Source organism: Triticum dicoccoides, chromosome 2B (genome assembly GCF_002162155.2).
Source record: "Triticum dicoccoides isolate Atlit2015 ecotype Zavitan chromosome 2B, WEW_v2.0, whole genome shotgun sequence".
Classification (NCBI taxonomy): domain Eukaryota; kingdom Viridiplantae; phylum Streptophyta; class Magnoliopsida; order Poales; family Poaceae; genus Triticum; species Triticum dicoccoides.
The window spans coordinates 780,969,673-781,027,557 of NC_041383.1; the positions used below are offsets into that span (position 1 = coordinate 780,969,673).

Below are 57,885 nucleotides of genomic sequence, written 5' to 3' on the forward strand. Positions count from 1 at the left end.
ATAACTTATGGACCCCAGTCCTGATAACTTTGGTACGGGGGTGGGGGTGGGGGGGGGAGTTGACGAAACATCCCTTCGGTAACTTTTTGCGTGAATAGTATAGTAACTCACACATCGCACACCTGATGACTTATGTACCCCAGTCCTGATAGCTTTGGCATGAGGAGGGTGGGGGGGCGGTAACATTTGTGTGAATAGCATGGTAACCCACACGTTTGCAGACATGATAAGTTATTTACCCCGGTCCCGGTAACTTTGGCGAGGGGGTTGATTAAATATACCCACGGTAACTTTCATGTTAATAACACGGTAACTCACGCCTCGCAGACCTGATAACTTGTATACCCTGGTCCTGATAACTTTGGGGACCTAGGTGGGGGAGGGAGGGACATCATGAAATATACCCCCGGTAACTTTTATTGATGAAGTGATTTTTTTTCCAGAAAAATAGCTTTCTTTTTTCTTACGACAGTAGTAAGAAAGAGTTTAAAACAATTTCGTTGTTGAACTAATGAACAACAAACTAGGTTGGCGTGATGGTTGTTGGGCTTTGTACTTGGGCCTATCCTTTCCACCCCGACGCAGGTTCGAATCCTGTGTAGGTAATTTTTTTTCGCATTTTTAATTATGGTGCAATAAATCGATCGCGAGGAGCACGGGAATAGCGGGTGGAGCGTTGTTTCCCCTGTCGAGGGGATCGTGCGGATCTGTCGCTAACGACCAGTCGACTGGTCGTTAGCAGGGGCGAATCTAGCTAGTAGCCTGTGGGGGCGAATGCCCCCACTCGTTTTCTCAGCCCACTTATACTTGGGTCATAATACCAAGCGTTGCCCCCGCTCAGGCTAATAGATTTGCCCCCACTCAATTATTTTTTCTGTTAAAATTCAAAGCCCATGTATGAGAAATGAATGGCTTACAAAACCAGCCCATTAGATACAACCCAATACGAGGAGGCTGCCTACTCGAATCAATGGAAGCACATCCTATATACTTAAGAAGTTCACCCCCACTACTTGATTTATCTCAACATGCAACATAGACACATCAGCACCCAATCACAGGCATCCACGTCACACTTAAGCAGTCCCACGCAGCCCACCTTCTCAGACCATTTTCCTGTAAAGAAAAACACTTAAGCAGTCCCACGCAGCCCACCTCCTGAGGTCATTTTCCTGTAAAGAAAAAACGAAATCTCCCCAGCGGCCACGCCTCATGCCTTGCCCCCTCGCGATTTCCTACCGCCGCCAGCCTCTCATGCCTCTGGTCCGCTCCGGATCCTCCTCACGGCGGCGGCGGAGCTCCGGATGCGGCCCGGCCATCACGGGGCGGCGCTCCGGCGCGGCCCGACCATCCCATCGCCCGCCCAAGTTCCTCGGAGCCACCTCCTCATCCCCTCCCCCCACTCCGGATCCTCCTCACGACGGCGTCTCTCCGGACGCGGACGCGGCCATCCCATCGCCCGCCCCAGTTGATGCGACCATCGCCGCCGCCACCTCCTCCCCCGCCTCCTCGCCACTGTCGCCATGGCCATGGCCTGACGGGAGCATCCCCGAGCAGCACCTCCTTCCCCGCCTCCACGCCACCGTCGCCCTGGCCATGGGGAGTTCCTCGCCCGTTTAGCACTGGTCCCTCCCCCCGCCTCCTGCCGACGCCATGGCCATGGCCTGACGGGAGCTCGCCTTCCCCGCCATGGCCAACCTCCGGTAAAGAAGCTCGACGTGCCTATCAATGGCCCAGTTCCGGTGAGCATGTCTTCCTGTAAAATTGGGATTGTGATTGTTTGTTGTTCATCTGATGCCTATGATTTTTAGTGCTTCCATTCACTTCCCAGGTGGGTTGCTCCGAGTTGCTTAGTAGCTTACCTTCAATCGTTGGGTCAACGCATCTGCAGATGAAGGTACCATCCTACTGTGTTTTTTTTCGTTTGCTGACTCGAACCTACATATCCCACTGCTTCAAACTATTTGCAGCCCAATGCTCCAAATGGCCCACACTAAAAATAAGAAAAAAAAACTCCTTATGTAATTGATGGTTGACGCTCCATTTCCTCTCTCCACCAAGAAACTGAAGAAATTAATGATTGATGCTCCACTTACTCTGCCCACGGTCTGCAGAAGAAACTGAAGAAATCCCCTATAAAGTCTGTCCCACCTCAGCTCATCCTTTTCACATCATCTTCCAGCATGGGTGGACGTCTACCATAAGGTGTTCATAGTGCTTCCGCCGGTGAGCAACTCTCTCCTCTCTCCATGCCATTCCCTCTTTGACATATTGCTGATTGAGTCAAAAATTTGGACTTTTCAGGTGCTGCTCACTTCAATCATCTTGGTTATTCTTCCCTTGCTGATGCCCACGTGCCTCATGTTCACCCAGTGCTACTCCTAAAATTTGGTATCTTTCCCTATTCTGGATTTTCATTAATATGCAATTTTTTAAACTTGATTCAATGCATAGCCTTGCATTTTAATTCCTTGCCTATTATGGATTTTAGTTTGCCTCATCCAAGTAGTTTGCTTGATTCAATATGTGCCCTTACATTTCAATTCTATGTGGAACAAATAAACAAAAGTGTCTTCCGTTTTGCCCTGCATTCAACTATTCCCACTCCCATGGGTTTCTTAGGGTTGTCGAGAACCGTCGCAGGCGTTTGGATGTAATCACTAGAAACAGGAGCCGAGGAAATGAAGCATCAACCACATCGATGTCACATACACATAATCAGATATTTGCCCATAAACGTAAGCTTTTGCCTAAATTAATCCATGTTCATGTGTCCAAGTTCAGTGATCATTTGCGTTTACAAAAAAACCTCTTTTTGTGCCTCATCTTTCAGGAACTATATTTGAACCCTTAACTCTTGGAGGCCCCCAGTGTTCTTCCCAACATTGTGGTGCTCTCTTTTGGTATGACGAGCGTGTACGCAGAGAAAGGCATACTCAAAATCCAACATATAATTTGTGCTGCAAAGGAGGAAAAGTTTCCCTCCAGCCATATCATCCTCCTCCTCAACCTCTATTGGATTTACTTCACAGAATAGTTCACTCTCAAGCCACTTCTTTTATCATATTCGTCAGTACAATACCATGTTTGCCATGACTTCAATGGGAGCTAAAATTGATGAGTCCATAAATGACGGCCGAGGCCCATACGTTTTCAAGATCAGTGGCCAAGTCTGCCACCGTGTTGGTTCATTGAGACCATCTACAGGGCAGAGACCAGAATATGCACAATTATACATATTTGATACAGAGTGTGAGGTTTCAAACAGAATAAATGTTGCCTCATCTTCGCGCACCGCTTCATCTTCGCGCATTGCTTCATCTACACGCACTTCATTCCAAGCTAATGAAGGCATTGTTCAATCCCTCATAACAATGTTGAACACACATAATCCCATTGTGAAACTATTTAGAACAGCAAGTCAAAGATTACATGGCAATGATTCTGACCATTTATACATCAGAATATATGGCAAACCTGATGCCCATGGAGATATCTATAGTGCTCCAGTTGCATCCGAAGTTGTTGGATTAGTTGTTGGAGATTTAGGGTCTTCTGATGTTGGACGAGACATTATAATAGAAGATCATTCATCACCGTTACAACAGATCAATGAAAAACACTGCAAGTTTATGTCCATGCAATATCCTCTTTTATTTCCATATGGAGAGGATGGTTATCACGATGAGCTTATGTGCCTTCCAGTGTCAAATGCATCAAATCAACGCCAAAAAGTCAAAATGCTAGAATATTATGCATATAGGTTACATGATAGGCCAAATGACTTCAACACTCCATTACGATGCAAAAGGTTAACACAAGCTTACTTTGTGGATGGCTATTGTTCTGTTGAAACCTTTCGTATTGCATTCTACCGCAAGCCTAGCTTTCAACGGAAATACAGATCATCATCATTTAGTTGTTTAGCAGATTCTGTGTCAAAGGGTATTACATCAGGTTCTTCTGTTGGCCAAAGGATTATATTACCTTCCTCATTTACTGGAGGCCCTCACTACTTATACCAAAATTACCAAGACTCATCGCTATTTGTAGAAAATATGGTTTCCCAGATCTGTTTGTCACGTTCACATCAAATGCTACTTGGCCTGAAATTAGAGAGGCTCTATCATCCATTCCTGGTCAAGAACCATCTGACCGTCCAGATATTGTCAACCGGGTATTCAAAATGAAGCTTAATATTCTAATGGATGATATTAAAAAGAAACAATTCTTTGGACCCATAAACGCAGGTAATAAGCGTTCTCTTAAACTTATATTCCCTTCTCTCAACATAGTTTGCTGCCGGTTATTAAACATGTTTTACATTCCTGTAGTTATCTACACAGTTGAATTCCAGAAACGTGGACTCCCACATGTTCATATAATTATATGGTTAGCCAAAGAAGCACCTTTAGATGCACAGAAGATAGATTCCTATATTTCTGCTCAGTTACCAGATCCTGTAAAAGATCCAATAGGATATGAGGCTGTTTCTTCTTTTATGGTGCATGGCCCTTGCGGCCCTCTCGGCCAGTCGTCACCATGTATGTCAGAAGGAAAATGCACAAAATTTTACCCAAAGGAGTTCTGTGAGCAAACAACTATATGGGAGAATGGTTTCACAGAATATGCTCGACCAAACAATGGAATAACAGCTACAAAAAATAATGTTGACATTGACAATAGATTCATAGTTCCTCACAATTGGACCTGGTGGTTAAGTACCAAGCTCACATAAATGTAGAGAAGGTTAACCATGATGGTATGCACAAATATCTTTTCAAGTATGTCACAAAGGGATTTGATTGTGCTAGAATTGGCCTCCACGGCAAGTCTTCAACATCAGCCTCATCAACTGAAACTGTTAATGAAATTGATAATTATTTAGAGTGTCGTTGTGTGACACCAAATGATGCTGCTTGGCGGTTGCAGCAATATGATATTCACCATACAGACCCTTCCGTAGAAAGGCTCCCTGTTCATCTTCCTCTTGGGAACAATGTAATTTATTCGGAAGATGATAATCTGGAACAGGTTATTGAAGACCCCAAAAATGTGACCACTAAACTCACTGCATGGTTAGATGCTAACATGCAACACCCTGAAGCTCGACAATACACGTACATAGAATTTCCAGAATATTGGACATGGCACTAGCAAGGGAAATATTGGGATCATCGTCGAGGTCCTCAAAAAAAATTGGCCGAGTGGCACATGTCAACCCTTCACAAGGAGAGCCTTTCTATTTGCGAATGTTGCTGAACATTCGTAGAGGTCCAACCTCCTTCGCTGATATCAAGACTATATCAGGACAAGAATACCCTACATTTCGTTCAGCATGTGAAGCTTTAGGCCTCCTAGGTGATGACCAAGAGTGGTCCAAGCATTAAAAGATGCGGCTCAGTGGGCATTACCATTCCAATTACGTCAGCTTTTTGTTACCCTTTTGCTTTTTTGCAATGTAACAAATCCTATCAAGCTTTTTGAGGAGCATGCATCAATGATGTCTGAAGATATAGCACATCGGTTGAATCTTCATCCTTCTCAGTTGAGCAGTTCGTCACTAGATTCGTACGTGACATCCTGTCTTCTCATTGAGCTGGATAAATTGCTGAAGGATTCTGGGTATTGCTTATCACATTTTAGTTTGCCACTGCCAGATGATATAGGAAATGCTTCTGCACAAAATAGGCTTTTGCTGGATGAGCTTACCTATGACATTCCAAACATGACATCCACTTTGAATGATAATATTCCAAAGCTAAACAACAACCAGAAGGATGTATTTCATGCTATCTATAATTCTGCCATAAATAATGAAGGTAGAACATTCTTTGTTTATGGATATGGAGGGACTGGTAAAACTTTCTTATGGACTACCCTACTTTATTCTTTACGAAGTCAAGGGAAAATTGCATTGGTAGTAGCATCCTCAGGAATTGCTTCTCTATTGCTCCCGGGAGGTCGAACACCACACTCCCGTTTTAAAATTCCTTTGGAAATTTCAGAGAATTCAATGTGTACCATAAAGAAAAATACACACCTGGCAGAACTTATTCAAAATACATCTCTTATAGTTTGGGATGAAGCACCAATGAATCATAGATATTGTTTTGAAGCACTAGACCGCACTCTCAGAGATATAATGTTAGATAGTAGACCTAATGCCGAAGACATGCAGTTTGGAGGTATCACTGTAGTTCTTGGTGGGGATTTTCGGCAAACACTACTAGTGATAAAAAATGCAACCAAGCAACAGATTTTGAAATCTTCCATTGTTAACTCTTATTTGTGGAACAAATGCACACTTCTACAGTTGAATGAAAATATGAGGCTCACCTCAGGGTGTCTCTCCATCTCCAGGAGAGAAAAACTACAGAATTTTGCTGACTGGCTCTTACGAATTGGAAATGGCATTGAGCCTTTTGTTCCTGTTCCAAATGAACCCAATAGCATATTTATACAGATCCCACAATATCTCCTTTTGTCCCCAGATTCTAGAAATATAGATGGATTGATATCATTTGTCTACAACTTAGGCTGTGAGTCAACTAACAATACATCATATTTGTGTGATCGTGCAATTCTTGCACCTGCGAATGATGTCGTTTCTAAAATAAATACAAGAATGATTTCTCGGCTAGCAACAAGTGAAATGTCATATTATAGTTCAGATTCAATTGATGATAGTTGTCCTAATCATTCTACTCTAGAAGCATTATATCCAGCAGAGTTGCTAAACACCATTGACATACCTGGACTTCCGGACCATATACTGCATTTGAAAATTGGTGTTCCTATAATGCTACTGCGTAATCTTGATCCATCAAGGGGACTTTGTAATGGCACTAGACTCATTGTTACACAACTGACTGGACGTGTCATTGAAGGAGAAATCATAACAAGGAAGGCTATAGGTTCAAGAGTGTATATTCCTCGAATTGTCACTACGTCATCTCAGTCTAAGTGGCCTTTCAAATTGAGGCGTCGCCAGTTTCCTATTCGCCTTTCATATGCTATGACAATAAACAAAAGTCAGGGGCAAACACTAAACTGAGTTGGTCTCTACTTGCCATCTAATGTCTTCTCACACGGTCAATTATATGTGGCATTTTCAAGAGTTACATCACCAGACGGCTTGCGAGTTTTGATTGAAAATAGCCCAGTTTCTTATGAGCATTGCACACATAATGTAGTATATGCCGAGGTATTCAGTCAAATTAATACACATAGAAGCTAAAACAGCTAGGTATTTATCCACTCAAATTTATGTTAACAAGTATGTAATACAATTTTTCTGCATGCCATCATTTTTCTCCTAACATTCTTATTCATTCAGATCCATCTCCCCTATGGAGTCAACTACGAAACTTAAAGATATTACAGTGGGACAGCAAAACTGTAAGGTCTTTGCATGGGTAATAAGACTTTGGGATGCTATAAATACGAATCCAAGATATGGAAATGCTTTGATCAGCATTGATGGCATTCTCTTGGATGAAGATGTGCGTCCATTTTTATAGTTACCTATTTAACTTTACACAATAGCATTGTTATTACAAATCATTTGATTGCTTGAAATTTTGCAGGGATCCATGGCACAAATCAGTGTGCCTAAAAAATTAGAAAAACAATTTCGTGGGTTGCTATCTCAAGGATCTGTCTATATTATTTCAAATGTTGCAGTTATCGATATCAGAAGCAAATCATATGTCTATCGCCATCAGAATTATATGCTGCAATTCAAACAAGACACAAAGGTCCATCCGCTACATTCAAGAGGTGCAGATATACCTACACTTTCGTTCGACTTTTGCCCATTTGATCAGCTGCCACAAAAAGCAATTGATTCCAAGCCACTCCTAGGTAACATATATAATGTGCTTGACTTATCTATCTCTTAACCACTATACTTCAATGTATAGCGACTTGCATACTTGAACCTTTTAGATGTGATAGGAGTAATATGTGATGTTGGTCCATATGACTATGCTAGCCAAACATCTCAGCACAAACTTCGGAAGATCAAAATTCGCAACCTAGAGTATGTCTTCATTGCTGCTCCTGTCATTCGACTTTTTTATCTTAATAACCTGTTCCCCTCAGAATGTCTATACCTTAATTTTCCAGAGAACAAACACAAGAATTAGTTCTATGGGGCCAACATGGAGAATCATTTGATGAAGAAACAGTACTTCAAAAATCTCAAGAAGGAATTGTAATAGGCATTTTTGCTGGTGTAACTGCAACTCTGCAAAGGTTTACAGGTAACTTATAAAAAAACCTTGCTCAAAAAAATAATAAACATATTTATTTAAACATCCTATTAACAACATAAGTTTATAGGTATGATACAAGGATCCTCAAGTTCTGCGACACAAATATATCTTGATCTTGATATACCTGAAGTTCAAAAGTACCGCACCAGGTTCTCTCTTTCTCACTCTTGCGCATACAGAATTTATGTTTAACACTACAACAAACTAATATTTTATATGAAAAACATTTGAAGCTATCAATGGAAATGCCCAACTCTACAAAAGCATCTCCCTCAGGTCAAACAAGTCTCTCCACTTGAAGCAGCAGGCAAACTATACACCATTGAAGAAATATCTAATCTTCCAGCGTCATCTTTTCAGGTGAACACTTTCTCACGCAGTTCACTTTTTTCTGCCTCGCCATTTAAAATAAAATAGATTATTGATACTTTATCTTTTTTTGTGTCATAAGGGAGGAGCAACCTTCAGCACTATCACAAAAGTAGCATCCATTATACCGTCAGTCAAATGGTACTACAAAGCATGCAAGCGTTATGGAAAAGGATATAACAACATGACAGATACCCCAACATGTGGCTGCCAATTTCCAGTTCCATGCCCAATGTATTATATATCTTCCTAAAATCTAATACTTAAATAATTAAATTTTTTTATCGTGTCACTAACAACTATACCATGCTTCAGGTACAAACTTCCCCTTACACTAATAGATAACTCGGGGAGTTTGGATGCAATTGCTTTCGCTAGAGTAGCCGAAGACTTAGTTGAGCGTCATGCTGATCATGTTTCAATGAGTATGAAGATAGAAGCTACAGATCATGTGCTTACCCTGGATAAGGCCATTGGTAAAGAAAAGTTATTCTACATAGGAATGAACACTGATTCGTCTGCCAAGTACCCTATAAATTATGTCCTGAAAAAAAGTTTCTCTGTCAACAATACTGAATCAACACATGTTCCACATGCTCCGAAGGTAATCAACTTCTTACATATTCATTACCTTCATATATCATGATTATTAACATAACGTCTAAAGCTTTTTCAGTCAGGCGAGGGTACAACCACCAATGATAATACTCTTGCAACTCATAAGCCAATGTCTATCAGCATAAAAGAAAGCGAAAATAGGTAATGCTTCATAAACTTTCATAGTTATTAAACTCCTATCTCTAATTATAATGTACTGCCAACTTGGAGTTTAAACATCTCTCTTATTGCTTCTCCATTATATGACTGCCACAATGATGCTTTTATGTGAAATTCCAAATGGAATTGAATGTTAGTCTTTTTCCCTTCTGCATTAGGTTTAGTAAATCAAATGCTTTCTCTTTTATATATGTTGCTACATGTAATCTTTCATAAACCTACATCTTATTGTATTCCTTTGATCAAGACTACTTTACATCTATGATGTACATTACAATCAGGATCAACACAAAAAGAAGAATTGATTTTACTGAGGGTGATACCGACAAATCTAACAGGTATGCAAACACTCACAAAAACTTAGAGCACCATGGTTCTCCAATAACTACATAAGGCACATACAAACTTCCTGGTAGCATTTAGAAGTAACCATTAACAATAATTAAAGTACACAGTAATACAAATCACATAAATCGATATAAAAAATGGAACAAATTTTCTAAATGCAGCTCAAAGGATATTCTCTTGCCCAGTTCATTTTCTATTTTGATTCATGCTTTATTACTTTCAATATCTGATATAACAAATTTTCTAAATGCAGCTCAAAGGATATTCTCTTGCCCAGTTTATTTTCTATTTTGATTCATGCTTTATTACTTTCAATCTGATATAATAAATGGAACCAATTTTCTAAATGCAGCTCAAAGGAACCGGAAGAAAGTATTGCGAAAAAGAACAAGCATGAGTATGTACTGTTTCTCACACCCTTTATACAAATTTAGCCAACAATACGAGTTTCTTCCTACATATATTTACAGTTGCAAAAAATCTCCATCAACAGGAATGTAGACACACTTCCAGACAAACTGCATCAACAGGAACAGCCAGAGTAAAGGAACCTTTGGACGATTTAAGTACTTTACATTGACTATATAATTTTTCATTTTTTGATTTAAAAAACCACTAATATATTCTGTTATTTCCTTTTATGACAACGCTTCATTTTCCAATACAGGCAGGACAACTTGCACTCTGCACAGATGAGAAATGACGAATAACGTACATCGCCTACAACCACAAATAACATAGTCCTTATGTTCATACCGCTTTGCTCAGCTTCTATTGTAACCAATGAACATTACAAATTTTGTTCAACTACCAATTTATCAGTGGTTCCAGTTTATGTTCTTTGTTGGACTTATGATCTCAATACAAACCTACAGTGTGTGTTCAAATATATTCATCAATGGATCCAATTTATGTTCTTTGGTGCACTTATTATCTCGATAGAAACCTACAGTGTGTATTAAAGTAAATTCATGAGTGGACCAGTTTATGTTCTTTCTTGCAGTTACGATCTCAGTACAAACCTACACTCTGCATTAAAATACATGAATGCTAACTTGATTTTTGCATTAACCATTACTTAAACATCTTTCGGTTAGACATTCTTTCCCATTTGAGACACCTATATAAGACCAGCCGTAATATATTGTACTCGCCACAACTTCATCTTTCAAATCAGAAATTTTTGACTACCGGCACAAAAATGGACATCCAACACGAAGGCAACAGGTACGGCTACTGAATACAAAGTTGTTTTATACATCCTATGCTTGCTGCAAATAACATTAAACACATGAAACTTTCTCCAGGATACAATATGATGGACCAAGTAATGTTCTGCCCCGCTCAACAACTAATTCATCAACGGAGGCTCAGAAGTACATGGAGGAAATAGAAAAGAAAAAGACCACTCCAAAACCACCAGTGTGTGTTGCTTTCAGAGAAACCGTTGCACGTGAAGACAACACCACCAAATACATCTTCAAGTACATTACGAAAGGAACCCACATGAACAAATAGTTCTCAACGAAGAAGACCCCAACTACAAATAAATTAAACCACATATTATGTTCTTTTTATGAATAACTATCAACGGCGAACGCATAACTATGACTATACATATGTATTTTCTAATTTTTAATAACTATTTATGATGATACATATGTGTTTTCCAATTTTGAATTATTATATTGTCCATCCAAACATTCATCTTCTATGGAAAGAAATATCATCCAAATGTATTGCATCCAATTCCCGCCGCAACGCGCGGGGTATTATCTAGTTAACACAGCACGCACGTCACGCACGGGAGTTGCTGAGTTGGAGTTGCTCAGATGCGTTCGCCGCCTGGCTCCCTGACTGTTCTGCTGTCCGCGTGATGTGCCGAGCCGTCGAAGCCTGCTGCCCTGCGCTGCACTTACATGGCGTGCCTCCGGCGATCTCCTTGATACGAGCAAAACATGATCATACCTTAATACTCTTTGGGTGTTAATCACATAGCGATGTGAACTAGATTATTGACTCTAGTAAACCCTTTGGGTGTTGGTCACATGACGATGTGAACTATGGGTGTTAATCATATACAGATATGAAAATTGGTGTTAAATCACATGATGATGTGAACTAGATTGTTGACTCTAGTGCAAGTGGGAGATTGAAGGAAATATGACCTAGAGGCAATAATAAAGTTATTATTTATTTCCTTATATCATGATAAATGTTTATTATTCATACTAGAATTGTATTAACCGGAAACATAATACATGTGTGAATACATAGACAAACATAGTGTCACTAGTATGCCTCTACTTGACTAGCTCATTGATCAAAGATGGTTGTGTTTCCTAACCATAGACATGAGTTGTCATTTGATTAACGAGATCACATCATTTGGAGAATGATGTGGTTGACTTGACACATTCCGTTAGCTTAGCACTTGATCGTTTAGTATGTTGTTATTGCTTTCTTCATGACTTATACATGTTCCTATGACTATGAGATTATGCAACTCCTGTTTACCAGAGGAACACTTTGTGTGCTACCAAATGTCACAACGTAACTGGGTGATTATAAAGGAGCTCTACAGGTGTCTCCGAAGGTACATGTTGAGTTGGCGTATTTCGAGATTAGGATTTGTCACTCCGATTGTCGAAGAGGTATCTCTCGGCCCTCTCGGTAATGCACGTCACTATAAGCCTTGCAAGCAATGTAGCTAATGAGTTAGTTGCGGGATGATGCATTACATAATGAGTAAGACACTTGCTGGTAACGAGATTGAACTAGGTATTGAGATACCGACGATCGAATCTCAGGCAAGTAACATACCAATGACAAAGGGAACAACATATGTTGTTATGCGGTTTGACTGATAAAGATCTTTGTCGGTGTCAAAACCGGCGGATCTCGGGTAGGGGGTCCCGAACTGTGCGTCTAGGCGGATGGTAACAGGAGAAAAGGGACATGATGTTTTTACCCAGGTTCAGGCCCTCTCGATGGAGGTAAAACCCTACTCCTGCTTGATTAATATTGATGATATGGGTAGTACAAGAGTAGATCTACCACGAGATCAGAGAGGCTAAACCCTAGAAGCTAGCCTATGGTATGATTGTTGTTCGTCCTACGGACTAAAACCCTCCGGTTTATATAGGCACCGAAGAGGGTTAGGGTTACACAGAGTCGGTTACAATGGTAGGAGATCTACATATCCGTATCGCCAAGCTTGCCTTCCACGCCAAGGAAAGTCCCATCCGGACATGGGACGATGTCTTCAATCTTGTATCTTCATAGTCCAAGAGTCCGGCCAAAGGTGATAGTTCGGCTATCCGGACACCCCCTAATCCAGGACTCCCTCAGTAGCCCCTGAACCAGGCTTCAATGACGACGAGTCCGGCGCTCATATTGTCTTCGGCATTGCAAGGCAGGTTCCTCCTCCCAATACTTCATAGAAGATTTTGAACACAAGGATAGTGTCCGGCTCTGCAAAATAAGTTCCACATACCACCGTAGAGAGAATAATATTTACACAAATTCAATTTGCTGACGTATTCCGCGGTGTGACATCACACCACAGCTAAGCCTTTATTCGAATCGTTTTACTGTCCCACCTCAGCACGTTTAGCGAGGCAGTTTCCTTGGCACGTCTTGTCAAAGCAGAGATTGTGTCCCCTTATTTCGGGATTCTCATTAATACGGGCGCGGGTAACCCAGTCGTGCCCATTGGCACGTCTCCTCTATCGAAGGCGAGTCCCGAACGGTCACGGGGAAGGCTCTAGGTATTCAACCTCTTTATAAAGAGACCAAGGCTCCACTCCTTTCTTTCAATCTCAATCGAATCCGCCCCTCTCCTCGAGTTCCAACACCCAAAGCTCCAGATTCAGGCGCTTCGAACCTTCGATGATGTCCGGCTCCGACCTGCAAGGCCGGTGGATGCCTTCCTCCGTTACGGAAGAAGACGTGCTAAAGCTAAGAGATGCCAGGTATCTAACCAGCGAAATTTCGCATAGGCTGCCTGCCCAAGGGCAGGTTATTCCCACTCCCAAGCATGGTGAAAGCGTGGTGTTCACGTCTCACTTTCTTCGGGGGCTAGGCTTCCCGACGCACCCCTTCGTGAGGGGGCTCATGTTTTACTATGGGTTGGAATTTCATGACTTGGATCTGGAGTCCATCCTCCACATCTCATCGTCCATTGTTGTATGTGAAGCCTTCCTCCGCATTACCCCTCACTTCGGGTTGTGGCTCAAGACCTTCAAAGTGGAGCCGAAGATGATCAAGGGGCAGCAGGCAGAGTGCGGAGGGGCTGTTATAAGCAAGAATGCTGATGCTCCATGGCCCGAGGGCTCTTTTCAAGAGGAGCTCAGCCTATGGCAACAAGAGTGGTTTTATATCACAGCTCCCAAGGGCACCAAATGGGTGGCGCCACCTGCCTTTCGCTCGGGTCCACCGTGGCTGGCATCATGGGTCAATAAAGGACTTGACTGGGGGCCGTCCAAGGACGTGCCCTTGTTGCTGGGCCGCATTCAAGACCTCCTAGAGAGAGAGATCACTCTGGTCGTAGTAGCGCAGGTCATGCTGATTCGTCGCACCCTGCCCTGCAAACGTCGCCCCCTCCGCCTGTGGGAATTTAACCCAGAGGGACCACGAGTTCTCCAACATTTTATGGGCGCGACGCCCGTGGAGATGTACAAGCTTTTCTTCGGATCACAAGCGATGTGTCCGGACTTGACTGAGGACGCAGGTCTGAGCTGCAATCGCCTGGATACTCAAGTAAGTAGCCCTGTACCCGGACACGCTATCCCATATTTATCACGAACTTTCCCTTTAAAAGAGTTGTTCCTTGAACAGAAGTGGAGAGCGAAAGCAAAGTTAACCAGGTGTCCGGCCCCCCTCCCTGAGACCACACCGGATCCCGTGTTAACCAGGATGCTAGAGGTTGCGCCTTCGGAAGAAGGTGAAAGGGGGAACAAGGAAGCTACCGCCTCTGCGAAGGAGGTTGTCAGGAAAGGAGGGATCGAGAATCCCTCCATCCAAGGGAAGAAGAGGACAGCCTCTGAAGACCCGGAGACCATGGTCTCAAAACGGGGGAAGAAATATTCGTTAGAGGGTCCTGCGCCGAGAGATGCCTCGGCCGCATTGTGCCCCAAGGGGATCAGCCCTCCACCGAGCCGTAAGTAAAAAGGGGAGTTTTTTAAAAAATAAAGGATATCCCTGCCCTATTTCTGATGAAGATAACCGAAATTTTACCTTGTAGTTCGGATCTCAGCCCTTCTCAGCAGAGCTCATCTTCGGGGGATCTTCGTCCGGAGATGATGGAGAGCAAAATGCCTCCCCCTGCCGTACCGTCTTGCGAGGCGGGCGACCCTGAGGTGTCGTCATGGAGGGTTTCTCCGAGTCCGGCGGGCCATAAGGCAGTCGTATGCCCCCTCAAAGACCTCCGCGTCCGGCCTTCGAAAAAGGCCATCGGACGAGTCCGGCACCACCTGGTGTACGGTCGGAGGAGCTGAAGGATCTGCTCGGGCGAGCGTCTATCTCAGAAGATCACCGCGCGTTAATGGGTACGGTGATTGAAAGTATTTCATCCGCTGAGAGCGGATTGCACGAAGCCGTCAGAAGTTTACTGACAGGTTTTGAGATACGCAAAATGATGTACCTTCTAACAGTTCCACATATAAAATGCGCCCTGTGTAGCTAGTAGCCCCTGAGGCTCGGTGTGTTGTCAAAAATGACAGCGCGCCGAGGATCATAATCCCAGGTATAATGTGTCTCCCTTCCTATGTAAGTGGCAAAGGGTCTGGTGGCTAGCCAGACTGATGAATTTGCCGAACTAAAGCGGCAACTTGACGTGGCGGATGCTGACATATCGCTTGTCGATAAGCGACTTGACGAGTCACAAGGTATGCAATTTCTCCACGGACACCTGGTAAGGGAGCTTGATGCCCATGCCTTACAACATGTATGCTTGATGCAGATGGTGCCGCTGCCATGGAGAACCTTCGGGCGGAGCTTGCCCGAGCCAAGGAGCAGGCCAAAAAGAGTGATGCGGCTGCCTTAAAGGCGGCCGAAGAGCTAAAAGCCGAACAGGCTGCTCATTGCCGAAGCAAGAAGGAAATGGCCGAGATGGCCGTGAAGTTGAAGAATGCTGCCGACCGCCGCAAGCTTCTTGAAAAAGAAGATCGAGCGGTGCAAGAGGACCTGAAGAAGGCCACTACCGAGGCCAAGGATGCTCGCTCTGCGATGAGAGCTATGAAGGAGGAGTTGCGTCAGGCCGGAGATATCGCGGCTGGAAAGTCCTTTCTGTTGGAAATATGCCCTAGAGGCAATAATAAATTGATTATTATTATATTTCCTTGTTCATGATAATCGTTTATTATCCATGCTAGAATTGTATTGATAGGAAACTCAGATACATGTGTGGATACATAGACAACACCATGTCCCTAGTAAGCCTCTAGTTTACTAGCTCGTTAATCAATAGATGGTTACGGTTTCCTGACCATGGACATTGGATGTCGTTGATAACGGGATCACATCATTAGGAGAATGATGTGATGGACAAGACCCAATCCTAAGCCTAGCACAAGATCATGTAGTTCGTATGCTAAAGCTTTTCTAATGTCAAGTATCATTTCCTTAGACCATGAGATTGTGCAACTCCCGGATACCGTAGGAGTGCTTTGGGTGTGCCAAACGTCACAACGTAACTGGGTGGCTATAAAGGTACACTACGGGTATCTCTGAAAGTGTCTGTTGGGTTGGCACGAATCGAGATTGGGATTTTGTCACTCCGTGTAAACGGAGAGGTATCTCTGGGCCCACTCGGTAGGACATCATCATAATGTGCACAATGTGACCAAGGGGTTGATCACGGGATGATGTGTTACGGAACGAGTAAAGAGACTTGCCGGTAACGAGATTGAACAAGGTATCGGTATACCGACGATCGAATCTCGGGCAAGTACCATACCGCTAGACAAAGGGAATTGTATACGGGATTAATTGAGTCCTTGACATCGTGGTTCATCCGATGAGATCATCGTGGAACATGTGGGAGCCAACATGGGTATCCAGATCCCGCTGTTGGTTATTGACCGGAGAACATCTCGGTCATGTCTGCATGTCTCCCGAACCCGTAGGGTCTACACACTTAAGGTTCGATGACGCTAGGGTTATAAAGGAAGTTTGTATGTGGTTACCGAATGTTGTTCGGAATCCCGGATGAGATCCCGGACGTCACGAGGAGTTCCGGAATGGTCCGGAGGTAAAGATTTATATATAGGAAGTCCTGTTTCGGCCATCGGGACAAGTTTCGGGGTCATCGGTATTGTACCGGGACCACCGGAAGGGTCCCGGGGGCCCATCGGGTGGGGCCACCTGCCCCGGGGGGCCACATGGGCTGTAGGGGGTGCGCCTTGGCCTACATGGGCCAAGGGCACCAGCCCCAAGAGGCCCATGCGCCTAGGGAACCCTAGAGGGAAGAGTCCTCAAGGGGGAAGGCACCTCCGAGGTGCCTTGGGGAGGATGGACTCCTCCCCCCCTCCTTAGCCGCACCCCTTTCTTGGAGTAGGGGGCAAGGCTGCGCCTCTCCCCTCTCCCGTGCCCCTATATATAGTGGAGGGGAGGGAGGGCATCCATACCTGAGCCCTTGGCGCCTCCCTCCCTCCCGTGACACCTCCTCCTCTCCCGTAGGTGCTTGGCGAAGCCCTGCAGGATTGCCACGCTCCTCCATCACCACCACGCCGTTGTGCTGCTGCTGGATGGAGTCTTCCTCAACCTCTCCCTCTCTCCTTGCTGGATTAAGGCGTGGGAGACATCATCGAGCTGTACGTGTATTGAACGCGGAGGTGCCGTCCGTTCAGCACTAGGATCATCGGTGATCTGAATCACGACGAGTACGACTCCATCAACCCCGTTCACTTGAACGCTTCCGCTTAGCGATCTACAAGGGTATGTAGATGCACTCTCCTTTCTACTCGTTGCTGGTTTCTCCATAGATAGATCTTGGTGATACGTAGGAAAATTTTGAATTTCTGCTACATTCCCCAACACTTTCTGCTGCGGAGGAAATTCGTGGATCCTAAATATGCTCAGTTGGACCGGCTGTGGAGTGCGGAGGATGCTTATCTGGACTTGGCGGCAAGTGCCGCGGACGCGGCCAAACACTTCCGAGATCAAAAGGATCACAAAATGGAAAAGGTTTTTTGGTCACAGTTCCATAATCCAGAGCGCCCACTTGCCATGAAGGACGTTGTGAGTCTTTTGTGGCCGAAAAGGCCCGAGCCGAAGAGTTATTTTGGCTTGGTGCAACAGTTCCTTGGTGCGGTGCCACATATCAATGCAATGAGGAGGTCGGCATGCATAGAGGGTGCGCGGATGGCTCTTGCACGTGTCAAGACATACTGGGCGGAGATGAAGGCCACCGATGTTGCATCCCAAGATTCGGACGGAAGCCGAGTACATGTCGAGCACTATTTTCAGGAAGTTCTGCAGGGCGCTCGTTTAATAGAGACGCAGTGCTCGAAGGATATTATGTTCGAATAAAATGTATTATTGTGAAACAATGTATCGATGGAATATAAAAGCTTTTTATACTTGTGCCTCTCAAGAATTAAAATACCTCTTGTGCGGCCGCTAATGTATATGTATATATAACCTGAAGATGGCAGTCTTCGGCTTCAGCCCCCACGCATATAATGCAGGGGTGTTTGCAAAAGGCGCATTTTCACACTTGATCCAACGTCTTGGTCCTATAAAGGAGGTGGTAGCGCAGCAAACTAGGCAATCGGACTATAATGCTTTATCACTTTCACTTAGCCATAGGAGTTTGACAGTGGGGCTACTATATAGCCCCTAGGGGCACCGCGCTCACCCGAATTCGGGGCGCGTATGTGACTGACCGGGAAACGGCCCTTCATCAATGTGGAGGAATCCTATAGATTCCGGCGGGTCATCGAGTGGTTGACCAGTCTCACGCTATATCATGACAGTCAGTTTTCAGCTTTCTCTACTGAGGTGCTCACCTGGCCGAACCAGGGCACAATCGCAGTAGTTCTCCTGGTGCCGCCTTAGCCGATAGAGCGGAACGTAAGGCAGCAAAACACATGAGCCGAGCAAACCCAACATTTGACCAAAGACATGATTCGGAGCTGATGCATATAAGGGCTACCTCGAGACGCCAAACACTCCCTAAGGTATTCGGTCTTTATGAAAACAGGTCGAACAACGCCCTTGGTAATAAGCCCCTGGTGTCCAGGTACGCGCAAAATTCTGACGTGGCCCATGCCAAAACGCCAGCCTCCTCCTCGGTTATGGCAAGAAACCAGGGGATGTGTATCAACAAGAGATAGTAAAAAAGGTTTACGCAGGGTCTTAATCTGAAAAGAATCCTTGTCACGGGTCCCTACTGCACGTCTGCGCCTGTGTCTCCGTTGTGCCGTATCCTGGACGGGTGTAGCATGGTGTTCATCTGTAAAAGAGGGTAACTTAGTTGAAAAAGATCGTGCGAAAATGTACGTTATACTAAATAAACAAAGTACAATTCAAAAAATGAATAAAATTGAGCTTTATTGTCTCCTGTTGTACATGCGCGGAGCCCCTTGTACAAGGGGTATGCGGCTAGTAAGCCCTTGTATGTTTACGCCGGACTCGTCTAGCCGTGTCCGGGGTCTGAACGACCTGTTTAGGTGCTTTGATTGGTGAAGCCGGCTTAGTGTGTGGCTGTCAAGACAGTCACGCCATCTTCCACGCTCGAGGAACACTCGGTATGTCCCTCTAAGGAGATGATGCCTCGCGGACCGGGCATTTTAAGTGTAAGGGATGCATAATGCGGTATTGCGTTAAAGCGGGCGAAGGCTTCGTGTCCCAGTAGTGCTTGGTAGCTACTTGTGAACGGGGTGAGGTGGAAGGTTAACTTTTCGCGGTGGAAGTTGTCGGGTGAGCCGAACACAACTTCTAGCAGTAGAGAGCCCGTACAATGGGCATATGGGCCTGGCATTACCCCTTGAAAGGAAGTGTTGCTATGGCAAATTTTGGTTGGGTCTATCCCCATTTTGCGGATTGTGTCCTGATATAGCGGGTTTAGATCACTGCCGCCGTCCATTAGGACTTGTGTAAATTGGAGTCTGTCAATTATCGGATCTAATATCAAGGCAGTCCATCCTGCATTCCGGATACTTCTAGAGTAATCCTGATGGTCGAAGGTGATTGGTTTTAACAACCAGTGGCGGGACTCCTCTGGGATAGGCCGTATGGCGCGTACCTCTATGGGCGCTGCTCTATTTTTCCCTTTTGTCACGTGAAGTGAGTTTACTGTTTTGACTTCTTGTGGGAAATTCTTTTTGTTTTTCGGTGCTCTGCTTGTGGGGTTCGTCATCGTCCTCGCTTGGTGTGTCGAGCCCCTTGTGTTCGGCGTTGAGTTTGCCGGACTGCTTGAAGACCCAACAATCTCTGTGGGTATGGTTTGCAGGCTTCCCGGGAGTACTGTGGATTTGGCATATCTTGTCCAAGATTTTGTTTAAGTTAGATATCTCGTCCCTGTTATCCTTAAGGGGCAGTTTTTTATGACTCTGCCGAGAGCTTTTGAATCCGGCGTTGACTGACGTGCTCTTCGGGCTGTTTCCCTTGGTCTGGCGCTGGTCCTTGCTGCGTTGCGGTTTCCTGTTTCCATCCCTGACTTCGGATGTATTTGGGTCACTGGTACTGCATCTTGCCAGCAAGCTATCCTCCCCCGCGCAAAAGCGGGTCATGAGGCTTGTTAATGCGGCCATTGTTCTTGGCTTTTCTTGGCCGAGGTGTCTGGCGAGCCATTCGTCTCGGACGTTGTGTTTGAAAGCTGCTAAGGCTTTGGCGTTCGGACAATCGACTATTTGGTTCTTTTTAGTAAGGAATCTGTTCCAGAATTTTCGGGCTGACTCTCCGGGTTGTTGAGTTATGTGACTTAAATCGTCTGCATCCGGAGGTCGGACATAGGTCCCTTGAAAATTTGCCCGAAAAGCATCCTCGAGCTCTTCCCAACTTCCAATGGTGTTTTCGGGGAGGCTTTTGAGCCAATGTCGGGCTTACCCTTTGAGCTTGAGGGGTAAGTATTTTATGGCGTGGAGGTCATCTCCTCTAGCCATGTGTATGTGGAGGATGTAATCCTCAATCTAGACTCCAGGGTTTGTTGTTCCGTCGTATGCCTCTATGTTTACGGGCTTGAATCCCGCTGGAAATTCATAATCCAAAACCTCATCGGTGAAACATAGGGGGTGTGCGGCACCCCTATATTTAGGTGTACCATAATATTCAGACACTTGATGTGTTGCATTGCTTACTAGAGCTTGCTTTCTTGGCCCGTAGATAGATCTAACTGGGCCATCTTTTTGATGCGAATCCGTGTGTGGGTCGCGTGCCGGCTTGTGTGTGGCGCCGTTTGCCTCTCTATGTTTGCCATGGGGTCGTCTATCCGACCGGGTGGTCTCCTTGTTCTTTGATTGTGGGGGCTCTACAACCTCCTCATCAAATTCGGGCAGTAGTTTTCGCTTCGGGTAGCTCGTTGTTCGGCGACTATCACCGTACTTGTCTGCGGTGTTGAGTACTTTGCTCCATCTGATTCTGAGCGCATCTTCCGTTGTTTGGAGCTTCCGCTTCTGCTTTTTCAGGCTACGCGCAGTGGCGACGAGCCTTTTGTGGAGGTTCTTCTGCTCCAGCAACTTGTCCGGCGTGAGATCGTCCAGACTGTTATGTTCGCCGGGGACGGATTGTTTATCCAGGTTGTCCTGTTCGGATGATTGCTCGATGGCATGTTCGTCGTCCACCGGTTCGCCCTGCTCTATGGCTGGGTCTGTATGGCTGTTGTCTTTGTCGAGGCGGGATTTTGAGCGGCGCTTACGTTGCCGTTTTGACTGCTTTTCGAGGGAATGATCCCTCGTGGTGTCCCGTTGTTCCTCGTCGTCGCTTCCTTTAGGTGTGTCCACCATGTATACATCATGAGATGAGGTGGCTGTCCAGTGCCTTATAGGTGCTGGTTCATGCTTATCTCCTACATCATCGTCCATACCGTCGATGTCTTCGGAGTCGAAATCGAGCACGTGGTTTAAACTTTCGACAGTGGCTACGAAGTGGGTGGTGGGTGGGCTGTGAATTTCTTCGTCGTCCGCATCCCAACCTTGCTGACCATAATACGGCCAGGGCTCTCCTGATAAAGAGAGAGACTTTAGTGAATTCAGGATGTCACCAAAGGGCGAGTGCTGAAAGATGTCCGTGGTGGTGAACTCCATGATCAGCGCCCAATCGGATTCGATTGGCAGGGGCGCGGAAGGTTCGGAGTCCGGAGAGGAGTCCGGCACCTTGGAGTCACGAGCTTCGCAAAGGACAGGGTTGGTGTTCGGCTCAATCGCCGTTGAGATAGCAGCCCACGAGGCGGTGTCCAGCCACCCGTCCTCGATCGGCGCAGTCGGCTCCAAGCTAAGGGTCGGAGCGGACACTTGTGCGGCCTCCAGGGCACTGTCCGGCGGCAGAGCTAGATCATGCCCATCGTGATAGTGCGGCGCGCTTGGCTGTGGCTCAAACCCGTCGAAGATCAAGCCTCCGCGGACGTCAGCCATATAGTTCAAACTTCCAAATCTGACCTGATGGCCAGGGGTGTAGCTTTCAATCTGCTCCAGATGGCCAAGCGAATTGGCCCGCAGTGCAAAGCCGCCGAATACGAAGATCTGTTCGGGGAGAAAAGTCTCACCCTGGACCGCATCATTGTTGATGATCGGATGAGCCATCGGGCCTAAAGATGATGACACACAGGAACTCTCAATGAAAGCACCAATGTCGGTGTCAAAACCGGCGGATCTCGGGTAGGGGGTCCCGAACTGTGCGTCTAGGCGGATGGTAACAGGAGACAAGGGACACGATGTCTTTACCCAGGTTCGGGCCCTCTCGATGGAGGTAAAACCCTACTCCTGCTTGATTAATATTGATGATATGGGTAGTACAAGAGTAGATCTACCACGAGATCAGAGAGGCTAAACCCTAGAAGCTAGCCTATGGTATGATTGTTGTTCGTCCTACGGACTAAAACCCTCCGGTTTATATAGCCACCGAAGAGGGTTAGGGTTACACAGAGTCGGTTACAATGGTAGGAGATCTACATATCCGTATCGCCAAGCTTGCCTTCCATGCCAAGGAAAGTCCCATCCGGACACGGGACGAAGTCTTCAATCTTGTATCTTCATAGTCCAGGAGTCCGGCCAAAGGTGATAGTTCGGCTATCCGGACACCCCCTAATCCAGGACTCCCTCAATCTTCGTATAATATGTAGGAGCCAATATGAGCATCTAGGTTCCGCTATTGGTTATTGACCGGAAACGTGTCTCGGTCATGTCTACATAGTTCTCGAACCCGTTGGGTCCGCATGCTTAAGGTTTCGATGACAGTAATATTATGAGTTTATGAGTTTTGATGTACCAAAGGTTGTTCGGAGTCCCGGATTTGATTACGGACATGATGAGGAGTCTCGAAATGGTCGAGACATGAAGATTGATATATTCAAATCTTATATTTGGATATCGGAAGTGTTCCGGGTGAAATCGGGATTTTACCCGAGTACCGGGAGGTTACCGGAACCCCCCGGGGGCTTAATGGGCCATAGTGGGCCTTAGTGGAGAAGAGGAGAGGAGGCTAGGGCAGGGTCGCGCGCCCCTCCCCCCTAGTCCGAATAGGACAAGGAGAGAGGGGCGGCGCCCCCCTTTCCTTCCTCTCTCTCCCTCCTCTTTCCCCCTTCTCCAAGTCCAACAAGGAAGGAGGGAGTCCTACTCCCGGTGGGAGTAGGACTCCCCTTGGCGCGCCTCCTCCCCGGCCGGCCGCCCCCTACCCCATTGCTCCTTTATATACGGGGGCAGGGGGCACCTCTAGACACAACAATTGATCTCTTGATCTCTTAGCCGTGTTCGGTTCCCCCTCCACCATAGTCCTCCTCGATAATATTGTAGCGGTGCATAGGAGAAGCCCTGCAACAGTAGAACATCAAGATCGTCACCACACCGTTGTGCTGACGGAACTCTCCCTTGACACTTGGCTGGATCAGAGTTCGAGGGATTATCGAGCTGAACGTGTGCTAGAACTCGGAGGTGCCGTAGTTTCGGTGCTTGATCGGTCGGGCCGTGAAGACGTACGACTACATCAACCGCGTTGTTCTAACGCTTCCGCTTTCGGTCTAGGAGGGTACGTGGACGACACTCTCCCCTCTCGTTGCTATGCATCACCATGATCTTGTGTGTGCGTAGAATTTTTTTGAAATTACTACGTTCCCCAACAAACTCCGCCGGTGCATCCAAACCCCGTGATACGATACGCTCTATCACACATAAACCTCCTTATATCTTCCTCAAAACAGCCACCATACCTACCTATTATGGCATTTCCATAGCCATTCCGAGATATATTGCCATGCAACTTTCCACCGTTCCGTTCATCATCATCATGACATACTTTACTTTTGTCATATTGCCATTGCATGATCATGTAGTTGACATCGTATTTGTGGCAAAGCCACCATGCATTATTTTTTATACATGTCACTCTTGATTCATTGCACCATCCCGGTACACCGCCGGAGGCATTCATATAGAGTCATATCTTGTTCTAGTTTCGAGTTGTAATTCATATGTTGTAATCAATGAAAGTGTGATGATCATCATTATTAGAGCATTGCCCAAAAAGAAAAAAAAGAAAAAAAAAAGAAGAAAGGCCAAAAAAAGGCCCCAAAAAAAGTAAAGAAAAAGAAAAAGAAAAGAAAAAAAGAAAATAAATAAGAAGGGCAATGTTACTATCTCTTTTTCCACACTTGTGCTTCAAAGTAGCACCATGTTTTTCATATAGTGAGTCTCATAGGTTGTCTTTTTCATACTAGTGGGAATTTTTCATTATAGAACTTGGCTTGTACATTCCTACGATGGGCTTCCTCAAATGCCCTAGGTCTTCGTGAGCAAGCAAGTTGGATGCACACCCACTAGTTTTCTTTTGTTGAGCATTCATTTATAGCTCTAGTGCATCCATTGCATGGCAATCCCTACTCCTCATGTTGACATCAATTGATGGGCATCTCCATAGCCCGTTGCTTATCCTCATCAATGTGAGACTTTCTCCTTTTTTGTCTTCTCCACACAATCCCCATCATCATATTCTATTCCACCCATAGTGCTATATCCATGGCTTATGCTCATGTATTGCGTGAAGGTTGAAAAAGTTTGAGATTATTTAAGCATGAAACAATTGCTTGGCTTGTCATCGGGGGTATAGAAGTTGGGAACATCATTGTGTGACAAAAATGAAGCATAGCCTAACTCTATGATTTTGTAGGGATGAACTTTCTTTTGCCATGTTATTTTGAGAAGACATGATTGCTTTGATTAGTATGCTTGAAGTATTACTATTTCTTTTATCAATATGAACTTTTATTTCGAATCATTTGGATCTGAACATTAATGCCACAATAAAGAAAATTATATTGAGAATTATGCTAGGTAGCATTCCACATCAAAAAATCTGTTTTTATCATTTACCTACTCGAGGACGAGCAGGAATTAAGCTTGGGGATGCTTGATACGTCTCCAACGCATCTATAATTTTTGATTGTTCCATGCTATTATATTACCCCTTTTGGATGTTTATGGGCTTAATTTTACACATTTATATAATTTTTGGGACTAAACTACTAACCGGAAGCCCAGCCCGTATTGTTGTTTTTTTTTGCCTATTTCAGTATTTCGAAGAAAAGGAATATCAAACGAAGTCCAAACAGAATGAAACCTTCGGGAGCGTGATTTTTGGAACGAACGTGATCCAGAGGACTTGGAGTTCAAGTCAAGAAGCAGCCGAGGTGGCCACGAGAGGGGAGGGCACGCCCCCCTGTCTTGTGGGCCCCTCGGGTGGCCACCGACGTACTTCTTCCTCCTATATAAGCCTACGTACCCCAAAAATATCCAGGGAGCCACCGGAACACAATTTCCACCGCTGTAACCTTCTGTATTCGCGAGATCCCATCTTGGAGCCTTCGTCGGCGCTCTGCCGGAGGGGGAATCGACTACGGAGGGCTTCTACATCAACACCATAGCCCCTCCGATGAGTTGTGAGTAGTTTACCACAGACCTTCAAGTCCATAGTTATTAGCTAGATGGCTTCTTCTCTCTTTTTGGATCTCAATACAATGTTCTCCCCCTCTCTTGTGGAGATCTATTCGATGTAAACTCTTTTTGCGGTGTGTTTGTCGAGATCCGATGAATTGTGGGTTTATGATCAAGTTTATCTATGAGAAATATTTGAATCTCCTCTGAATTCTTTTATGTATGATTGAGTTATCTTTGCAAGTCTCTTCGAATTATCAGTTTGGTTTGGCCTACTAGATTGATCTCTCTTGCCATGGGAGAAGTGCTTAGCTTTGGGTTCAATCTTGCGGTGTCCTTACCCAGTGACAGAAAGGGTTGCAAGGCACGTATTGTATTATTACCATCGAGGATAAAAAGATGGGGTTTATATCATATTGCATGAGTTTATCCCTCTACATCATGTCATCTTGCTTAATGCATTACTCTGCTCTTTATGAACTTAATACTGTAGATGCAGGCAGGAGTCGGTCAATGTGTGGAGTAATAGTAGTAGATGCAGGCAGGAGTCGGTCTACTTGTTGCGGATGTGATGCCTATATACATGATCATGCCTAGATAATCTCATAATTATTCGCTTTTCTATCAATTGTTCGACAGTAATTTGTTCACCCACCGTAATACTTATGCTATCTTGAGAGAAGCCTCTAGTGAAACCTATGGCCCCCGGGTCTACCTTTTATCTTATTTGCTTTCAATCTACTTTTATTTGCATCTTTACTTTTTGCATCTATATTATAAAATACCAAAAATATATTTATATTATCATACTATCTCTATCAGATCTCACTTTCGCAAGTGGCCGTGAAGGGATTGACAACCCCTTTATTGCGTTGGTTGCGAGTTCTTTGTTTGTTTGTGTAGGTGCGTGGGACTTTTGAGGAGCCTCCTACTGGATTGATGCCTTGGTTCTCAAAAACTGAGGGAAATACTTACGCTACTATTGCTGCACCACCCTTTCCTCTTCAAGGAAAACCAACGCAAGCTCAAGACGTAGCAGTCATACTCATCGTTTAAGCACAAGTGGGGTTACCACTTTTACATAAAGCATTGTTGTGTTCACACCATTTGAGTTGCTTTCGCTCAATTCTTAGAGCAAAGCTCCCCCTAGATGTGATATGCCCTTTTATAGGGATGAACTAACCTTGGGTTTTGTCGATGATGACTTCATGTAGATGTTGAAGATGTGGACGCTCAATGTTGATGTAGATCATTTGGAGCAATCCATTGGAGTGAGTTGCACTTTCAATACCTACATGGCTTAGTCTCACAAGGAACAAACAAGGATATCCATACACGTAGAGTGAAGTACACACAAGATGATGTCCATGAAAGCATTACCTTGTCCCTAGACTTACTAACAAGAGGGTTTGTGACTCCTTGAACTAGTGCAAGATGTGGAAGTTGATTGCACTTGTCCTTGCCAATATGAATATGAGTGAAGTATGTTGCAGAGTCACCCTCAAGAACTCTCTACTTCTTCTTCTTCGGGATCCACATCATCTTGATGGGAATCCTTGGGGTTGTAGATGTACTTGATGAAGTAGAACTTGAGGTAGACTTGGGAACCCACTTGACCAAGGCCTTTGGAGCTTCTTCAAATGCATCAATCTCTTCTTGAAGCTTGTCCTTGCCTTTTAGCTTATGGTCTTGTGGTGGAAGATCATCTTGAGCTTGTGTCCCCTTGAAGGAAGTAGGATCATACTTCTCTTGTTGAGGAACAAACTTCGTCTTGGGGTATTGATCTTCTTCCCACTCAACTGCATTGGCATTCAACTTTCGTTCAAAACCAACACCTTGATTCTTCTGGTGCCTTCCTTGCTTGCGCACAACTTCCTCAAATTGCTTACTTTCGGCAAGGCTCTTGTAAACACCTTTCTCTATAATTCCCTTAAATAAGCTATTTTCTTGCTCAAGTGTAACTTGGCTAAGAGAATCATTAGTGGAATCAAGACAACTACTAGAAGCAATAATATTGGATTTAGCATGATTATTGTTACTACTAGAAGAAGAATATTTCTTACTCTTGTTGCTAGATTTTACTTGTGGCATGTAAGTAGACAAGAGTAAACGTTTGGCAATGTAAGAAGAACTTTCCTTTCGAAGATCATCATTGATAGCTTTTAAGAACCCATGCTCTTGCTCTAGGTTGAGCTTCTCGAAGCGTAGCTTCTCATGAGTTTTTAAAAGTTCTTGATGATCTTCTAAAGTAGTTTCATGAGCTAACTTAATAGTGTTTAGTTCTTTAGTTAGATGCTCGCTCTTCTTCTTGTCATTGTCATTCGTTTCATCTTGATTAGCATGATTAATAGCAATTTCATCATAGTTTTCATCACTAGCATTGTCAACAAGTAACTCATCATCACCTAGCAAATCATCTTCATCACTATTGAAATCAATATACTCGGGGTGTGATACCTTGGGGACTTTAGCCATGAAGCATCTTCCAATTCCTTCATTTGGTGAGGCAAATATGTCATAGGAGTTGGTTGACACAAGTGCAAGACCGACAACACCTTCATCTTGAGTATATTCGGAGTCAGAGTGGTGGTCGGAGTCAGAACCGGATACCCATTCACCAACATGAGCTTGATATCTACGTTTTGTGTAGCTCCTTGATGACTTGTCCTTCCTTTCTGAATCCTTACTTCTGTGAGAGGTTCTTCCTTCATAACGATCATATCTACTCCTTCTCTCTCTTGGAGGTGATTCCTCTCTTCTACTTCTTCTTTTAGGTGAGTCTTCTCTTCTTTTGTAGGGAGTTGTACACTCATTGGAGTAGTGTCTGGGTCTTCCACAATTGTAGCAATTACGTTCACAACTAGAAGATCTTTTGTCATGGTAGGATCTTGACTTGGAGCTTCTCTCTTTGCTTCTACTCTTGTAGAATTTGTTGAAGTTCTTCACCATTAAACTCAATTCCTCATTGAAGACTTGTTTTTCACTTGATGTGGCAGGAGCATCACATGAGGCTTTATAAGCACCACTAGACTTGTTGTGAAACTCTTCTTTATCCTTGAGTGACATCTCATGAGCAACAATTCTTTCAATGACTTCCGTTGGCTTGAGATCTTTGTAATTGGGCATCATTTGGATCAATTTGCACACGGTATCATATTTTCCATCCAAGGCTCTTAGGATCTTCTTGATGATGAATCTGTCAGTCATCTCTTCACTTCCTAAGCCGACAATCTCATTTGTGATGAGAGCAAGCCTAGAGTACATTTCAGCGCCACCTTCACCATTCTTCATTTGAACTTGCCAAGCTGACTTTGAAGCACATTGGATTCCTTGACGGACTCGGTACCTTCGTGCATATCAATCAAAGTATCCCAAATTTCCTTTGCATTCTCAAGACGGCTGATTTTGTTGAATTCTTTGGGGCACAATCCATTGAAGAGGATATCACAAACTTGAGCGTTGTATTGCAGCATTTCAACACTTCCGCAGTTGCTTCACGACTTGGTTCTCTCCCATCAAAGAATTCACCTTGCAAACCAATACACACAATAGCCCAAATGGCGGGCTTATGTCCAAGAATATGCATTTTCATCTTATGCTTCCAACTAGCAAAATTAGTACCATCAAAGTAAGGACCTCTACGGTGGTAATTTCCCTTGCTAGATGCCATACTCTCCTAGGTTGTGAAATCAAGCCAATGATCACCAAATCTATGGAAATCAAGGCAAATGGAGACCAAAGCTCTGATGTCACTTGTAGCATCGAAAGTATGTCTAGAGGGGGGTGATTAGACTGTTTGACCAAATAAAAATCTAGCCTTTTCCCAATTTTAAGTCTTGGCAGATTTTAGCAACTTAACACAAGTCAAGCAATCAACCTACACATGCAATTCTAAGAGTATAGCAGCGGAATGTAAATCATTGCATATGAAGGTAAAAAGAGAGGAGTTTGGAGGGAGCAAATGCAATGTAGACACAGAGATTTTTGGCATGGTTCCGATAGGTGGTGCTATCGTACATACATGTTGAAGGAGACTTCAACCCACGAAGGGTAACGGTTGCGCGAGTCCACGGAGGGCTCCACCTACAAAGGGTCCATGAAGAAGCAACCTTGTCTATCCCACCATGGCCATCGCCCATGAAGGACTTGCCTCACTTGGGTAGATCTTCACGAAGTAGGCGATCTTCTTGCCCTTACAAACTCCTTGATTCAACTCCACAATCTCGACGGAGGCTCCCAAGTGACACCTAACCAATCTAGGAGACATCACTCTCCAAAAGGTAATAGATGGTGTGTTGATGATGAACTCCTTGCTCTTGTGCTTCAAATGATAGTCTCCCCAACACTCAACTCTCTCACACAGATTTGGCTATGGTGGAAAGATGATTTCGGTGGAAAGCAACTTAGGGAAGGCTAGAGATCAAGATTCTTGTGGTTGGATTAGAATGTCTTGGTCTCAACACATGAGTAGGTGGTTCTCTCTCAAAAAATGAGTAGTGAAAGTGTAGGCACGTTCTGATGGCTCTCTCTCAAATGGAGAAGGGGGTGGAGGGGTATTTATAGCCTCCACACAAAATCTAACTGTTACACACAATTTACCAAACTCGGTGGGACCGAATAGTGAAACTCGGTGAGACTGATCTGGTTCAAAATGTGAACGTTAGGCTTTTCGGTGGGACCGACAATATCAACTCGGTGAGACCGATGCGCTAGGGTTAGCGCAAAAGCTCATATCGGTTAGACCGATCACATGAACACGGTGAGACCGATTTCAGTAATAAGCAAACAAAGACTTGGTCAGGCAAACTCGGTGGGACCGATCGCTCATTTCGGTGACACCGAAATGTTACAAAAAGGAAACAAAGAGTTTGCACAGCGAACTCGGTGGGACCGATCGCTCATCTCGGTTAGACCGAAACGTTACAAAGGGAAACAGAGAGTTTGTAATCCCATCTTGGTGAGACCGAGATCCCTATTGGTGAGACTGAACTGATTAGGGTTTCTGGATATGGCTATGTCAAGTGAACTCGGTGGCACCGGATAGATCAAATCGATGGGGCCGAGTTTGACTTTAGGTTTAGGACATATGTGGAAATGATAAAGTGGTTGAGGGCTTTTGGAGCATATCACTAAGCATTTTGAGCAAGCAAACCATTAAGCAACACCTCATCCCCTTTAAATAGTATTGGCTTTTCCTATAGACTCAATGTGATCTTGGATCACAAAAATGAAAATGTAGAGTCTTGGGCTTTTGCCAATATGTGTCCTTAGCATTTTGAGGGGTCCACATCTCTAGTCCATGTCATACTAATCATTGAACTTTCTGAAACATTGATCTTGAAAGAATATTAGTTCAATGAGCTATATGTTGTTATGAATTACCAAAACCACCCAGAGATTAGTTGCACTTTCAAAGTCTAACTTCAAAATGATGGTTTTTCTGCCTTTGACCTTAAGATTGCGCACAATTTCATGGAGGCTAAGAATTCCATCTATGATAAAACGCCCTTTGATAAAAGCAGATTGGGAGGGACAATAACAAGGTGAACAACCGAAAATAGGCGAGAAGCAACATCATTGGAAGGAAATTTAGACACGTTGTTCATCAACACGATAGGCCAAAACTGAAGAATAGAGTCAACACCCTTCACCATAGAATGAGAGATTGGACCGCATAATTTAGCCTAGAAAGGTCAACATTACCCAAACAGAAACCCTGAACAATGGAGTAAAGTAGGCTTTTAAGCCCTAGCCATAACTTTTTCTAAAGGCCACGAAGAAACCATTAGGACCCAGGGCGGTATTGAATTTAGACGAAGCAACTGCGAGGTCAATTTCAGCCTCCGACAGAGGAAGCATAAAATCATCATTGTCAGCATGGGAGACTTTGCTATCTTTATCCCAGAGAAGAGGGGAAATGGTGAGGCCAAAGGAAGGTTCCAACATTTTATTTGGGTACACTCAAGATTTTTTGTGGCTTCATGCTGGTTTGGAAATGACATGTACTAAAAATATAATTGTCTTCTCAAATCCTTTTATGTAGTTAAATCAAGGTTCACCCTAATCTAGAAGGAATCAGAATGGCTTATATATAAATTGATTGCTAGATTATCGCTTCTTCTTTCACTTGTACACTCCTGCTTTCAACAAGTTCATACCAATCACTAGAAGAAGAAAACGAAAGAGAAACGATTGGCTTTACTCCTATCCATTAGGTTTAAAATGTGGATGGTTATATCCCCAAGATATAATAGTCAACACAACCACTTTGGTTTTGTAATTGATCGCTTTAGATCTTGTAACTCTAAATCAAGTAGGGAGCGCATGCTCCTCGATGAACAATAAATTCAAAGTAAATAGTATAAATAATAATAATAATGATGAATCTATTTTTTGTGGATGTTTATGTTAGTCTAACAAGCGTGCTTGCCAATTTTCATGCGACACGGGATGGCAGTGCTTCGCCACTGGAAAAAAATAAAATTAAGTGTACATTTGAAGGAAAAATTTGGTGTTTGATTTGTTTTTGTTTTCGCACAAGTCAAATATCTTAAGCTTTTCCCCTAAAAATGTGTAGCTAATATGTGGGTGTGATAATGACCACATCTAATTTACTTTTTTTACATTTGCAAAAGACATTTTTGACCGGTAGCACCGTATACTCCCAAGAGCCGAATTAGATTTCTGCTCAATAATATGTATTTTTCCATTGCAAGGCACAGACAATTGTATTTCACAAGTCTAATAAGAAAAATGTTTTCACCAAACCCTCTTGAGCCTCATCCACCTCGCTCGGGCCATGCTCGTGGCCGGAGATGAAGTGCTCGCCCACGACATCCCCGGCCTCTGCCTCCTCCCTCGATCAAGCCGTCCAGGGTGGATTCCCTACGAGCGAGCAGTCGCCGTTGAAAGGAACCGGCCACCCACGGCACGCACAGCCGCTGCTCCACGTGACCCTCACCCATCCACATCCACATCAAGCTCGTCAGCTAACCCCGTCGGGGACACCGGAGTTCCGCGGCACCCGAACCACGCACGCACGTCCCCGCGGGAAATCGCATCGACCGACCACCGGCACGGCACCACCACAGAAATTTTCACCAGCGGGACGGCACTTGGTTGTACGACGTCGAGCCAGCAGGTGGTGACCTGACCCCCTACTAATTCTCCCAAAAGGTCTGAACTTGTTCACGGCTGAGGCCCAACCACGCCACGCCCGTGCGCTTCGCGTGCACCGCCGTGCCGTGCCGTGCCGCCGCCGCACCGGCGACCGTCCTACGTTTACGCGGTCGTAGCGCGGACTTCCGTTGCCGTCGCGACCCGACCATACACACCCCACCACACGCCACAAGTAGTACAACCCAAACCAAAAACCAAAGACGAAGTTGGACCAATGGAGATTTGCCATGCCCGTCGCCTTGGCTTCTCGCCGGCTGCAATAATAGGGCCGGAGCCCTCGGTCCTGGGTTCCCACCCACCAGACCCAACCCACCTCCACACCACACCACATCACCTCACACCCCAAGGGTAGGGTTAGCCCATCCCTTGTTGTTCTCTTCCTCCCTCACCTCAGCAGCCGCCAAACAGCAACGTCGCAGCCGACGAGCCCCACCCACCCCACCAACCCCCGCTCCCCGCCCGCCGTCGACCAGGTTGGTGCCTGCCCGCCCGCCACTTAACCCGCCCGCCACCGCCAGCCAGTGAGTAGTACTACTATTTCTTTGACCTGCGGGGATGAAGAAGCTGTACCAGGGGAAGGGCCGGCGGGTGCACCCGGCGCCGGCGCCGGCGCCGGGGCAGGACGCGTCCGCGGTGGCGCTCGCCATGCTGCCGGCGACCCTGCTGGCGCTCGTGGCCGCGCTCACGGCCGAGGAGCAGGAGGTGCTGGCCTACCTGCTGTCGGGCGGGGCCGGCGGCGCGGCGGGGGGCGCGGGCGGGGGCCGGCGCCGGCGGCTCAACGGGCCGCACCAGCCGGAGATGGGCTGCGGCTGCTTCGGCTGCTACAAGAGCTTCTGGGCCCGCTGGGACGCCTCCCCCAACCGCCACCTCATCCACCGCATCATCGACGCCGTCGAGGAGGGCTCCGGCGGGGGCGAGGGAGCAGCCAAGGGATCCGCACCAGGGGGCGCCACGCGCCGTGGTCACCGCCGCCGGCGCCGTGGCCGCGGCGGGCCGTGCGCCGTCGACGCCGCCGCCGAGGAGCACGGAGCCGCGGAGGCCCACGTCGGCGTCCCGGACGAGCACCTGCACCCGCAAGGCTGCTGCGCGTCGGACGGCGGCGAGGACGGCGACTACGAGGGCGACGAGGACGACGGCGCGGACAGCCTCTACGGCGGCGAGGAGGCCCTGACGGACGACAGCGACTGCGCCGGCGCCAACAGCTCCGCCGAGAAGAGCGCCGTGGGCAAGCTGGTGCGCTTCATCGGCGAGAAGGTGTGGGCCGCCTGGACCTGACCGGCATCCCCCGCCGCCGCCGCCGCCGCTAGAACTTCTCGTAGATTAGGTTGAAGCAAGAATGGAGAGACCGCCAAGAAGGTCAGGTCAGGTCAGGTCAGGTCAGTGAAACCAGTAGTAGTACTAGCAGTTGGTTTTGTCCAAGCAAGCAAGCAAGCAAGAGCATCCGCTCTATGCCCCTTTTGATTTCTTGCAACTCTGATGAACGAGCAACCCCGAGGCTCCGGGTGGGGATTAAGAGTCCAAATCTCCCCACATCCAGGCCTCCCATGTACCATATTTTTGCTCATTTGGTTCAACAAGAAACTTTCCCCATTTCCCCTTTCTCTCCTCGTCATTGATGAGCTGCTTCAGCAAAATCTTAGTAATCTGAACTGTCGATTGATTCCTGCTGCTAGTTGCAGGACCAAGAATCTCTTCTTTACTAGTTCTTGTTATTAAAGCCTGTAGAAATGATTAAGTGCCAACCTCGTTGTCGCCTGGCCCATTTGCCTTGCCTGCTAAGCAAAAGCATCTGCGCAAAGGCGCCGGGGTTCTGCAAAGCCCTCGCTAACCTTGTTCCCCTGCTGCTCACTCATGGTGCGCTTCGGTGACACATCCATCCCGAACGATGGAATCATGCGAAATATTAGTAGCAAGTATAATCTTTGTTATCGTTGTTGTTGTCGTTGGTTGATTGATTTGATTCGAGCTAGCTAGCTAGCTGGAGCAGTTCGCCACACCGATAAAGCTCGAGCTCATAAACAGGAATTAATCATCGTATCTGCAGAGCAACGACCACCGCGACGTGGCGGCAGAACTGGGGAACTGGTGCGAATTTGACCCGAAAGCGGGAAGCTCCCGTGCGACTGCACTGCTGCTCCCACCTCTCTCTTTCTCGAAAGGGAACCACTACCATCTTTTGAACCATGCCTTTTATTAGTGTTTCTATTATCTATGCTTTGAGAGGGGTATTTTTTGTGTATTCAATTGTGGCATTGGAGGAGGCAAAAGGAGGATTAGATATTTCCTCCTCCCCATGTACCGCATCGGTACTTACCCAAAAGAATTGCTAAGTGTACTACTGGCGATTGCAAAGCGGAAGTTATCCGTGGGCTGGGTAGTTTGTTTCGCTCCCACTGTGACTCTGCTCGGCGAGGACGACGTGTACTCCACGAAATTAAGCCCTTTAACTTTACCACATCCAGTACAAAGCTTACGGCACTTTAATAAGCTAGTACTACGTGCTAGTAGCACCAAATTCATCTAAAACTTATCTAGTAGCTTTTTATCTTAGGGTGGGAGGTTTTGTAGCTTTGCTCCCTCCTCCCATGTCATGGCTGATGCATGGCGCAAGCTGGCGGCCATGTTGCAACGAAATTGCATACGTTATCCTGGCGCCCGAACAGCTGCGTTTTCCGTTGGGCGGAGAGAAAGCCCGGAACCAAGGGCCACTGTTTGACTGCCCTACAATGTTGAATTGTTGAGGCCCATACTAACTAGCCTTTGGAGCAGCTGCCACTGCCAAGAAGGTAGGGTGTGTTTGTTTGATAATGCCCACGCTACACCAGTTTTTTTTTTTTTTTGAGAAACAAATGTGGTAGTGCTAATTGGCAATAGCTGGTTTTTCCCAAATGGAATGTGAAAACTGTTTGAGAAGAAGGGGTGGGGGGACATGACTCAGGATGACACCAATTGGCAGCAAACCAAACAGAGAAGTGGCCAAGAAAGAATTCATGGCTTGGCAGCGAACGGAAGGAGAAAAGTCACTGTAGCCGGTGAGCCTGCCGGGAAAGCGGAGGTTGACGGGGGCACGGATGACGGGGTATGTCACTCCTACTACTACTACTACTGGTGCTACTGCTACCGGAGGACAGGGAATTGATGGGCACATGCAATGCACCTGCGCCACTGCCTGCCTGCCTTGCGCGCTTCACTCCCCCTCGCACACACTCGCTCACTGGCGCGCGCGCTGCTCCAGTCCAAGGTACAGGGCAGGGCAAGGTCGTAATGAGGGAGGGCCGCGACGGAATGGATCGCCGCATTTGATGATACTGCTGTACTCATCAGTGAATTCATTCATTCGGTTTAAATGAACGGCTTCGATGATCGCGGGCGTTGCTGCGGAAGGCCAAGGAACGAGGGGGCCTTTATGACCCCCGCGTTTGCGTTGCGCACCCATTGTGGGCTTCTTATGTTGCGTTCATGTAATGTTTTTGCAAGAAATGGTGCTCCCTCGGAAAAGAAATGGCAGTACTCCCTCAGTCCAGGCTTATATATTTCCTAATACGTGCTTCGAAACTTTGTTTCAGTAATGTACTGTACGAGATATATGCCATAATGCCAAAAGGATTGTACAGCTGGAAACAAAAAAAAATCTGATTGTCAGTAATAAAGAAATAAAGCAAATAGTATTACGCTTACTCTTATAATAACCCAAACAAAGGAACTACGAAGTTAAAACAAACATCCTCATCGTTTGTTGACTCATGACCAGACCACACCGACTTCACCACATATTTTGCCACACACAGGACTAGACGACTTTGATTTTGTCGTCGGAGCATGCTTTGCCATGTCATTTTTCGCACTAGTGACCAGATGACTTTGACTTTGCCGCACCGAAAATTGGGTTCGCCACGACCATGCCTACCAATCTTATCGTCGCCGAAGAGAGGAGACATGCTCGGTGAGAGAGAAACTAGGCCTTCTTCCACACCAACCAAACATGGACACACAACAATTTCTATGTCGATTTGCACCGGCACAAAATTGAGTCCACAATTGCAAGAACACATTAAGTTCGCCAGTGCCGCCTCTAGTCCGTCGTTTCACCTCTAGCTAGGTGCTTCGCCCAAAAGGATAGATTGCCAAAAATTGACGCAACTAGCAGACAAACACAACACACCACACCACACCACACCAACATAGAGTTAACACTAAAACCGTCATCATTTGTCGGACTCGTGACCGGGTGACTCTGACCTCGTTGCAATTTTTGTCGCACTAGTGACTAGATGACTTTGACATTGCCGCAACAAAAATTTGGTTCACCATGACCATAGTTATCAATCCTACCATTGTCGAAGAGAGGAGAGATGTTCAAAGAAATGCAAAACAAGACCCTCTCCTACATAGAACAAACATGGACACACATTGTTCTTATGTTGGTTGCACCATTGCAAATTGCATAAGCAATGGCCGGCCAAACACCAACTTCAGCAATGCCACCTCCAGTTGTCGATTGGTCCCCCTCTAGGTAGGTGCTCTAACCAAAAGGACATATCTCCAAGATGATGTTAAAATTAGTGACGACCTCTAAAGCGCGAGGGTCAATTGAAAGAGATAGAAAGAAACGATTTGCTACATTTACTACCTCTCACCACTGAAGGACTTGAATTGTCACAACAGACAAACGCGAAAATTGGCAGTGAGGAGTACCAAATGCAGTGAGTGTTTTCTCTCTCTTGTGGTTTGGCTTTAGTTTTGTATTTTCTAAACACATGTGCATACACCGCATACTCGAGATTGGATCTACGGAGCATCAAAATCGATAAGTTCATTGATAACTTGCCCCTATCGAGGGTTCCACTGGAGGTGGGCATATTAACCAAGATTAGGAAATAACCAGGAATGAAATCAAACGGAACAAGACTAAAAAAATCGGTCCCAGAGCCGCCTATGCGTAGGGTGTTGGGGAACGTTGCAGAAAATAAAAAATTTCTACGCTTTCACCAAGATCAATCTATGAGTTCATCTAGCAACGAGAGAGAGGAGTGCATCTACATACCCTTGTAGATCGCGAGCGGAAGCGTTCAAGAGAACGAGGTTGAGGGAGTCGTACTCGTCGTGATCCAAATCATCGATGATCCTATTGCTGAACGGACAGCACCTCCGCGTTCAACACATGTACGGTTGGGAAGACGTCTCCTTCTTCTTGATCCAGCAAGGGGGAAGGAGAGGTTGATGAAGATCCAGCAGCACGACGGCGAGGTGGTGGATGCAGCAGCGATCTCGGCAGAGCTTCGCCAAGCTTCTACGAGAGGGAGAGGTGTTGCAGAGGGAGAGGGAGGCGCCAAGAGCATGGGTGCGGCTGCCCTCCCTCCCCCATCTTTATATAGGCCCCCTAGGGGGGGGGCGGCCCTAGGAGATGCAATCTCCAAGGGGGGCGGTGGCCAAGGGGGGTGGCTTGCCCCCCAAGCCAAGTAGAGGCGCCCCCACCCCTAGGGTTTCCAACCCTAGGAGCAGGAGGGCCCAAGGGGGGGGCGCACCAGCCCACCAGGGGCTGGTTCCCCTCCCACTTCAGCCCATGGGGCCCTCCGGATTAGGTGGCCCCACGCAGTGGACCCCTGGGACCTTTCCGGTGGTCCCGGTACAATACCGGTGACCCCCGAAACTTTTTCCCGACGGCCGAAACCTGACTTCCTATATATAATTATTTACCTCCGGACCATTCCGGAACTCCTCGTGACGTCCGGGATCTCATCCGGGACTCCGAACAACTTTAGGGTTACTGCATACTTATATCTCTACAACCCTAGCGTCACTGAACCTTAAGTGTGTAGACCCTATGGGTTCGGGAGACATGCAGACATGACGAGACGCCTCTCCGGTCAATAACCAATAGCGGGATCTGGATACCCATGTTGGCTCCCACATGCTCCTCGATGATCTCATCGGATGAACCACGATGTCGAGGATTCAATCAATCCCGTATACAATTCCCTTTGTCAATCGGTACGTTACTTGCCCGAGATTCGATCGTCGGTATCCCAATACCTCGTTTAATCTCGTTACCAGCAAGTCACTTTACTCGTACCGTAATGCATGATCCCGTGACCAGACACTTGGTCACATTGAGCTCATTATGATGATGCATTACTGAGTGGGCCCAGAGATACCTCTCCGTCATACGGAGTGACAAATCCCAGTCTCGATTCGTGCCAACCCAACAGACACTTTCGGAGATACCCGTAGTGCACCTTTATAGTCACCCAATTACGTTGTGACGTTTGGCACACCCAAAGCACTCCTACGGTATCTGGGAGTTGCACAATCTCATGGTCTAAGGAAATGATACTTGACATTTGGAAAAGCTCTAGCTAAACGAACTACACGATCTTTGAGCTATGCTTAGGATTGGGTCTTGTCCATCACATCATTCTCCTAATGATGTGATCCCGTTATCAATGACATCCAATGTCCATAGTCAGGAAACCATGACTATCTATTGATCAACGAGCTAGTCAACTAGAGGCTCACTAGGGACATGTTGTGGTCTATGTATTCACATGTGTATTACGATTTCCGGATAACACAATTGTAGCATGAATAACAGACAATTATCATGAACAAGGAAATATAATAATAACCATTTTATTATTGCCTCTAGGGCATATTTCCAATAGTCTCCCACTTGCACTAGAGTCAATAATCTTGTTACATTGTGATGAATCGGACACCCATAGAGTTCTGGTGTTGATCATGTTTTTCTCTAGGGAGAGGTTTAGTCAACGGATCTGCTATATTCAGGTCCGTATGTAGTTTACAAATGTCTATGTCTCCATCTTGAACATTTTCACGAATGGAGTTGAAGCGACCCTTGATGTGCCTGGTCTTCTTGTGAAACCTGGCTCCTTTGCAAGTGCAATAGCTCCAGTGTTGTCACAGAAGAGTGTGATCGGCCCCGACGCATTGGGTATGACTCCTAGGTCGGTGATGAACTCCTTCACCCAGATTGCTTCATGCACTGCCTCCGAGGCTGCCATGTACTCTGCTTCACATGTAGATCCCGCCACGACGCTTTGCTTGCAACTGCACCAGCTTACTGCCCCACCATTCAGAATATACACGTATCCGGTTTGTGACTTAGAGTCATCCAGATCTGTGTCGAAGCTAGCGTCGACGTAACCCTTTACGACGAGCTCTTCGTCACCTCCATAAACGACAAACATATCCTTAGTCCTTTTCAGGTACTTCAGGATGTTCTTGACCGCTGTCCAGTGTTCCATGCCGGGATTACTTTGGTACCTTCCTACCAAACTTACGGCAAGGTTTACATCAGGTCTGGTACACAGCATGGCATACATAATAGACCCTATAGCTGATGCATAAGGGATGACACTCATCTTTTCTCTATTTTCTGCCGTGGTCGGGCATTGAGCTGAGCTCAATTTCACACCTTGCAACACAGGCAAGAACCCCTTCTTAGACTGATCCATATTGAACTTCTTCAATATCTTATCAAGGTATGAGCTTTGTGAAAGACCTATGAGGCGTCTCGATCTATCCCTATAGATCTTGATGCCTAGTATGTAAGCAGCTTCTCCAAGGTCCTTCATTGAAAATCACTTATTCAAGTAGGCCTTAATGCTGTCCAAAAGTTCTATATCATTTCCCATCAAAAGTATGTCATCTACATATAATATGAGAAATGCTACAGAGCTCCCACTCACTTTCTTGTAAACGCAGGCTTCTCCATAAGTCTGTATAAACCCAAACGCTTTGATCATCTCATCAAAACGAATGTTCCAACTGCGAGATGCTTGCACCAGCCCATAAATGGATTGCTGGAGCTTGCATACCTTGTTAGCATTCTCAGGGTCGACAAAACCTTCCGGCTGCATCATATACAGTTCTTCCTTAAGATGGCCATTAAGAAATGCCGTTTTGACGTCCATTTGCCATATCTCATAATCATAGTATGCGGCAATTGCTAACATGATTCGGACGGACTTTAGCTTCGCTACGGGAGAGAATGTCTCATCGTAGTCAACCCCTGGAACTTGTCGATAACCCTTAGCGACAAGTCGAGCTTTATAGATGGTAACATTACCATCCGCGTCCGTCTTCTTCTTGAAGATCCATTTGTTTTCTATCGCTCGCCGATCATCGGGCAAGTCTGTCAAAGTCCATCCTTCGTTTTCATACATGGATCCTATCACGGATTGCATGGCTTCAAGCCATTTGTTGGAATCTGGGCCCGCCATCGCTTCTTCATAGTTCGAAGGTTCACCGTTGTCTAACAACATGATTTCCAGGACAGGGTTGCCATACCACTCTGGTGTGGAACGTGTCCTTGTGGACCTACAAAGTTCAGCAGTAACTTGATTCGAAGTACCTTGATCTTTATCATTAACTTCCTCTTCAGTTGGTGCTGGCACCACAGGAACATCTTCCTGAGCTGTGCTAATTACCGGTTCAAGAGGTAGTACTTCATCAAGTTCCACTTTCCTCCCACTTACTTCTCTCGAGAGAAACTCTTTCTCCAGAAAGGACCCGTTCTTGGCAACAAAGATCTTGCCTTCGGATCTGAGGTAGAAGGTATACCCAATGGTTTTCTTAGGGTATCCTATGAAGACGCATTTTTCCGACTTGGGTTCGAGCTTTTCAGGTTGAAGTTTCTTGACATAAGCATCGCATCCCCAAACTTTTAGAAACGACAGCTTAGGTTTCTTCCCAAACCATAATTCATACGGTGTCGTCTCAACAGATTTAGACGGTGCCCTATTTAAAGTGAATGTAGCTGTCTCTAGAGCGTATCCCCGAAATGATAGCGGTAAATTGGTAAGAGACATCATAGATCGCACCATATACAATAGAGTGCGATTACGACATTCGAACACACCGTTACGCTGAGGTGTTCCAGGCGGCGTGAGTTGTGAAATGATTCCACATTTCCTTAAGTGCGTACCAAATTTGTGACTTAAATATTCTCCTCCATGATCTGATCGTAAGAACTTTATTTTTCGGTCACATTGATTCTCTACCTCATTCTGAAATTCCTTGAACTTTTCAAAGGTCTCAGACTTGTGTTTCATCAAGTAGACATACCCATATCTACTGAAGTCGTCAGTGAGAGTGAGAACATAACGATATCCTCCGCGAGCCTCAACGCTCATTGGACCGCACACATCAGTATGTATGATTTCCAATAAGTTGGTTGCTCGCTCCATTGTTCCGGAGAACGGAGTCTTGGTCATTTTGCCCATGAGGCATGGTTCGCATGTGTCAAATGATTCATAATCGAGAGACTCTAAAAGTCCATCAGCATGGAGGTTCTTCATGCGCTTGACACCAATGTGACCAAGGCGGCAGTGCCACAAATATGTGGGACTATCGTTATCAACCTTACATCTTTTGGTATTCACACTATTAATATGTGTAATATTACGTTCGAGATTCATTAAGAATAAACCATTGACCAGCGGGGCGTGACCATAAAACATATCTCTCATATAAATAGAACAACCATTATTCTCGGATTTAAATGAGTAGCCATCTCGCATTAAACGAGATCCAGATACAATGTTTATGCTCAAAGCTAGCACTAAATAACAGTTATTGAGGTTTAAAACTAATCCCGTAGGTAAATGTAGAGGTAGCGTGCTGACAGCGATCACATCGACCTTGGAACCATTCCCGACACGCATCATCACCTCGTCCTTCGCCAGTCTCCGCTTATTCCACAACTCCTGCTTTGAGTTACAAATATGAGCAACGGCACCGGTATCAAATACCTAGGAGCTACTACGAGTACTGGTAAGGTACACATCAATTACATGTATATCACATATACCTTTGGTGTTGCCGGCCTTCTTGTCCGCTAAGTATTTGGGGCAGTTCCGCTTCCAGTGACCACTTCCCTTGCAATAAAAGCACTCAGTCTTAGGCTTGGGTCCATTCTTTGACTTATTCCTGGCAACTGGCTTACTGGGCGCGGCAACTCCCTTGCCGTCCTTCTTGAAGTTCTTCTTACCCTTGCCTTTCTTGAACTTAGTGGTTCTATTCACCATCAACACTTGATGTTCCTTTTTGATCTATACCTCCGCTGATATCAACATTCAATATACCTCAGGAATGGTCTTTTCCATCCCCTGCATATTGAACTTCATCACAAAGCTCTTGTAGCTCGGTGGAAGCGACTGAAGGATTCTGTCAATAACCGCGTCATCCGGGAGATTAACTCCCAGCTGAGTCAAGCGGTTGTGCAACCCAGACATTTTGAGTATGTGCTCACTGACAGAACTATTTTCCTCCATCTTACAACTGAAGAACTTGTCGGAGACTTCATATCTCTCGACCCGGGCATGAGCTTGGAAAACCATTTTCAGCTCTTCGAACATCTCATATGCTCCATGTTGCTCAAACCGCTTTTGGAGCCCCGGTTCTAAGCTGCAAAGCATGCCGCACTGAACGAGGGAGTAATCATCAGCACGAGACTACCAAGCGTTCGTAACATCTTGGTTCTCTAGGATGGGTGCTTCACCTAGCGGTGCTTCTAAGACATAATATTTCTTTGCAGCTATGAGGATGATCCTCAGGTTCCGGACCCAGTCCGTATAGTTGCTGCCATCATCTTTCAGCTTGGTTTTCTCTAGGAACGCGTTGAAGTTGAGGTGGACATGAGTGTTGGCCATTTGATCTACAAGACATTTTTGTAAAGATTCTAGACTAATTTCATGATAATTAAGTTCATCTAATCAAATTATTTAATGAACTTCAACTCATATTAGACATCCCTCTAGTCATCTAAGTGATACATGATCCGAGTCGACTAGGCCGTGTCCGATCATCACGTGAGACGGACTACTCATCATCGGTGAACATCTCCATGTTGATCGTATCTTCCATACGACTCATGTTCGACCTTTCGGTATCTTGTGTTCCGAGGCCATGTCTGTACATGCTAGGCTCGTCAAGTTAACCTAAGTGTTTATGCATGTGTAAATCTGTCTTACACCCGTTGTATGTTAGAATTTATCACACCCGATCATCACGTGGTGCTCCGAAACAACAAACTTTCGCAACGGCGCACGGTTAGGGGGAACACTTTCTTGAAACTATTATGAGGGATAATCTTATTTACTACCGTCGTTCTAAGTAAACAAGATGCAAAAACATGATAAACATCACATGCAATCAAATAGTGACATGATATGGCCAATATCATATAGCTCCTTTGATCTCCATCTTAGTGGCTCCATGATCATCTTCGTCACCGGCATGACACCATGATCTCCATCATCATGATCTCCATCATCGTGTCTCCATGAAGTTGCTCACCAACTATTACTTCTACTACTATGGCTAACGGTTTAGCAATAAAGTAAAGTAATTACATGGCGTTTAATCATTGACACGCACGTCATACAATAATTAAGACAACTCCTATGGCTCCTGCCGGTTGTCATACTCATCGACATGCAAGTCGTGATTCCTATTACAAGAACATGATCTCATACATCACATATATATCATTCATCACAACTTTTGGCCATATCACATCACAAGGCATATGCTGCAAAAACAAGTTAGACATCCTCTAATTGTTGTTGCATGTTTTTACGTGGCTGCAATAGGGTTCTAGCAAGAATGTTTTCTTACCTACCTGAAAGCCTCAATATGATATGCCAACTTCTATTTACCCTTCATAAGGACCCTTTTCATCGAATCCGCTCCAACTAAAGTGGGAGAGACAGACACCCGCTAGCCACCTTATGCAACTAGGGCATGTCAGTCGGTGGAACCTGTCTCACGTAAGCGTACGTGTAAGCTCGGTCCGGGCCGCTTCATCCCACGATGCCGCCGAAGCAAAATAAGACTAGTAGTGGCAAGAAAGTTGACAACATATACGCCCACAACAAATTGTGTTCTACTCGTGCAAAGAGAACTACGCATAGACCTAGCTCATGATGCCACTGTTGGGGAACGTTGCAGAAAATAAAAAATTTCTACGCTTTCACCAAGATCAATCTATGAGTTCATCTAGCAACGAGAGAGAGGAGTGCATCTACATACCCTTGTAGATCGCGAGCGGAAGCGTTCAAGAGAATGAGGTTGAGGGAGTCGTACTCGTCGTGATCCAAATCACCGATGATCCTAGTGTTGAACGGACAACACCTCCGTGTTCAACACACGCACGGTTGGGAAGATGTCTCCTCCTTCTTGATCCAGTAAGGGGGAAGGAGAGGTTGATGAAGATCCAGCAGCACGACGGCGTGGTGGTGGATGCAGCAGCGATCTCGGCAGAGCTTCGCCAAGCTTCTACGAGAGGGAGAGGTGTTGCAGAGGGAGAGGGAGGCGCCAAGAGCATGGCTGCGGCTGCCCTCCCTCCCCCTATTTATATAGGGCCCCTGGGGGGGCTCCGGCCCTAGGAGATGCAATCTCCAAGGGGGGCAGCGGCCAAGGGGGGTGGCTTGCCCCCCAAGCCAAGTGGAGGCGCCCCCACCCCTAGGGTTTCCAACCCTAGGCGTAGGGGGGCCAAGGGGTGCGCACCAGCCCACCAGGGGCTGGTTCCCCTCCCACTTCAGCCCATGGGGCCCTCCGGGATAGGTGGACCCACCCGGTGGACCCCCGAGACCCTTCCGGTGGTCCCGGTACAATACCGGTGACCCCCGAAACTTTTCCGATGGCCGAAACTTGACTTTTTATATATAATTCTTTACCTCTGGACCATTCTGGAACTCCTCGTGACGTCCGGGATCTCATCCGGGACTCCGAACAACTTTCGGGTTACTGCATACTAATATCTCTACAACCCTAGCGTCACCGAACCTTAAGTGTGTAGACCCTACGAGTTCGGGAGACATGCAGACATGACCGAGACGCCTCTCCGGTCAATAACCAACAACGGGATCTGGATACCCATGTTGGCTCCCACATGCTCCTCGATGATCTCATTGGATGAACCACGATGTCGAGGATTCAATCAATCCCGTATGCAATTCCCTTTGTCAATCGGTATGTTACTTGCCCGAGATTCGATCGTCGGTATCCCAATACCTCATTTAATATCGTTACCGGCAAGTCACTTTACTCGTACCGTAATGCATGATCCCATGACCAGACACTTGGTCACATTGAGCTCATTATGATGATGCATTACCGAGTGGGCCCAGAGATACCTCTCCGTCATACGGAGTGACAAATCCCAGTCTCGATTCGTGCCAAGCCAACATACACTTTCGGAGATACCCGTAGTGCACCTTTATAGTCACCCAGTTACGTTGTGACGTTTGGCACACCCAAATCACTCCTACGGTATCCGGGAGTTGCACAATCTCATGTTATAAGGAAATGATACTTGACATTTAGAAAAGCTCTAGCTAAACGAACTACACGATCTTTGAGCTATGCTTAGGATTGGGTCTTGTCCATCACATCATTCTCCTAATGATGTGATCCCGTTATCAATGACATCCAATGTCCATAGTCAGGAAACCATGACTATCTGTTGATCAACGAGCTAGTCAACTAGAGGCTCACTAGGGACATGTTGTGGTCTATGTATTCACATGTGTATTACGATTTCCGGATAACACAATTATAGCATGAATAACAGACAATTATCATGAACAAGGAAATATAGTAATAACCATTTTATTATTGCCTCTAGGGCATATTTTCAACATAGGGTCCACCATCAACACCGCAAATATAATCTTGCTTGATGAACCATTTTTCTTTTTCGAATATGCGGTCGGTTTCCTCGCCTCCTAGGCTCTGCACTATTGCGATACACACAACTATCGGCAACTATATTCCTGAGCAGAGTGGATGGAAGGCAAGTACTACAGTAGACCAAAAGGTCAATGTGTCAAGAATACTCGAATTTGATTTCGGTAGGCTGGGGTTCCGGTCGATTGATCGACTTGGTGGAGCTTTTTGAGCGTTTTCACGCTATGAATGCGCCCATGATCGTGAATAGTACTATTATTTTGGGTACACCGACGGTACGACTATGCATGGGACTATCCGGTGGCAGAGCTTGTTGATGATGATTGTTGAGGGGGCTAATCAAAATTGAGGGGCGAAGAAGATACGTTGTGCATGAACTCTGTGAATCATTGATATTCAAGTCTAATAATATTAGAAGTACACTTAAGAGTTTTCCTAGAGTAGGGGGTGCAATGGCCCCCTTGCGCCCCACGAAGCTCTGCCGCTGGGCCTGATCTGTACTACTGATGCTAGGGTTTGACTCTATTGATTTATTCCTCCTACTATTAGCAGGACTAAGAATCTGCTCTTTTAATTAGTTCTTGTCAAAGCCAAGAAATGCTCGGTGTCTACCTCATTGTCGCTTGGCCCATGTCCATGTCCATTGCCTTGTCTGCTAAGCAAAAGCATCTTCTCAAAGGCGCTGGAGTTCTGCAAAGCCATCGTGAAGTCTGTTCCCCTGCTATTCAGGGCATGGCCAATGCATGGCCCTAGGGTGATGCCCCGCAAGCCATGTAGGATCGGATATCCGTAAAAGTAGGTCCAGATAGTGTAGCGGGATCCTCGGCAAGAGGTGAGTGCTTGGGGAGAAAAAGTGTAGTACATTGCATAAAGGTGGAAAAGTTGAAGTGAAGCGTGGGGATGCAAGTGTAGTGAGAGTCTACTTTCTATTTTTTGATGAGGCTCACTAGTAGTAGCTTGCTTTGAAGAGAACAAAATCAATATAGATGCCTCAACCTACTTTTCTTTATCATGACTAGTAAGCATGCACGTGCAACGCACGTCTCAAACATAAAACAGGTGAATTCACATAATATAAAAAAATAAACGTCTTTAAAAATATAAATTAAATGGATACACAATGTTTGATGTCGCTCAAATTGTATTTTCAAAAGCGAGACACAATAGTGGTTATGTTGCTGCATAGAGTAATAGCAGGAAAATATTCTCATTTAAATAAAATCAGTAATTATTTATTAATGCAGTAATATGTGCATGTAGTATAGTCTTCTCTTCGAGTGTAGCCAGGAAAAAAAAGTATAAACTGCCTTACGGTGCAATTATATTGTTCAAGATGCTTAATTCTTGAATCTTATTTTATTCTACTAATCTGCATAGCAAAATATATATTTGTACTAATTTGGATCAAATTATATATATTTTTTGGTTGTGTGGACTGCCAAAATTATATAGCTACCTACTATGGATAATAGGAAATAGAAGATGATATGTGACTACAACGACTTCTATATGAAATAAAGATGATTTACAAGAACTAATTGAAATGTAAAAGGGCTAGAAGAAATCCAATAATTATCATAATAGAAAATATTTATCCGGTTTTGTATGTGTTTATGCGTTGGCAACCATACTAACTTACAATGATGTAAGACGCTTTGTACGTATAGAAACTGAAATGAGTTATGAAGAAAAATAAAAATGGAAGAAAAAGTATTCTAGAGTATTTGTCAAGCTTAACCTTATCAAGCTTTCAGGTCAGCTTCTAAATTACAAAAAAATGATGAATCCTCAAATAAGAAAGAGCCAACAATTTGGAACATGCTACAAAACTGGGGAAGATAGAAAGCATTCATCCTCTTTTTCCTTGTCGTAAGGAGTAGCTTCAGCATACATTTGTAATAATGTAATACCTGATCCGGAAAAAGTTGTTCATTATTATTATTGGAGGAAAGAGGCGCACAGACAAAGAAAGAGAGGCGGTGCAAATAAGGCCTTAAACATCATGTCTTCAAGTTTGATGACTGCAGATATGTTGGATCATTCGAAACTGCACAAATATATAAGAATAAATATATATGCCAAAATAGCGAAAGGTATTTGGTTTCTCTGTCATGAAACAAAAAATCTGACTGAGTACAATTTATATGATTTCTCTGTACCAATATACGGCAGCTGTATTAGGACAGATCCTTTGAAGGATCTATTTATTGGAACTCAGCCGGATTAGTTTCTTCATTGGATCCTTCTGTATGGTAAAATTCTCTTTATTGGAACGCAGTAGAGATTGCATACCTTTACAGAACAGCAAGAGATATTCTCTAACAATAGTTACGGAGTCATGTGACCCATTTTAGATGTATAGAATCATGTAACTGAAATAGTAGTACATCTTCAATATCTTGCCTCCTACTGAATCTTACATAATTTACTGGATTGCTGTGCAATTATGTTAAAGTAACGCGTGTAAAGTTTTCTCTAAGAATGAATCATATATTCTGATTTCCAACCTATCCCTAGAGATAGTGCCTAGGTAGGTGCAACCCACCTTAATTCCAGGTAAAGCAACATCATACGTAAAACACACACTGATCAAATAGCACAAATAAGGCAATTCTAATCAAGGGGATGGTGTTACCTCTTGATACGGTCCAGTTTAATGCATATGGTGGTACGAAGTAAAGCCCAAGGAAGCCGACATGAACATGAGAATTAATCATGGGAAATAGACTCTGCATCTTGACTTCTTCAGTATCCCTCTTGATCCTACTTTGTAAGACAAGATTGCTGCATTCTTATGTACGTGCCATATATAATTACACATTTCCAGTACAGCAATCGGCAACCTAAGATAATCTCAAATCTATAATTCTAGATTGCTTGAAGGCCCGTGATTCTTATTTAATATGTAATGCACGTGCACCCACTGAACAGACACTTTGTCGGCATGGGTGCTGCGAACGGAGCTGAAGTCAATGCGGATGTCAATGGTTGCTGGAGAGCATGCCCTGGACGTGGATGGACTCGTCGCAGTAGCGGCAGAAGAGCACCCGGCCTCCAAACAGAAGACGATGGCGGCGATAGCACATGTGTTCCCGGAGAAAGACGAAGCTCCTCGCGCTTCCCCCATCGTGGCTAGCGTGCATGATGGCAACAGGCGGCTCGCGATTAGCTTCCTAATAGGATGGATGCGTCCGAGATAAGTTTTTTAATAGGATGGATTTGTCTGAGATTAGTTTCCTAATAGGATGGATGCACTCTGATTTAGTTTCCTAGAATAGGACGCACCCGTGATTATTAGTTTCCTAATTGCGCAGGCGTGGAGTTTCATATTTTCCTCCACGGTGGAGTACGGTCAGTCAATGTAAATTGCTAAGTGCACACAGAAAATGATTTAGGTTAAGGCTAACCGATAGATTGATTTTAGTGGGCCTAATCGTGCGGTGGTATTGGATCTATGTACGCTTTATGGGGTGTGCTTAAAAAAGTTCTTGTTTGATTGTTTAATAGTAGTATAGAAAACTGCACAAATATATAAGAATAAATATATATGCCAAAATAGCGAAAGGTATTTGTTTTCTCTGTCATGAAACAAAAAATCTGACCGAGTACAATTTATATGATTTCTCTGTACCAATATACGGCAACTGTATTAGGACAGATCCTTTGAAGGATCTATTTATTGGAACTCAGCCGGATTAGTTTCTTCATTGGATCCTTCTGTATGGTAAAATTCTCTTTATTGGAACGCAGTAGAGATTGCATACCTTTACAGAACAGCAAGAGATATTCTCTAACAATAGTTACGGAGTCATGTGACACATTTTAGATGTATAGAATCATGTAACTGAAATAGTAGTACATCTTCAATATCTTGCCTCCTACTGAATCTTACATAATTTACTGGATTGCTGTGCAATTATGTTAAAGTAACGCGTGTAAAGTTTTCTCTAAGAATGAATCATATATTCTGATTTCCAACCTATCCCTAGAGATAGTGCCTAGGCAGGTGCAACCCACCTTAATTCCAGGTAAAGCAACGTCATACGTAAAACACACACTGATCAAATAGCACAAATAAGGCAATTCTAATCAAGGGGATGGTGTTACCTCTTGATACGGTCCAGTTTAATGCATATGGTGGTACGAAGTAAAGCCCAAGGAAGCCGATATGAACATGAGAAGTAATCATGGGAAATAGACTCTGCATCTTGACTTCTTCAGTATCCCTCTTGATCCTACTTTGTAAGACAAGATTGCTGCATTCTTATGTACGTGCCATATATAATTACACATTTCCAGTACAGCAATCGGCAACCTAAGATAATCCCAAATCTATAATTCTAGATTGCTTGAAGGCCCGTGATTCTTATTTAATATGTAATGCACGTGCACCCACTGAACAGACACTTTGTCGGCATGGGTGCTGCGAACGGAGCTGAAGTCAATGCGGAAGTCGATGGTTGCTGGAGAGCATGCCCTGGACGTGGATGGAGTCGTCGCAGTAGCGGCAGAAGAGCGCCTGGCCTCCAAACAGAAGACGATGGCGGTGATAGCACATGTGTTCCCGGAGAAAGACGAAGCTCCTCGCGCTTCCCCTATCATGGCTAGCGTGCATGATGGCAGCAGGCGGCTCGCGATTAGCTTCCTAATAGGATGGATGCGTCCGAGATAAGTTTTTTAATAGGATGGATTTGTCTGAGATTAGTTTCCTAATAGGATGGATGCACTCTAATTTAGTTTCCTAGAATAGGACGCACCCGTGATTATTAGTTTCCTAATTGCGCAGGCGTGGAATTTCATATTTTCCTCCACGGTGGAGTACGGTCAGTCAATGTAAATTGCTAAGTGCACACAGAAAATGATTTAGGTTAAGGCTAACCGATAGATTGATTTTAGTGGGCCTAATCGTGCGGTGGTATTGGATCTATGTACGCTTTATGGGGTGTGCTTAAAAAAGTTCTTGTTTGATTGTTTAATAGTAGTATAGATGTTCCCGAAGAAAGACGAAGCTCCTCGCGCTTCCCCCATCGTGGCTAGCGTGCATGATGGCGGCAGGCGGCTCGCGATTAGCTTCCTAATAGGATGGATGCATCCGAGATAAGTTTTTTAATAGGATGGATTTGTCTGAGATTAGTTTCCTAATAGGATGGATGCACTCTGATTTAGTTTCTTAAAATAGGATGCACCCGTGATAATTAGTTTCCTAATTGCTCAAGCGTGGAGTTTCATATTTTCCTCCACGGTGGAGTACAGTCAGTCAATGTAAATTGCTAAGTGCACACAGAAAATGGTTTAGGTTAAGGCTAACCGTTAGATTGATTTTAATGGGCCTAATCGTGCGGTGGTATTGGATCTGTGTACGCTTTGTGGGGTGTGCTTAAAAAAGTTCTTGTTTGATTGTTTAATAGTAGTATAGAAACATCTGTATCCATATGCCACCATTGTATATGCCCTCATAGTTCGCTTTGGTGACATCCATCTCCCCTGAACGATGGAATCATGCATCATTTGTACCAATAGTAAGTACAATCTTTTTTGTTGTTTGATGTTGATTGATTTGATTTGGTGAGCGAGAGTTGAAGCAGTTCTTGGCACCGATAAAGCTCGAGCTCAACCAGGAATTAATCATCACATCAGCAACAATAGCCACCGCGACGTGGCAGCAGAACATGTGGGAATTAGACCCAAAACCCGTGCCACTGCTGCTCCCATCTCTCTCTTTTTTCGGAAGGGAACTACTACCATCTTTTGAACCATGCCTTTATTAGTACTTCTTCGCTTTGAGAGTTGTGTGTGTGTATTCAAGACTAAGAATTCACTTATAACCACAACAAACGATCTACGAAGTTGAAACCAACACCGTCATCATCTGTCCCAGTCATGACCGGACGACAACGACTACTTTGACTTGTCGACAGGTGTAAGGGCATTCTTGTCCCTATGTAGTTTTGGTGATTGATGACAATGCCTTTGCGGACTAATCGTGTGTATTGAGCTTTTCAGATATATCACGACTAAACACAAGATGATTTGATGCCCCTCGGAGATTATAGAAGACGGCCTTTCTCTACGTTTGGTTCGGTGGAGTTGAGTCGTAGGAAAGCCGTACTATTAAGAGGGGGTCCGCTTTGGAAAGGTTTGGGTGGAATCTCACGTACACATTCCCTTTTGCACCACCTTTCCTCGAGCTCCTCGGAGTGTTCCTCCGTCTCACCGTGTCTCTGCCAAATGAAGGCCTCGGTCTTGCTCTTCTCAGGCTAGCGGTAGTACTGCTCTTTTGAGCGGTACTACCACAGGAGCCAGTGGTAGTACCGGGCTCCGGCACGGTAGTACCGTAGGCTCCCACGGTAGTACCGCTCATCCGAGCGGTAGTACCGCGAGCTATGGTCTGGCTCCGCTCTCTAGCGGTGGTAGGCGCGGATGTAATTTTTTACATCCGCGTTCCCGCCGGTAGTACCGTGCTGTGGCGCGGTAGTACCGTGGCACCAGGCCAGGCTCCGGAGCAGGAGCGGAGGTAGGGGCGGATGTAATTTTTTACATCCGCACCCTCCATGGTAGTACCGCACCCTCGGTCGCGGTAGTTCCGTGTCGGATTTTTGCATGACATTTTCTCAGCGGAGGTAGTCACAGATGTAATTTTTTACATCTGTGCCTACCAGGCCTAGCCCATGTCTGCCTTGCGGAAGTACCGCATGGGACCGTGGTAGTACCGCTCCTGTGGATCTACCACGCCCTGTCGGTGCTCCTTTTTGCCTGGTCAGGTCTCTGCCGTGCTCGCGGTAGTACCGCGGTCGACCACGGTAGTACCGCACGCCAGTGCGGTAGTACCGCGCTTGTGGAGCGGTAGTTCCGTGGGCCGCGGGCTGAGTGGTGGGCAACGGTTGGAATTGTCCCCCACTATAAAAGGGGGTCTTCTTCTCCAAGAAGACTCACCTCTTCTGACCCTAAACTCCATTGTTGCTCCAAGCTTCATTTTCGGCCGATCCCTCTCCCTAGCCAATCAAACTTGTTGATTTGCTTGGGATTGGGTGACAAGGCCCCGATCTACACTTTCACCAAGAGATATTCGATTCCCCCCACTAATCCCTAGCGGATCTTGTTACTCTTGGGTGTTTGAGCACCCTAGACGGTTGAGGTCACCTCGAAGCCATACTCCATTGTGGTGAAGCTTCGTGGTGTTGTTGGGAGCCTCCAAGTATTGTGGAGATTGCCCCAACCTTGTTTGTAAAGGTTCGGTTGCCGCCTTCAAGGGCATGAATAGTGGAATCACGGCATCTCGCATTGTGTGAGGGCGCGAGGAGATTACGGTGGCCCTAGTGGCTTCTTGGGGAGCATTGTGCCTCCACACCGCTCTAACAGAGATGTACTTCCTCTTAAAAGGAAGGAACTTTGGTAACACATCCTCGTCTTCACCGGCTCCACTCTTGGTTATTTCGTGCCTTTACTTTTGCAAGCTTACTTGTGTTGTATCTACTACCTGCTTGTGTGCTAGTTGTCATTGCATCATATAGATTGTCCACTTAGTTGCATATCTAGACAACCTATTTTGTCGCAAGGTTTAAATTGTTCAAGAAAAGCTTAAAAATTGTTAGTTGCCTATTCACCCCCCTCTAGTCAACCATATCGATCCTTTCAACAGGGCCTGCTTTTCCACGTCATTTGTCGCACTAGTGACTAGATGACTTTGACTTTGCCGCACCAAAATTCAGGTTCACCATGACCATGTCTACCAGTCCTATCATTGGCGAAGAGGGGAGACATGCTCGAAGAGATGAAAATTAGGCCTTCGCCTACACCAAACAAACATGGACACACATTGTTTGCATGTCAGTTGCACCGGCACAAAATCGAACCTGCAATTGCCAACAACACACCAAGTTCGTCAATGCCGCCTCCAGTTGCTTCACCTCTAGCTAGGTGTTCCATTCAAAAGGATAGGTCGCCAAAACATGACACAACTAGACAAACACACCACACCACACCAACACGGAGTTAGCACCAAAACTGTCATTATTTGTCGCACTCATGACCGGACGACTCTGTCTTCATTGCCTTTTTTGTTGCAGTAATGACCAGACAACTCTGACTTTGGCGGCATAACCAGCTTTGCCACGTCATTTGTCGCACTAGTGACTAGATGACTTTGACTTTGCGCACCAAAATTCGGGTTCACCATGACCATGTCTACCAATCGTATCATTGCCGAAGAGAGGAGCCATGCTCGAAGAGATGAAAATTAGGCCTTCTCCTACACCAAACAAACATGGATACACATTGTATGTATGTCAGTTGCACCTGCACAAAATCGAACCTGCAATTGCCAACAACACACCAAGTTTGCCAATGCCGCCTCCAGTTGCCTCACCTCTAGCTAGGTGTTCCGTTCAAAAGGATAGCTCGCCAAAACATGACACAACTAGACAAACACACCACACCAGACCAACAGGGAGTTAGCACAAAAACCGTCATTATTTGTTGCACTCATGACCGGACGACTCTGACTTCATTGCCTTTTTTGTTGTAGTAATGACCAGACAACTCTGACTTTGGCTGCATAACCAGCTTTGCCACGTCATTTGTCGCACTAGTGACCAGATGATGTTGACTTCGCCGCACCAAAAATTGGATCCACCATGATCATATTTATCAATCCTACCATTGCCGAAGAGATGAGACATGTTCGAATAGATGCAAAACTAGGCATTCTCCTACATCGAGCAAACATGTGCATGCGCGCGTGCGCGCGCGCGCGCGCGCGCGCACACACACACACACACACACACAATTCGTATGTTGGTTGCACCATCGCAAATTGCGTCAGAAATGGCCAACAACACACTAACTTATGCAATGCCGCCTCTAGTCTTTGACCCCCCCCCCCCTCGAGTTAGGCGCTCTGACCTCCAGGATGGCGCTTCCAAGAAAAAAGAGATGACCTCGAAAATGAGAGCATCAATTGGAAGAGAGAGAAAGAAATGTTCGCTACATTTAGTACTTCACACCACTGATTTTGTTGAAGGATTTCAATGATTGCAACAGACAAACGCGAAAATTGGCGCCGAGTACCAAATGCAGCGAGATTTTCTTTCAATTTTTTGGTTTGACTTCAATTTTGTATTTTTTTTCTATTCACATGTTCATACACTCCATACTGGAGAATGGATCTACGGAGCATCTAAATTGATAAGATCGATAAGTTCATTGATGACATCCCCTTTTCAATGAGGGGTCCACTAGAGATGGGCATATTAACAAGAACCGGTGTATCGAACCGAAAGAAGCGTGATTGAAATAAAATGGAACAACACCAAAAAAGTCATTCCCACAGGAGCACTGCTATACACACGACGGATGGACGCACGACCCACAGACGACAAGTCAGGTAGACCGTAGGATTAGCTGGGGTTTTTAATCTGTGTGGCTCCTGCTCCCGTCGGGCACACATCGTCCAGCAGTCAATCGTGTGCAGAGCACTTTCGTTCCCACAGCCACCCATGCCTAGGGTCCACCATCTACACCGCAAGTGTAATCTGGTTCGACTAACCTTTTTTTTCTCTGAAGTTGAGATCATCGGCTCTTATTACGATACACACAACTATTGACAAATACTCCCTATGGTCCCTTTTACTCTGCATATAAGATTTACCCAAAGTAAGAGTTTGTAAAGTTTGACCATATTTATATGAAAATTATCAACATCTACAACAATAAAGTTATAAAATATGCAAATTAAATTCATGACGTATCTATGATATTCATGTTGTATTATGAATGTCGATATTATTTTCTATAAAGTTGGTCAGACTTTACGAAGTTTGACTTCAGACAAATCTCATATGCCGTGTAAAAATGTCCCGTGGGAGTATTTTCTTGAGTAAGGGCTCCTTTGATTCAAACAAATTACAGAGTAGGATTTTTGGATGATTAGACTCCTTAGGATATGTTCCTATTTTGGTTGTTTGATTTATATGATCGAATTGTATACGAATTTTTTCTAACGATTCTTTGTACAACTGATTTAAGGCATCCACTGAAATCTCTTTGAAAGAATATTTGTTTTTCCTATGATGCAATGGAACAGCCTAAAATCGTGTAGAATTGAGATGAGCATGGTATTTGAATCCTTTGTTTTTTTCTCTCTTCCCGTGCTTTTAGAACCATGCCAATCATAGAGCCCTACAGTGGATGGAAGGTAGCTAGAGTGGACCAACACGTTAAAGTGTGAAGAAAACTCGAGTTTGATTTTTCGTACTAGATGGGGTTGGACCGATGGATCGAGTTGGTGGAGCTTTTTGGGCGCTGTCACGCCATGAATGCGCCCATGAACCGTGAACGGTACCCCTGCTGGGTTTGGGTACGGCGACGGTACGACGATGCACTGCATGGGCCTGTCCGTGCCGCGTGGGCGGGCGTGGGTTAATTAATTAGATGGATCAGATTTGCCGATGCGTCGCTGTCGTTGTGCCGTGGGTGAGGGGCATGGCATTGTTGCGCTCAGGGAGCCCACTCGGCAGTGCGACAGCGACGTCGCGGTGCTGCTGCCCTACTGATACTGGTGGCGCAGTGCAAAAACGCCGGGAGCCAAAGCAACAGCCAACCAACGAGGCTCCTATTTTTGGTTCGTGGCTTATGATGAGGCACTATTTGATAGAATTATTATTTGACAGAATTATTTTGTCTCCCGACTTAGAGCAACTTCAACGCAGAGACCCGAAAGGACGTGAATTTTGTTCCTTTTTTATCCGTTTGGGTCGACGGAGCAGACATTTTTGTCCACATTTCCATTTAGGTCATCCGATGTGCACAACGCGGGGCTGACGCATTTTGGACATGACGACACCGGCATTTCGTCGAACACCTGATGGGCCGCCGATCTCCCGTGTCGCATCCCTGCCCGGAGACAAGGTCGACACCAGCCCCGAGCTCCCGTCGTGCCCGCTTCCCGCTGCTTGCCTGCGCGTGTCCTATCGCGGCCACGGCCCGCCGCCCGCGCGCTCCCCAGCTCGCCGAGGCCTCCTGCTCGTGCGACTCGCCTACTACTGCTCGTGCTCCTCGCCGCTCGCCTCGCCCGCCGCACTAGCCTCGCACCTCCCCGCGCCCGCCGCGGCTCGCCACGCCGCCTCGGTCGCGCCGCG

The 57,885-nt window shown here is 45.5% G+C and overlaps 1 protein-coding gene across 1 annotated transcript; it reads left to right on the top strand.

Annotated features, from left to right (window-relative positions):
• Nucleotides 1-33,075: 33,075 nt before the first annotated feature.
• Nucleotides 33,076-34,638, top strand: LOC119366260. The gene has a single exon (XM_037631957.1). It carries the CDS (start codon nucleotides 33,593-33,595, stop codon nucleotides 34,310-34,312), a length of 720 nt encoding a protein of 239 aa, XP_037487854.1. The 5' UTR covers nucleotides 33,076-33,592; the 3' UTR covers nucleotides 34,313-34,638.
• The last annotated feature ends 23,247 nt before the right edge of the window (nucleotides 34,639-57,885 follow it).

What these genes read in the sequence shown, in the direction of transcription:
- LOC119366260 (XM_037631957.1), top strand. Translation starts at nt 33,593, where the DNA reads ATGAAGAAGCTGTACCAGGGGAAGGGCCGGCGGGTGCACCCGGCGCCG.